Source organism: Theobroma cacao, chromosome 4, assembly GCF_053813885.1.
Source record: "Theobroma cacao isolate CCN51 chromosome 4, ASM5381388v1, whole genome shotgun sequence".
Classification (NCBI taxonomy): Eukaryota; Viridiplantae; Streptophyta; class Magnoliopsida; order Malvales; family Malvaceae; genus Theobroma; species Theobroma cacao.
The window spans coordinates 25959172-26031260 of record NC_142642.1 but is presented as its reverse complement, the minus strand read 5'-3'; the positions used below and the strand labels follow the sequence as shown (position 1 = coordinate 26031260).

The 72089-nt window shown below is 36.1% G+C and overlaps 1 pseudogene; it reads right to left on the bottom strand.

The window, feature by feature from the left end:
* Positions 1-34199: 34199 nt before the first annotated feature.
* LOC108661587 (receptor-like protein kinase FERONIA) lies at positions 34200-45073 on the bottom strand (annotated as a pseudogene).
* Between the last annotated feature and the right edge of the window lie 27016 nt (positions 45074-72089).

Here is a 72089-nt window from a genome sequence, read left to right as displayed (position 1 = left end):
TTTTAAGTATGAATTATGTGTTTTGTACTAGCATACTATATTTTTAGCGAATTTTGAAATTTTTGGAAAAAATGACCAAAATACCCCTATGAGACGAAAATTATTATTTTATTTATTTTTAGTTGAAAATAACTTAAAATCGTTTAGAATATGATATTTAGCAACGGTTACTCACAGGGGGAATGAGAAACTGATATTAAAGCCTTGCGAGGCTCCAGTTGACATTTCGGGTGATGAGTGTCTATCGGGACACCGCGACAGTTGTCACAAGCTCGAGGGGAGTACCAGGTCGTGACAGAAGTGGAAGTCCATTAATCAAAACCAAAACATATAAATTATAAATTATAATTATAAAAATATATATAATATTATATGTATTGTCATTTCTTTTTAACTGTGTTGTTGAGGCATTGAGTGTGATCATGAGTAAAACAATGCAACTTGGGATTTGCAAAGAGACTACAATAAGTCAAAAGGGACTTATGATGTCTCATCTCTAGTATGTTAATGACATGGCAATCGTGTGTAAGCTAGAACGAGAGTCACTTCAGAATGTTAAGAGAATTCTTAGATGTTTCCAACTCATTTTAGGGCTCCAAATCAATTTTAAGAAGAGTAGTCTTTTGGAGTGGGAATTGACAATATGGTGTTAGTTGAGTGGGCTAGGAAGTTTAAGTGCAGAAAGGAAGAGTTTTCATCTAGTTACTTAGGGCTTCCCCTAAGAGCACAAAATAATAATTAGGAAATGTGGAGACCAGTAATTGAAAAGTTTGAAAATCGACTTACGGGATGGAAAGGGAAAATGCTTTTAATGGGTGGTAGAGTAACCTTAATGAAATCAATTTTAGCTAGTTTCCCGATTCTTTTTATGTCCTTCTTTTGTATGCTGGTGGGGGTGAAGGAAGAACTTGACAAAATCCAAAAAAAATTCCTTTTGAGGTGTTCTGCTCAGGAAAGAAGGGTGCACTTTATTGATTGAGGATCATAATGTGTACTTAAGGAGTACGTTAAGTTAAGGCTGGTGGATTTGTAAATTAAAAATGAGACGTTCTTGAACAAGTGGATATAGAGGTATGAAAATGAGAAAAATAACTTATGAAGGAGAGTGTTGATGGAGAAAAAAAGAGGTGGGCAAAAAGGGTTTATCCTTAAACCAGGAAATAGTAATAGATAGTCTCTTGTTTGGAGAAACATAGTGACACCTTTAAATTCAAGGGCTAGAGGCCATGATTTGATCAATAATGGGATTGGTATAGCTTGGGGAATGGGAAAACATCTCCTTTTAGAATGAGGAGTGGATTAAACAGATGATTTTGAAGAGAGTTCCCCAAGATCTATGCACTAGCAAGAAATAAAGGTGTAGTTAGGGAATTTAGGGAATGGAGAATAGAGCTTAGAAGGAATATCCTAGGATGGGAGAAAGAACAATGGGACGCATTCCTTGAAGCCTTTAGAGAAAACCCAGTGGTTGAGGGCTTTCAAGATAAGGTTATTTAGAAGTGGACACCAAAAGGAAACTACTCGATTAGATCATATTGTCAAGTAGCAGTAAGTGATGAAAGTAGGGCGAAATAGCACTAAAGGAAGGTTTAAGGCAAGGTGGCCTCTTCAAAGGTGTAGGTTTTTTGCTAGAGGGTCTTGAAAGGTAGGATTGCAATAAAAGAAGAATTGGCAAAAATGGGAGTATTGAAGGGGAATTTGGATGTGTGCTTACTATGTAAGGAAAAGAGAGAGTGTGTCGACCATTTATTTTTTGAATGTATAGAGAGTTGGAATATTTGGAATGAGTGGAGTGAACAATGGGGAATTTTTTGGGTTGTTAAGATGATGGTAATACAATTCTTTTTATCTTGGAATGCTGGTTCAAGTAGAGGAAAAGAAAATTAAGAGATTAGTTTTCTTTGAGATTATTTGGTTGATTGGCTCATGAGGAATGAAGTTGTATTCCAAGAAAAAGGTTAGGATGGGAAACAATGTAACGATGTGGCTAGATTAAGGGTCGCATGGTGGGAAAAAGCAAAGTGGCTAGAAAAAAGCGATTCAATAGAAGGAATAGCTAGAAACCCCAATTTATTTGTGACTAGGCCGAAAAGAGGATCGTCAAAGAAAAAGGTGCTTGGGAGCCACCAAGTAAAGGAGAGATGAAGTTTACTATCAATACCTTTATATAAAAAGCACTCCACTAAGAGATTCTTTTTCTAACACGTTCCCATCTATTTATTAAATATGTAGTAATTTTATTTATTTATTTTTATTTATAATAATATTAACAACAACAAAAACCTACTATTGAAGAATCCTCTTAAAAGAGCTATTTATTAATCATTTAGAAGTTCTATGTATTTATTATAATAACAAAAACTACTACTTACTATAAAGAATCCCTTCAGAGGATTTCATTTCTAGCACTTAACTTGGACTTTTCTTGGATACATGACGTGTTCTTTTAACGTCATGTATTACTATTGTGACAGAAGAAAGGGGAAAAATAGAAATAGAGAATAATTAGAAAAAATAAAAAAAAATCAAGAATGGACAAAAACAAGAGTGAGAAACGATGAGAGATATTCTAGTACGTAGATAAAAGTAAGGTCCTTAAGGCACCTTAATTAACTAGTAAAGGGGTCTAATAGGCTAAACTTTGTCAACCAATTAAGACCCCTTAGTGAGAAAGCAAGGTAAGCAAACCCACTGTACACCCGCCACCAGCAATTAGCACTGTTAGGAAAGTCTTGAATTATGATTTAATTAGGATTGTTTAATTCTAATTAAACTTGTATACTTTATTAAAATAGTCTTTAAATCTAGTTAGACTAGAATAATATATCATAATTGTATTATGATAAGATTATTGTATTTGGCACTATAAAAAAACCCTATTGGGCTAAAGAATAATTATCACCTAGATTTAGAGAAAGTGATTTGGGTGTACGTGGGATAAGGGCTGTGAGTTTGAGATTGTTGTTGTAATCTTCTAATTTTTCTCTTAGTAAATTTTTCTCTGTTGTTGTGCTTGTGGACGTAGGTCATCAAAAGATTGAACCACGTAAATTCTTGTGTTCTTGTGGGTGTGCTTGATTTCATTTTTTTTCTTTATTTTATTAATTGGGTAAGATCTTGGGCAATACTTTAGGAACAACTTCATAATTTTCACAACAAACTAGTATCAGAGCTTCGAGGTCTTGAGTCAATCTAAATCTCATTATGGCAACTTCTACCAAGTATGAGATTGAAAAGTTTAATGGAATAAATGATTTTAGCTTGTGGTGTGTTAAGATGCGTGCATTGCTAGTACAACAAGGACTGTTAAAGGCATTGAAGGGAAAAGAGCATCTTTTCGCAGATTTATCTGATGGTGAGAAAGATGACCTTATTGAAAAAACACATAGTGCTATTCTCCTAGTTTTGTCTGATGAGGTGCTAAGAGAAGTCACGGATGAAGAATTTAATGCTACAGTGCGACCTAAACTCGAAAATATTTATGTGACCAAATCCCTGACGAATCGACTTTATATGAAGCAATGATTGTATACTTTCAAGATGAGTGAAGGTACGTCCATTAATGCTCACATTGATGAATTTAATAGAGTTATTCTTGATTTAAAAAAAATAGATATTAAAATTGAGGATGAAGACCTAGCCCTAATTCTTCTATGTTCTTTGCCTCCATCGTATGAAAATTTCATAGATACTATGTTATATAGCCGAGACACTCTCACTTTCGAGGATGTAAGGGCATCTTTAAATTCCAAGGAATTGAAGAAGAGAGTTGGTAGTATCAAGAATGAAAATCAAGCAGAAGGTTTGGTTATGAATAGAGGAAAAGATAGAGAGAAGGATATTGACAAAAAAGGTAAATCTAGAGCAAAAAGAAAAACTTGCTGGAATTGTTGTTAGAAAAGGCACTTCCATCAAGACTGTGCCAAATTCAAGGATGATGAAAAGATCAATAAGTCTGAAAGTACTACAAACGTAGTTGTAGATGACTTTGATACTTTTAAGGAAACTGATAAAGTTCTTGCAATTATCAACGATAACCTAATGGATACATGGATCTTGGATTTAGCTTGCTACTTTCATATATGTCCTACGCATGATTGGTTTACTACTTATCAATCTGTTGATATGGGGACTATACAATTAGGAGATGATTTCTCTCTCTCAGTTGTTGGGATTGGCACAATTCGAATTAACATGTTTGATGGTATGGTAAGAACACTTGAGGTGAAACATGTCCTTGACGTGAAAAAGAATTTGAAATCCTTGAGTTTGTTTGATAAAAAAGGCTACGAATATAGGGGCCAAGATGGTGTCTTAAATGTATTTAAATGAGCTTTAATTATCATGAAGGGCAAGTTATCCAGTGACCTTTATTGTCTAGTGAGAAACACGATCATTGAAACTGTTTCTGTGGTCTCATCTAATGATCCTGAAGATGATGTAACAAGTTTATGGCATATGAGATTAGGCCACCTGAGCGAGAGGAGGATTAAAAAACTAAGTAAGCGTAGTTTACTGTGTAGTCAAAAGACTGAAAAACTAGATTTCTGTGAGCAACATATAGTGAAATTTAGCACTACAACTCATGGAACCAAAAGTACAGTAAACTACATCCATTCAGATTTGTGGGATCCTTATCTAGTGGCATTAAAAGGTGGATCATTATACATGTGGACCTTTATTGATGATTTTTCAAGAAATGTGTGGATGTATTTTCTGAAAGCTATGAGTGAAGTGTTAACCAATTTTTTGCATTGGAAAGCATTGATCAAGAAGCAGACTAAGAAAAAGATTGAAAGCTTTCGAACAAATAAAGGTTTGGAATTTTGAAAAAGTGAGTTTAGTCTATTCTACAAGAATTAGGAAATCGTTAAACATCGCACTGTCGTCAAAACACCACATCAAAACAGTATTGTAGAATGGATGAAGAAAACACTTTTGGAGAAAGCAAAGTACGTGCTCTCTAATGTTGACCTAACTAAAGTATTCTGGATAAAAGCTATCAACATGGCTTGCTACTTGGTAAATCGATCTCCATCAACTGCAATTGAATTTAAGACTCCCGAGGAAGTTTGGTTTGGTAAACCCGCTGATTACTCTATATTAAGAGTATTTGGTTATCCTATTCATGCTCATGTGAGTGATGGTAAACTTAAGTTGAGGCCAATGGAGTGCATATTCCTAAGATATGTATTTGGGGTGAAGGGTTATCAATTGTGGTGTATTGATTGTAAGTTCCCCAAGTTTGTGGTGAGTCAGAATGTTATCTTTGACAAGTCAACATTACTTCGTGGGATAAAGTCTAGAATTACAATCACATCAAACCAGGAAGTTGGCATGCAGGTGGAGCTTGAAATCAATGCTCTTGTGACAGTGTGGGATGATAGTGAAATCCAAAATAAACTGCAAGAGGTACAAAAATTGGTATCTCAACAAAACATTACTTGTATTGGTGGTGATTTTGATTCTTATGTTTTATTTGTGGAAGTAGATATTGATGAGCCTTACTTTTATCATGAGGCAATTACGTATGCCAAGTCTCCTAAGAAGATTGAGTCTTTACATTGGGATCAAACATGGGTGCTTATGAAAACACCTAAAGGTATTATTGATGTTGGCTTAGTGTGTGAAGGAGGTGCAAATAATAGTTGTAATGTGGTTAACCTTTCCAAATCAGATTTTGCTGGTAATCTAGATAGTAGAAGATCTCGAATGGGGTATGTGTTCACTCTCTCAAGGTTTGCAATCAGTTGGAAAGTAATAGTTGCTTTGTCTACAACTAAAGCTGAATATATGGCTGTGACCGAGACAAGACGCTTCATGGTTTCAAGGCTTGGCTAGTGATCATGGTTTTGGACAAGCATATATACTTGTGTTTTGTGATAGTCAAAGTGCCATAGACTTGACTAAAAATCAAATGTTTCATGAGAAAACCAAACATATCCAAGTCAAGTATAACTTCATCGAGAGATTGTTTCTAGAGCTAAGATTATAGTGAAGAAAATAACTATAGTTGAAAACCTAGCAAATATGGTGACTAAGTTAGTTTCTGGGATAAAGTTGAAGCATTGCTTGGACTTGATCAGTGTCCGTAGTGCTTGAGGCCCTTTGGGGCATTGGTGGTGTTGACAGAGATTGGTTCGTAAGGTAGAGCTTGGTGAATTCATGCCTAAGGTGGAGATTTGTTAGGATAGTCTTGAATTGTGATTTAATTAGAATTGTTTAATTCTATTTAAAATTGTATACCTTATTAAAATAGTCTTTAAATCTAGTTAGACTAGAATAACATATTCTAATTGTATTATGATAAGATTATTGAATTTGGCACTATAAAAGGACCCTATGAGGCTAAAGAATAATTATCACTTAGATTTAGAGATAGTGGTTTGGGTGTACGTGGGATAAGGGTTGTGAGTTTGAGATTGTTCTTGTAATCTCTTGATTTTTCTGAAAAAATAAATTTTTCTCTTAGTGAATCTTTCTCTGTTGCTTTGGCTGGGGACGTAAGTTATCAAATACTGAACCACGTATATTCTTGTATTCTTGTGGGTGTGTTTGATTTTTTTTTCTTTATTCTATAGATTGGGTAAGATCTAAGGTAAGTTTTTAGAGACAATTCTGTAATTTCCACAACAAGCACTCTTCGCTTCATCTTGGATTTTCCACTTGTAGGATTGAACGATTCAGGAGGTGGTGAAGCCAGCAATGGTTCAGGGTTGGGTCCGGCCAGATTGCCATCAGAACCGTTCACTTTGAACACTTAAATTCCATTTAAGATAACATTGTAATACTTAGGGTGCAGTGCTATAGTAATATCCTGCTTATTCTCCTCCTTTGACATCAACAGAACATAATCCTTATAACTTGGAACATTGCTTTGCTGAGTCCAAATAATTACGTCAAAAACTGCTTCAACCGTCTGATTGTTTATAAAGATCTGGAACTGTCTTATTCCCACTGAACTTATCACATCTTGAAATTTGCAAAAATGAAGCCTTACAATATACGTGAATCCTGAATCCACGGGCAATCCCCATGTTATGTTGTGTTTTTTTGTTGTAATCACCATCAGGACCCATCGTCCGAGCTGTCTGATAAACCTCCTCCAGTGCAGTGTATTTTGGAATCGTAGCGTAGTTGAGTGGTACTGTGGTGTTGACAGTGGAATAGCTCTCACTCAAAATATAATCAATCATCAGGCCATAGCCTGAACATGCCAATATCTTCCGTTTGTGAGATGGATTTGCCACCAACATTCAATCTATAAACCGTCTCAAGTGCAGTGTAATTATCAACATAAAACCCAATTTTTTGGCCAATAAAACGATCACCCTTTAACAAATCTGATGGTGTGTAGTAAAGGTTGGGAGGCATTGACACGATCTCGATTCCATTGATGAAAGCGTATGTGTCATTTGAAGAACTAGGAGTTGGACTGAAAATCAGTTGCAACCCTTGATTCTCTTCTACATTCAAGCAGAACTCTCTAAAAAATGATTTAACGTTTGATGATTCAGCAACAAGGAAAGCACTGAAATTTTTCAGTAAAGTGAAAGAACCTGCTTTGACAGAGAAAAAGGCCTTGGATAGGTTTAAGTTTTTTATATGAAGCCCGATAAAAGTGGCGCCCGACGAATTTCTGGCTCGGACTAACGGGGAAATTGTACTTGAATTCGGAACTAGAGACACGGGCGTTCATATAAGGGACTGTCTTTACAAAGCCACCTTGATTAGCAGCTTCATAGGGTGCTGACGGATTGTCACGGGATGATTCGAAAGGACCAAATTTTGAGCTCTTGTCTCCAGCCCAAAAGCGGCCATCCGAACCATGTGAATCGGAAAGAGCCTTACAATTCAGGGTTATATTATCTGTTGGGATATATGGGGGCTGCTCAGATGTAATAAAGAAAGCAAACTGAAAGAAAGGAACGAGAAAGGTTATGGGAATTATCATTGAGATATTCTCCATGGAAGGAAATGAGAACGAAGTTTAAAGACTTCTTTCTCTACTGAAATATAAGTTTATGGAATGGCTACATACTGTATCTATATATATGTTTGTATATGCATACAGCTTTCCCTAAAAAAAGTTTGAGCCTTTTTATATTGCCTCAATTGAGCACTCGATGCTTGGAAAGACACATTGCCATGGACCAAAAAAGTAGAGCGTCCAACAGTTTACACGTGTGAATTAAAGAAATGAGCTAAGCATAGGTAAAAAAATTGATCCAATGTGAACAAATTTTTTAGATTTGTTAGAAATGTTTTTTTCTCAATTAAAGCAAAGTTTTATTAATATAACAGCTTATACATCATTATATTAAGAAGATCAATCAAGAACATACGTACCAACACCAAAAAATGAACTAAAACGAAACCTAAAAAAACAAAAAAAGATCACTTAATTTCAACTCTTTCTTCTATTATTGTTTCTTCCAATCTCTTTCTTCTATTATCTTAGGCTTCTATTATTGTTTAACACCCAAAATATTCCAACACGACTAGTTAAACAAGCGTGCGTTTATGTTCAAAGTTAAACTCATTTAATAAACAAATTTCAACAGCTTGGTTGAGTTGAGTCATTTGTGGACCTAATCGGTCTCCACGTCTTTAGGTGGAATACATCTTTCTCACTTTTAGACTTAGACCTGCTGGCCTAATTGTTCTCATCAGGTCAGGAAACTCCCTCAAACATATATATTATCTTAAAAGCTACCTGCTCTTTCTGCTTTTACTTTACGAGTCTATTCACATAAAGCAAAGGATTTTAGTGGCTTCATAAAGGATCTCGAATCCTCAGTTTCCTGCTTTCTCATTATTGATTGCGATATTTTTAAGTTAAATATCAAAATTACATATCTATTTTTACTATCAATACCGTTATTTATGCCAAAAGCACTCCGTTAAGAGATTTATTTATATCTATATCATAAGTAAAAAGAATCCCCAAAGGGTTTTCAAATTTAGCCATGTCGTGGCTCTTTTTGGATGACATTTGTTCAAAATATATATAATATTATTTGATTTAATTTTTTTTAAATTAATGGATTTCATTCATCGAAAAATAGGGATAAGTTCCCGGATACAAAAACAAAGCAGATGATTTTAAGATGCTATGCCTTGATCATCATATCATCTCAAAATCATATTGACAAACTGCCTAGGAGAAGCCATCAAAAAATAGATCACCAAAAACAAACATCCCTATCAGCAATTTACAAACAGATGAAGATTCAAAACCAGCATGAAGCTATAAAGTCATACCAAAATCCCCCTGCTCAGTAACTCATTCCAGATCAATAAAAAACAGGTTGCAATCCAATCCAAAATTCTGAACTCCAGATAACACGTCTTTACAAGTAACCACAGCATCTCATTCAAAAGACTCCATATCATCTCATTATTATTTGATTTGTTGAGGATGCATGTGTGGTATTTTCTTTTTATGCTCACTAGAACCAACTCGCGCTCTGGCTTTGGTTCAATTGAGTTTTACTCCAAAAAACATCAATAGGCAAGGAAGCAAAGTAAAACCACTCCAAAAAAAAAAAAACAAAAACAACAGAGTGAAGGAAACTTGCACTTCGAGAGGAACGGTGGCTAGGTCATTTTAGAAAGAGAGGAAATTGGAAGCAGAAGGAAGGGGAAGAGAAGAAAAGAAGAAAAAAGGAAAGGGAAAGAAAGAGGGAGTCATTGCCGAAAATGCCCAGTCCGACAAAAGAGGTGACGTCTGGAACCGAGTCAGGGAGGGAGGGTTTAGAGAAACAGGTTGGTTGCTAGGGTCAGTGGGAGAAGAAGAAGAAGAAGAAGCGAGCAAAAATGAAGAAAAGGGAAAGGGGTTGCCAGCTAGGTTTAGGGAAAATCAAAACAACGTCGTTTTATGGATACAAAAAGAAGAAAAAGAAGAAGTGGGTTGGATTCACTGAAGCCCTAACCGATTCTATTTTAGATTTAGTCAATTTATTTTATTAATGTAATTATTTTTTATCTATAAATTAAATTTATCAAATTACTTTAAAAAAGATAAAAATAAAAAATTTAAACAATTATTTTGATAAGTAATAGAAAAAACAATTTATTGAATAAAGTTAATAATGACTTACTAAAATTATTAGAGATCCCAAAATTATTTTCACAAGGTGGATTAATTCTAAATAATTATAAAAATATAGAATAAAAGAATAATAATTAAAATGGAAGATAATTCATAAAATTTTATCATTAAAATTAAAAATTTTTTAATATGGATTATTAATATTCATTTTATTTTGACTTTCAAAACAAATATTCATTTTATTTTAATAATTTTATTATATAAATTATGTAACTTTTTTTATTTTGCTACCCATATAAATTATGTAGCTTATGAATAATAACTTTCAATATATTAAATTTTTTCAATTTTAATTTTATTTTACTACTGGAATCATCATAATTAACAAAATATGATTATATTAATATTAACATATATTAAGATATAAAAAATTAAATTTTAAAAAAAATTATTTAAAAAAAAAATTTTACTTAGTAAGACATAAGAAAATCTTTTTAAAATATCTATTTTTTAAAATAATAAGCTTTCATTTATTATCATTACTATTATTTATAATTTTTTCAAATTTAAAATTACTTTTTAATTATTATTATTATTTTATTTATAATTGTATGTAATTTATAATTATTCTTTATTAAAAAATTAACCCCATGCAAAGCGGGGCACCACTCTAGTTAATAATAACAACAACCACCGCCTACGACTGAAGATCTCCTAAGAATCCTCCCAAAGGATTTAATTTCTAGCACTTGACTTAGACTATTCTTGGATACTTAACGTGTTCTTTTAACAAAAATAAAAGAAAAGAAAAAGAACGGAATTGTGACAAAAGAGAGGGGAAATTGGGAAGAGAGAAAGATTAGGGAAAATAGAAGAAATAGGACAAAAAAAAGAGAGTGAGAAACGATGAGAGAGGGAGGAGGAAGATGATAAAATTGACTACTTTAACCCATTAAAAGAAAGAGGAAAAAAAAAAGAAAATGAAGAAGAAAAAAGTGGGAAAACGAAATAATAAAATGACATAATAACATTCTTATTAAATAAAAGTAAATTAAAAGAGTGGCATACACACTTATTTAAATAAAATAAATATATGATTAAATAATATAATTAAAATTATTTACTTATTATATAATTGTCAAAGTCATTTATGAAATTTTACATAAAAAGCGTATCAATTAACTATCAATCATGATATAAAAAATAATATAATAATTAATGCTAATTAATTATAATGAAAATATTAAAAGTAAATTTAATTTTTTTCTTCTAGTGGAAAGTAATTATTTAATTTTAATATTGTAATGTAATATGCTTATATGTTTATTTATATGATAAATATAATATGTTTATATGTTTATTTTTTTTGTTTTTGAAAGGCAAAGAATCTAACTTACATGTTTATTTAAATAGATTAAAAATAAATTTACTTCATACTATCAATTTTATAATATCAATAAAAGAAAGAAATGAAAGCGAAAAATGCGTAGCATAAAAGTAATATATTTTATTAAATATAATAATGAATATTATTGGCCAACTTGAATGGAACATATACTTTGCGGTCATAAAAATAATAATAAAGAGAAAAGAGCTAATGCTTATTAGTAAAACACCAAATGCGAATTAATTAAATTCATTAACTATAATATATTATATGCTAAATTTATAATCTAGGCATCCAAGAAGTGATCAGATCATGATATGATAGAAATGATATAAAAATCAAAACATAATTCATACGATTTATAGTAATATGCAAACTATATAACACCAATTTTTTAATCTGATCACATACTTCCTTTTTATCCTGTCCACAAAATTGATTACTTCCATAACGCAAAAATAAAGAAGGGAATAAACTTTTAGCTTTAAACTTTCATGTTTCGCCTCCTCACACCATTACCAGAAGTTAAAGCAAATCAATAATCAAACATACTGCCAGGTTTCTAGAGCGGAGTTTTTGGCAAAGTCTGCTGTTTGTAGAGCTGACATGTTCATGGCATGGTGGTGAATTGTGGTTCTTATCTCGATTCCTGTAAATGCTGCTAGGCTCTCTTACTAGGTGGTCTGTTCTTTTGTGAATGCATCTAGTTTTACTGTTTTACATAGCTGCTTTGGGGTTATGGTCTATATGTTCGTTATGTTTTGGAAGGTTTTTTGTTCTAGAATCCTCTATTTGCTTTATCTTTAGGGTCTTTGAGACATTTTTTTTTCCTTTGCCTCTCCTTGTGTATTTTTTTTCTCAATTTAAAAAATTCTTTGGCCTAACATAATAAATAAATAAAGCAATCAAACATAAAATTGAAATATTTGGTTTTCCGCAGGTTAATTTTAGTTAACACTGTCCATAAAAGAATACCCAACCAATAATTAAAATTTAAGAAGATTTTGGATTCCAATCTTGAAATAGATAAAATAAGATTTATGAGATATAATAAAAGAATATTATCTCTCTTTTGTATAGTCTAAAATTATGTAATAAAAAATTATGATTTGATCTTTCATAATTAACAGGTATCCCTTTCTATTTGCTTCTTGAATAAAGAATTCAATTATTGGGGGGAGGACCATTTTAATCAAATAAAAGCTGGAAAGCACAAAGGAAAGCAAGGTGTGAAGCATATGATACATAATAAATCAAAGTGAAAAGCAAAAGTGCTAAAGTACAAGGACATATTATAGAGGAAGATGGTAATGTCTTCCCTTAGTCTTAGTCTTGGTCTTCGTCTTCTTGGCCCATCCGTTAAGATCAGATAAATAATTAATTAAGAAAATTATGTCATATGTTTGGAAAGTGGTGGTTGATGAAGCGGTAGGAAGTCTGGGGCCAATAGGTATAGAAGGCTGCAGAGAGATGCTCCATTTTGGAGAGTTGAGTGGCGGAATTCTTGGTGTATAATATGTTTAATGGCACTGGGCTGTGGGAATTAAGGAGAACTGTCGTTACCTGTGTTTCTGGGAACTGCGTGTAATTAAATGTACTGGAACACAGGGATGGTTGAGACCAGTCCGGTGGCTTCTGCTACTAGCCACAGGATGGCTGTTGGCTGTGTAAAGCGTTTTTGTGTTTTTTGGACAAGGAAGGGTATTCAGGACTCAGTCTTGTGCCTGTTCCCTTAGGCTAAAGACTTGATCAGGCATCTGGTATCCTTGTTTTACATCAATGAAATATTCTACCTTCCAAGTAAAAATAAAAATGGCTCGTAGCTATACATATACATATATATAGCTCAATAATCTTAATACCTCTTTTATAAAGAAAAACATTCCAAACTTTAGTTCAGGTTTAGGAATCTGAATTTCGGGATCAGATAAAGTAAAAGACAGAAATTAATTGCTAAGAGAAACTAATGAAATCATTAGTACGAGAACACAAGAAGAAGAAAAGAACAATGAAAAACAAAACCTACTAACAAGGATAGATACGAAGGTGGAAAGTAGGTCCAAACTCCAAGTTGCATAGCGATTTTAGTCCAACCATCAACAATAACTGAATTTAAGATAAAGACCCTAATTTACGGATTAACAACGACAGTGGCGGAGTCAACAAGAATTAAGCCGAGTGCTGAAATAACAATAATATAAAACGCGAATTTTTAATATAAGATTAACAATTTCTTTATTGCAATTTTGAATTTTTTTTCTTATTATACTCCTCTTTAAATTCTTCCCACTTGTTGAAGAAAGAAAAAAGAAATTATTGAAAATATCTGGAGTGGCTTAAATTTATAGTAATGACGTTTAGATGCAGTGAATTTGGAAGTCGGAAAATGGTTGATCGAACCAAAATCTGGAGACGGAAAATCATTACCAGACGATAGCATTATTAGTAAACTGATACAACTGTAGGGGCAATTTAATTTCTTTCCATTCATACTCGCTCGGCCCAATTACCAACACACTTCTAATAACGACAGGAATCATGCTGCAGGAAAAGTAAAATAGCATACAAGCACAAAAAGATGAAAGGGACATAACGCACAGAAGGAGCTTCCAAAAGCAGGCAGGACATAGAGTTGATATTTGACGGTTCCCCGCTACCGTAGGGACTTAACCTTGTTGCTGTCGGCCGCAAGAGTATAGGTTCCTACAGTCAGCGTTACCTCCGTTGGCAATACAATTTCCGTATGCAGTTGGGCAATTATTTTGAGCTGGTCTATTACGATTGGTCGTGCCACCAGTTACTGTGCCGCTACCACCCTGGAGGATTCTGATAACGTTTGAACTGGTCGGCAAGTCCAACTCCAGCTCCAAATCTTGTGCAATTCGGCATGCGTCAAGGCGGCCATTGCGCTGATAAGTGGTGTTACTCTTCACTAGAAGCGCAGCTCTACAACTATTTGTGTTCAGGAGTATTATCATCAACACAAACGCCAGATAAATTTCTCCTTTTTCTTCTGATCAAACCCCATCTTTTCTTTCTTTCTTTCTTTCTTTTTCCCTACCTCTCTCACATGGCAAAGTCACGTAATTTTGTTGATAAATGGTGATTTTCTGGAAAAAAATATGAACAAGAACAAGAAAGAAGAAATCGAGAAGAGGAGGGACAAAACAATCTTTGATTCAAAAAGACATAAGGCTCCCCGTTTTGATTAAACAACACAGCAACACATATATATAGTCGGTTGAGGGAGGTGAGAGAAAGATCAAACATCAAATGGTAAAAGGCCACCTGGCCATTACAAACAACGGAGGGAATATTGAGCGTTCGGGAGAGCAAAATATTCCTCTGACAGCTAATAAACCAGCATCCCTTAACTAACAAAAACGACATAGTTTTACCATACTATGAGCAAAGAAATAGAAATAATAAAAGGGAAATATTTTTTTTAACCTTTAAAAATAACGTATTTTTGTAAATAAGTCTCCAGGTAATTTTAACTATTTTTAGTCAAAATAATAGATTTTGGGACAAAAATACCCTTAATGAGCCATCTTCTTTGAGCCATCTTTTAAATTATCATCCAACTGCAAACACAGATAATTATTTTTCTTAAAAAATCCTTTTTTTTTTTGCGAAGCTCTTGCAAAACAAAATAATGTCGTATGAGATGGTTTTTCAGAGATTTTGGACATTGCATTCAGATAATAGGAGAAGAGTGATATTAAACTGAACGAAGAACCGGTCGTGATGAATCGAAAGCTCGGAGAATGATGGGAAACAAGAAATCCTCGATACAGTGGTGAATCGAAAGGAGAAAGATGTGAATCTAAAGCACAAAATGGTCATGCTACAACAAGCCATATGTGAGACGATTATGGCAGGGCAGGGTTTAGATTTTGTTAAATGGCATGTTGAGAATGAGTGACATGACATGATGGGAATGTGCGGCAGGGCTGTGACACGGCAAGGTTTAGAGTTTGTGACACGACATGGTTGGAGTGTGTGACACGACTGTGACACAACAGGGTTTAGGTTTTGTGACACGCCGTGGTGGAAATGTGTGACATGGCTGTGACATGTCAACGTTCAAAGTTGGTGACACGCTAGAGTTCAAAGTTGGTGACACGCCATTGAGGGAATCTGTGACACACCAGCGTTCAGAGTTGGTGACACGCCGTGGAGGGAATCTGTGACACGTCAACGTTCAGAGTTGCTGATACGTCGTGAAGGGAATCTATGACACGTCAGTGTTCAGAGTTGGTGACACACCAACGTTCAGAGTTGGTGACATGCCATGGAGGGAATTTGTGAGACGTTAGTGTTTAGAGTCTTGACATGCCATGGAGGGAATTTGTGACACGTCAGCATTCAGAGTTTGTCAGACTCCATGGAAATCCATGATACGGTAGGATTTAGAGTGTGTGACACGGCATGGCAATTAACGGGTGACACGACATGGTTTGAAAAAGGAAAAAAAAAGTAGGCAAATAACGAGGAAACCGATTGGACTTCAACTGAATGAATTTAATTCAATAAATGAATAAATAATAGAGGAAATTGTGAGGCCATTTCATTTTAATTAAATATTTTTCAGAAATCGCAAACGTCTATGTTCTTCCTCATTCCCAATATAGCAAAGTGCTCGACTTTCTTATTTGCAAGCTTGACGACACCACAGCAACAATGTCAGTTATCAGTGAAGAGGTGAGTCAGTCAGTTATCAGTGAAGAGGTCAGTCAATCTGAAAATAAAACACCTTTTAAAACTTTCTTCTGTTCATTGATTTTTTGTTGAGTTTGTGTGATATATTCGTGTTTTTTTTCAATCTTTTTCAATTGTTATGTTTAAACTATTTTCTTCCCGGTTTTATGGTCGTACCAAATTTTTGAACTACAACAGATATGGCGCATAATGGGTAAACTGCTTTTTAGGTTTTTAGCGTGTCACGATATTGGTTATTTTAGAGCAGTTCGTGTAACGAGTCAGTAATTACATTAATTGGCATGTCACACGCCACGGGTATTTTAGGCCAGTTTGTGTAAGAACATAGTAATTATAATGATTAGCATGTCAGCGTTGGCGTGTTACTACATTTTACGTTATATGCATGGCATGTTACCACATTTTACGTTATATGCATGGCGTGTTACCACAATTTACGTTATATGCATAGCGTGTTAGCACAAGTTACGTTATATGCATGGCGTGTTACCACATTCTACGTTATATGCATGGTGTGTTACCACATTCTACGTTATATGCATGGTGTGTTACCACATTATGAGTTAACTCACTCGTGCATGTATGCCATGTTTTGTAGATGCAGTCCAAACAGTATGAGGATCTTCACAGTTTGCATATTTTACCGAGGGAGAAGTGAGCGTTCAATGTCGCTATTAACACCCACTGTAAGTGGTCCCAACTTCATTACGTAAACAAGACCCTCCAAGAGAAAAAGAAGTATGATGTAGTGAAGCGTACGTGCTTTAGGTTGCTGCTGGACGTATATCCGCAAGGCTACTTCTCCACTAGTCTCCTGCATAACATCATGATCCATCGAATCACTATGATAGATTCAATGGAGCATGAGCTATAGTTTGCGATTGGGAAAAGCAAGGCACATATATCAAAGCAAGAGTCTGCCTTATCACTAGACTGAAGTTTGGTCGAATGCCGAATGTGTTCACACAACCATACAAGGTTGTTGCAGACGAAATTCATGCACAATACTGGAACGGGCAGCAGAGCGTTAAGCTGCAGGCCTTGCTTGATACGTTACGTGGAGGCAACTTTTAGCGATCGGGAGACGCGACCAAGATGGCACTCATATTGATCGCGAATAACAGTTTGTTTAGTCAAGACTACCGTAGACAAGTGACACCTTGGCTCTTCTTATTGGTGAAGGACATCGATACTTGGAATGTCTTCACATGGGGTCACTACGTTTTGAGGCTGACCTTGGACTACCTTTTAAAGGGGTTTGAAGTGTTTTCCTCGAATGTGCAGAAGGCTCGTTTATGGTACAACATTTATGAATTCTCGTGGGTGATACAGGTACTGTCACGTAACATTTTTCATTTTCCTTTTAACATAATAATTTATGGTTGTAATCTTTTATCATTTACGGTTTGATAATGGTTACATTTGACTTGTAGTTCTGGAAAATGGAGGCAATTTCGGCCTTACGAAAGATAGTTGCCCCCTCTACTCCGAAGGATGTCTACCCACGCATGTGCAGGTGGCAATGCAACTAGAAGCCTAAAAACTTCTATAAGGCAGTTGAGATGTTGGAGTCATCTCAGCAGGTGAGTGAACAGCTACTAATTTTTGCTGTGAATTTGTATAATAATTTTCTCTAAAATTTAATCACAATCCCTATTTTGCAGTTGTGGGTAATGGAGACCTTGGAGCCCACCTCGGATAAGGCCAGTAGGGATTATTTTGTGGAAATTGATGTCTCGTTATCTAAGGGCCACCAATACGTGCCAATAAGGCACATGGAGGATCGAGCAGATTGGGACTTAGGTGCGAGGGAAAAGAGGAGAAACTTGAAGCAAAAAAAGCCATCGGTTCCATGAAGCAGAAGCGCACCTCCTCTGCTATCATCGATGAGCTTTCGGTCCCCGAGTTGATAGGGGAAGGTGACGACCATGGCAATGGCAGTGAAGAGCCGGTAAGGACGGTTCTAAAGGTTTGTGTTCAATAATTTCATATGTGATTATCGAACAACATATCTGTGTTTACAGTTGGACCATGCAATGACAGCTCCATAACCACTGATAGATCCTCCACAAACTCACAATGCTAACGAGGAGTCGATAAGGACGGTTGTTGGCTCCATTAGTTTTTGATGATAATAAAACATTCTCATTCATTTGTGTCTAACATCCATATTTGAGTGTGCAGGAAATTAATATGAGAAATTAATCTAAAGAAAGTTTTTGAAAGAAAAAGAGGGATAAAATTATTAGAGTGTAACTGAACAACAAGGAGGAAGCTTATTAGTGAAACAAGGAAGAACATTGGATGACCAAATTTCAAATTAGAGAAATGGCGGGCTGAAGAGTTTGAGAAACAGAACCAACTTAGTTGACGAAGACAGTCGACTAAGTGCTTTATGTCAGAATCTACAAATCAGAAACAGAACCAACTTAGTCAACCAAGGTAGTCGACTAAGAGCTCTCTGTTTGCAATTTGAACCAGAGCACTACAAGACAGATTAACGGCTAGAACTCATCCTCAATTGTTTTCAACGGATATAAACTGCCAAACTGCCATCAGAGTTGTATCTTCAAGTATAAAAGGGTCTTCCAACAATTAGAAACTAGTTTTTTGAGACGTTTTTTGAAGCTTTGAATGAGATTTGAGCTATAGAAAGTTGAAAAACCATAAAAGCTTCACTGTAATTGTTTGCACCTCAACGCCTACTCTTTGCATTTATGATTAACTCTCAATCCTGTACCAATCAGATCATCCAGTTATCATAAGTACTTTCTTTTATCATTTCTTCTTGTATACTTAGAGTGAATGAGTCACTATAAGAAGTTGTTCAAGCTTGAGAAAGCTTTAATGTTATAGGTTGTGGTTGAACCTTGGAAAACCACATTGGGTTTTAGTTTAGCTCGGGCAAAACTAGTGTAAAGGTTATGGCTGAGCCTACGAAAAGCCATTGTAAAAACTTGGTAGAAGCTTGTGAATTTCATCGGATTCTTAGTGAATTGTTGGAAAAATCATTTGTTGGATAATCAAGGTAGTGGATGTAGGTCTTGGATCGAACCACTATAAATTGTTGTCCATTGTCTACTCTATTTTTACTTTCTTTGTTTTAGAAATTAGTTCCTCATCCAATCAAGAGCCAAATTGTGCTATTCATCCCCCCTCTAACACATATTAATGGGACCAACAATTGGTATCAGAGCAAGTTCCCTGTTTTTAAGGCTTAACATCATTTGGGAGGATCCAAATGGCTCAACAAAAAACCATAGTTGCTGAGGGACAATCAACAAACAGACCACCTCTGTTTGATGGCTCTAATTATCCCTATTGGAGCACTAGAATGTCAATCTATATTAGGGCTATAGATTATGAAATGTGAGACGTCATAACTGATGGACTCTTTATGTCCTCAACCACAAATGTAGTTACAAATGAGTTTATGCCTACGCCAAGGTCAGAATGGACTTAGGCTAAAACTAAGAAGGTTCAAGTAAACTTTAAGGCCATCAACACATTACATTGTGCCTTGACCCCTACTAAATTTAACAAAGTCTCAAGCTGTACAACAGCTAAATAAGTGTGGGAAAAACTTAGAATAATCCATGAAGGGACTTCTCAAGTAAAGAAGTCCAAAATTGCTCTCTTAACACATAGCTATGAAATATTCAAAATAGAGCCTGGTGAAGACATCACCAGTATGTTTGATAGGTTTACAAATATTACAAATAAGTTAAGTCAGCTAGGCAAGCCTATCCTTGAACATGAATTAGTTAAGAGACTACTTAGATGCTTGTCAAAATCTTGGAAACCAAAAGTCACTACCATTAGAAAAGCTAAAGACCTGAACATCATCACTCTCGATGAGATATGTGGTTCTTTTCTCACTCATGAGCCGAAGCTCAAGGAATAAGAAGAAAAAGATCGAAGGGAAGCAAAGGAAAAGAAAAAGAAAAAGAGCAAGAGCATTGCACTTAAAGCCAGCATTCTTGAAAAAGAGCTGGAAGAGCTTTCTTGTGATGATAATGAAGATTTAGCTTTAGTTGCAAGAAAATTCAGAAAACTAATGAGCAGAAGAAATCGAAAGCTAACTAGAAGAGGTTTCAAGAAAGACCAGGGTGCTTCATGGAAAATTAGGAACAAAAATGACTCCAACAAAAAGAAAGAGATGATTTGTTATGAATGCAAGAAACCTAGTCACTTCAAGTCCGAGTGTCCATTGCTGAAAGATGAAACCCCCAAGAAAAATAAAAGATCCAAGAAAGCAATGGTGGTTACTGCATGGTCAAACAATGACACATCAAGCTTTGAAACTAATGATGAAAAATTTGAGGAAAGAGCAAACATCTGTTTAATGGCACAAGAGGATGAAACAGAGGTACTCTCATCCCCCTGCATTAATTCTTATGATGATTTACAGGATGAATATGAATGCCTTTATGATGAATTTGAAAAACTTTTTTGAAAATACAAATCATTGAAGAAAAAAGCTACATTACTTGAAAATGATTTGGAACAAATCAAACAAGAAGTCACCTCTGTTTTTGAGCAAAAAAATATTTTGCAAGCTGAGTTAAAACACTCAAAAACAAACTTTGAGTCTTTAAAACAAGAGTTGAAAAATACGTCTGAAACCTGGCAAATAACTCTTGATGAAAACACAACTCTTAAATGTTTAAAAAATGAATCTTCAAAAAGAGATGCATACCACAATAAATATTCAACTAAAGCATTATCTACATGTTATAATTGTGGTAAACATGGTCATTTGTCATATGACTGTTTTAAGAAAAGGAAAGTGCATAAAGTTAAGAAAATTTGGATTCCTAAGGGATCCTTTGCAGCAACTAACACTCAAGAACTCATCAAAGTATGGGTACCTATAAAGAAAAACTGAAATTCTGCTTTGTAGGTTGAGCTGAACTTAAAAGAGACATGTTCAAGAGCTCAACTTGGGAAGAAACAACCTTGGTACTTGGATAGTGGCTGTTCACGGCACATGATAGGAAATGAAGAGTTGTTTGCTCAATTGAAAAATAGAAAGGGAGGAACCGTATCCTTTGGAAATGATTCAAAAAGCAAAATCTATGGTATAGGTACGATTGGTAAGTGTCCTCAAACTCAAATTAGTCATGTGTTGCTAGTTAAAGGTTTAAAGCATAATCTTCTAAGTATTAGTCAATTATGTGATAAAGGATTTAAAGTATGCTTTGATTCAACTAAATGTGAAGTGATTGATATGAGTACAAATAAAATCTCATTTGTAGGAAAAATGTTGAAGAATATGTATGTAATTTTTCTTGAAGACCTTGATGTGAATAGTAAAGTTTGTTTTGTTGTAAATGCTGAAAATGATAGCTGGTTATGGCATAGGAGATTAGGACATGTGAGCATGCATACAATGTCTAAATTAATAAAGAAAAATCTTGTTGTTGGACTGTCGACATTGAAATTTGAAAAAGATAGGATATGTGATGCTTGCCAACTAGGAAAACAAGTTAGAACATCCTTTAAAACTAAGAAAATAGTGTCAACATCAAGACCTCTTGAATTGTTACACATTGATCTATTTGGTCCAATAAGCACAACTAACTTAGGAGGTAAATCTTATGGCTTTGTAATAGTTGATGACTATTCCAGATATACTTGGGTATACTTTCTTGCTCATAAGAATGATGCTCTACAAGCATTCTTAAGTTATTGTAAGAAAGTAGAAAATGAAAAAGGACTAGCAATAGTCAGCATAAGGAGTGACCATGGAGGAGAATTTGAGAATAATGAGTTTGAAAAACTTTGCAATGAAAAGGGGTTGGATCACAATTTTTCTACACCTAGAACACCGTACCAAAATGGAGTTGTAGAGAGGGAAAACAGAACATTAAAAGAAATGGCTAGGACCATGTTATGTGAGAACAACTTACCTAAATATCTTTGGGCTGAGGTAGTAAATACAACAGCCTATATTCTTAATAGAGTCTCAATAAGACCCTTGATTTCAAAGACTCCATATGAACTTTACAAAGGTAGGAAACCAAATATTTCTCACCTTAGGAGTTTTGGCTATAAATGCTTTGTATTGAACAATGGAAAACAACCCCTGGGGAAGTTTGATGCAAAGAGTGATGAAGCAATATTTTTAGGATATACATTAAACTCAAAGGCCTATAGAGTTTTTAACAAAAGGACTTTAACCGTTTAAGAGTCAGTCCATGTAGTTTTTGGTGAGTCAAACACTTTACAAAAAGAAGTTCATGATGATGATGATGACATAGAAATTCTAGAAAAACAAATGGAGGAAATGAGCTTAGAGAACAATAAAAATAATGAGGAAAGCTCATCTAGAAGAGAAAATGAAACTCCAATTCTAGAAAATCTGCAAAGAGTAGAAAATCAACATGATGATCTACTAAGGAGTTGGAGATTTGTAAGAGATCACCCACAAGACCAAATAATAGGTGACATTTCACAAAGAGTTAGAACTAAGAAAGTAACTAGAGAAACTTGTAAGTTTTCAGCCTTTATATCTCAAATTGAACCTAAAAACTTTGAAAAAGCTGAAAAAGAGGAAAGTTGGTCAATGGCCATGTAAGAAGAACTTGATTAATTCACTAGGAATCAAGTATGGTCATTGGTGCCTAAACCTTCAAATCATCCTATTGTTGGTACTAAATGGGTATTTAGAAATAAAGTAGATGAGCAAGAAAATGTAGTTAGGAACAAAGCTAGGCTGGTAGCAAAGGATACAACCAAGAAGAAAGAATAGATTATGATGAAACATTTACTCTCGTAGTTAGGATTGAAGCCATAAGGTTGCTGCTAGCTTTTGCATGCTTCATGAATTTTAAGTTGTACCAAATGGATGTAAAAAGTGCATTCTTAAATGGACTAATTCAAGAAGAAGTTTGTGTAGAACAACCACCTAGTTTTGAAGATTTTGAAAAGTCTAATCATGTTTTTAAGCTTCACAAAGCATTGTATGGATTGAAACAAGTTCCTAGAGCTTGGTATGAGAGGCTTTCAAAATTTTTAGTTGAAAATGGATATGATAGAGGCAGCATTGATACTACATTGTTCATTAAGAGATATCTAAATGATTTAATTGTTGTACAAATATATGTTGATGATATTATATTCGGTGCAACTAATGAAGCTTTATGCAAGAATTTTGCAAACGAAATGCAGGGTGAATTTGAGATGAGCATGATGGGAGATTTGAAGTACTTCCTTGGTCTTCAAATTAAGCAAAGTGAGGAAGGAATCTTCATCAATCAAGAAAGATATACTCATGATATGCTCAAGAAATTTGAAGTGCTGAAACTGAAATCAATTTTCATACTAATAAGTCCATCCACCAAACTCGATTTAGATGAACAAGGTAAATATGTAGATCAAAAGCTCTATAGAGGTATGATCGGCTCTTTTCTTTAAGTAACAGTAAGTAAACGAGATATTAAATTTTGTGTGTGCTTATGTGCTAGATTTCAGTCACAGCCTAAGGAATCACACTTAACTGCTGTTAAGAGAATTTTTAGATACCTCATAGACACTCAAGAACTAGGAATATGGTACTCTAGAAACTCAACTTTTAACTTAGTTGGATATTCAGATGCTGACTTTGCTGGCAGTAGAAATGATAGGAAAAACACTAGTGGAACATGCCAATTTTTAAAAAGGATGCTTGTGTCTTAGTCCAGCAAGAAGCAAAACTTAGTAGCACTATCAACAGCAGAGGCTAAATATGTTTCATTAGGTAGTTGTTGTGCACAAATCCTTTAGATCAAGTAACAATTAAAAGACTATGGAATAATTATGCAAAGTGTACCAATATACTGTGATAACATAAGTGTAATAAATATATAAAAAAATCCTGTGCTGCATTTTAGGACAAAGCATATTGAAGTTAGACACCATTTTATTAGAGACCGTGTAGTGAAAAATGATATTAAAATAGATTTTGTGAATACTCTACATCAATTAACAGACATTTTTACCAAACCATTGAGTAAAGATAGATTTTATGAGATTAAAAGAAATTTGGGGTTGGTTAATGTGAAGGAATTATAAGAAAATCTTTGGCTCTCACAGTGAAAACAGAATGCATTCAGTCGACTAAGGAATTTTTAGTCAACTGAGAGTGGTATGATATTCTTAAATAATGAAACTCAGTGAGTTTAAATAAATAGGAGTAAAATGTGGTAAAAATTTAATTTACCGAGTGTAAAGAAAAATAGAGCAGAGCTACCAAAGGTAAATAATCAAAATTTTAAAGGGAGATTTGAAAGTATGAAGAAATAAAAGTAGGGCAGTTTTTTTTTAAAAGATGAGAAATTTTCTGAGTAATAACTGCTGCCAACCTCTTTTTCCCTCTCCTCTTCAACCCGTTGCTCTAAAAACAAAAACCTAAAACTTCTCAATTGCCTCTAAAATCGACTCAAACCTTCATAAATTTCCAAAACTAAAATGGCCAGAACTTCTCAAAGTAAATAAGTATCAAAGAAGAAGAAAGGAAAAAGGCCAATGAAAGAAAAAACTAGAACAGAAAGTCAAAAGAAGAAACAGAAAATTGTACCTACCTTAGTGAAGGAAATAGCCAAGAAGCTGAGGGAAAACAAGCAATAAATGCACAAGAAGAAAGATACAGAACCCTCACTCCAAAAAGGTATCGGTTCCTCTTCTTCTTCAAAATTTAGAAATAAGCTGCATGAGTATCGATTCAAGAATATAGAAAATGCACCAATCTCTTGAGAAAAGTTCATTGACTGGAAGAGTTTTAAGGAAAATGTAGAAATCTAGACCAATCTATCTGAGTACTTTGATGAACTTAAACTTAAAGGTTACAGCACCTTTAAGAATAGGTCATACAGTCCAAGTCTGGTTAAGAAATTTTACTCTGGCATTGCTATGAAAGAAAAGGAACTAGCAGAATCTGATGACTATGTAGAAGATGGGCTGAATGTCTATTTGAATGGATAAGAGTTTATTATAACTGCTGAAGACTTAGGGAATCTGCTGAAAATAAAGGGTGAAATAGGTGAATTTGAACTTCCAGAAAAATATGATCCATCCTCACTGTGGGAAATCATCATTGGAAGAAAAGAAAAATACTCCTTTAAAAGTAATTCAGGCATGATAATCAATCCACAAATTAGGATACTGTATTATTTTATTGCTGCAAATATTCAAGGGAGGAGTGGAAGTTTTAGCTACATTAGCCTACAGGATCTTTGGCTGATGGAGCATGCTTTTAATGGAGTGTCTTTAAATATGGGGAGATTCATGATTGAGAAAATGGGAAGTGCCTGCAGACTTGATAAGGTCAATCTGCCATATGGGAATGTGATTACATCCCTAGTGCAGAAGAAAGGAATATGGGCTAAAAGGTATGATATGGACTTGGTGAAAATAAGAGACCAAGCCATTTATTATGGCAGCTTAATTAAGATGAGGTATGTGCTTGATCGAGAAAAGTTTATCAAAACCTCCAAAACTGGCCCAAGAAAAAATCATAGTTTACCTGCTCAGCCTAAAGAAGCTTCTTTTAGATTTTCGAATGAGATGATTTTTAATTTGCTTATGAGGATCGATGGTAAGCTGACTGACCAAGGAGTGAAGCTATAGAAAATGGAAGATAAAATCACTGAGTTGGAAAACAAGTTGAAGGAGAAGGAAAAAATGGCATTTGAACCTGTGGCTACAGACAGTTTAGCTACATCCAGCACTGCACCTGCACAGTAAGGTGCTAAAGGTTTAGCAGAACCAGCAGAAAAGTCTACAAGTTCTGGTACTCAAGTTGAAGGCTCTACCTGCAAGTCTACCAATCCTGTTCTGCAAATTGAGGACTCCCCACAAGGAGTTGATCAACCAGCTAAATCCCACTCCCTTGAAACTCAAAGCAAAAATGACTCAAAACAAGAGACTAAGGTAGTTTGTGCAAAAAATGAGGAACAACAAGCATCTTCTCCAAATTCAAAGAAAGTTTCAATTATGGACCTTTTTTGCCAGATTGTTAGAGAGGAACAAGCTGAAAAAGACACTGTCAAGACAACAACTTAGAAGGATGGTGCAAATGTAAGAAAAAGAAAGAAATCTGCTTCAACTCCCGAACCAAAGACCAAAACAGGGAAAACAGAAGCCACCACAACACCACTAGCTGAGGCAAAACAACCAACCAAAGGAAGGAAGACTATCGCAACCAAGACAACTTTTCTCAAAAGAAGAAAGTCTTCTAGATTGGTAGAAAAGTCCAAACCAGCGTCAACCTCTTTTCCTCACAATCCAGTTCACATTTCAGACAAGTCCACTCTAGAACCCTCTTTTAGAAAGTCATCTCCTCTCCGAGAACCCTCTCCACTCCCTTTTAATCCCTTCCATGGGACTGAATCCTCACCCTTTGCCTCATCCGATGAGTAGAATTCCCCTCTTTTGATGCTGACAAAAAAGGGGAGAAGTATGGTGCCAGGAACTATGGAATGAATAAATAAATAAAAATGTGTTAGGGTAGAGGAACCAAGAAGGAACTTAAGTAAGGAAAGAGAAAGAAAACAGAATCAGGAGTGCATGAACTAAGAAAAATAGGAAATAGGAAGCAAAACTAGCTCAGGGGTAGTTTCGAAATACTTTTTTTATTAACTGTTATTTGTGCTTTAATGGCACTTAAACACTCAGTTTTAATCTTGTTATTTATGTGGATGTATGTGAAACATGAATGCTGACATGTTTATGTTGCTTAACTACTAAAAATTGAAATCTGCTGATATCTTGCTATTTGAGCATTTTAACTACCATGAACAAAATTTACTGCTACTATGCTGATATGGATTCACATGCTGATAGATGATTTTTGTAATACAATTGTGGATAATTTATGGTTGTAAATAGATGTAGATGGTGTGTATTGTATACAAGTTGAAACATAAATAATGTGGACAAAATCTGAAAACAACAAACTGTTAACAGCTGCTGGAATATTAATGAAAATCTGTCAAAACTTACAGCTAAAAATTTCTTATTGCAAATCACTCTACATTGATGAACATGTATATACACATATATAGAATCTAAATGCATATTGTCATTCCCTCCACGTAACATGAACAAAACTTGCTGGAATAAAGTAAGCAAAATATGCACACACTAAGGGGGAACTTATACTTAGGGGGAGCAATCCCCATTTTCAGCAAAAATTAAAATGAGCTAAAAAGACACCATGTATTTAATCAAGGGATGTTTTGTCATCATCAAAAAGGGGGAGATTGTTGGCTCCATTAGTTTTTGATAATAATAAAATATTCCCATTCATTTGTGTCTAACATTTATATTTGAGTGTGCAATAAATTAATATGAGAAATTAATCTAAAGAATGTTTTTGAAAGAAAAAAAGGGATAAAATTATTAAAATGAAACTGAACAACAAGGAGGAAGCTTATTAGTGAAACAATAAAGAACATTGGATGACAAATTTCAAATTGGAGAAATGGCGGGCTGAAGAGTTTGAGAAACAGAACCAACTTAGTTGACCAAGACAGTCGACTAAGTGCTCTCTGCCAGAATCTGCAAACTAGAAACAAAACCAACTTAGTCAACCAGGGTAGTTGACTAAGAGCTCTCTGTCTGCAATTTGAACCAGAGCACTACAAGACAAATTAATGGTTAGAACTCATCCTCAACTATTTCCAACAGATATAAACTGCTAAACTACCATCAAAGTTGTATCTCCAAGTATAAAAAGGTTTTCTAACAATTAGAAACTAGTTTTTTGAGAAGTTTTTTGAAGCTTTGAATGAGATTTGAGCTATAGAAAGTTGAAAAACCAGAAAAGCTTCACTGCAATTGTCTACACCTCAACGCCTACTCTTTGCATTTGTGATTGGCTCTCAATCCTATACCAATCAAATCATCCAGTGATCATAGGTACTTTCTTTTACCATTTCTTCTTGTATACTTAGAGTGAGAGAGTAACTCTAAGGGGTTATTCAAGCTTGGGAAAGCTTGAATGTTATAGGTTGTGGTTGAGCCTTGGAAAACCACTTTGGGTTTTAGTTTAACTCAAGAAAAACTAGTGTAAAGGTTGTGGCTGAGCCTGCGAAAAGCCATTGTAAAAGCTTGGTAGAAGCTTGTGAATTTCACCAGATTCTTAGTGAATTGCTGGAAAAATCCTTGGTTAGATAATCAAGGTAGTGGATGTAGGTCTTGGACCGAACCACTATAAATTGCTTTCCATTGTCTACTATGTTTTTACTTTCTTTATTTTGAAAATTAGTTCCTCATCCAATCAAGAGCCAAATTGTGCTATTCACCCCCCCTCTAACACATATTAACGGGACCAACAACAGTTATAGCGGTTTGTGTTCAATAATTTCATATGTGATTATCAAATAACATATCTGTGTTTACAGTTGGACGATGCGGCGATAGCTCATCAACCACCAATCAGTCCTGCTCAATCGCAAAGTGGTAATGAGTCGCCGATAAGGATATTAAAGTTTTAACAGGTAATGTTTAACAATTCCATATATGATTATTGAATAACACAATAATATATGTTATTACAGTTGACCCAGTTGACAAGAGTCAATGATGGAGTAGTCACAAGCGTTAGTTGTGACGGATCATGCACCGATATGAAAAAAACATGTCAGAGTTGAAGGCTTCAATTCAGTTGTTGACTCTGGCGATGCAAACATTTGAGGATCATGTTGTTGCTCGGATTCTAGACGACCTGAAATCACATGTACGTTATTCTATCTTCGCTTATATATTGGTTGTTTACGTTTAGTAGGTGTAATTTTATTTTTTGTTCTCGATTTATGATTTGTGGTATTATATGAGCTAACGGATTTTCCCATTTGTCTCATTATGTAGGGCGATCCTTCATCTAATGGTGCTGGTGAGGACCACGATGATGCTAATTATGGGCATGATGACGAACCCGGTGTGCACATTCACGATGACGTTGCTGATGTTGAGGGAAACCTTGTTCTTGAGGCCGATCCGGTTATCTATGCATCTGCGGGAGGGGAGGGGGACCTTTATTCAATCGCGGTGAAAGGAGAGGATCTTCCTCAGGTCGATGCATTAGTGGAGCCAGCAGTAGGAGGAGACCATCTTCCTCAGAGCAGTCCTAAAGCTAGTGGCTTATGGTTGTCATCACTAGAGTCATCTGATGTCCATCATCGTGCAGCAAAAATTTCAAACCCAACTGAGCGGGCCCTAGTGAAAATGGAAAGCAAATACAAGGCATGCCCATACGTCGACCCCTTAGTGAGCTGTCGAGATGTAAAGAGCACAACAGTTGAAGCGAACGAAGCTTTCAAGAAAGACGAGTGCGCAAGGTAAGCTCATAAATGGCATTGCAAATATTGTTTTTTAATGAAACATTAATCCACCAAGGCTTTTCAAACTCATTCTGTTACGTATGTAGGCGTAACGTTGGGATCTTAAGGGATTAAGGAGCTGACTGTTTCATAACATTAGAGGATCCCGAAGAAGAAATGACTAGTGAACATATAGACGCATGCCTCAACGTACTTTGTAAGCTGATGACAGGGCCGAAGTCGAAGCTGTACACTACCCATGCATTTGTGGTTAACATGATATTCTTCGTAAGTTTATTTGAAAATTTCTCAATTCTGAAAATACTAAGTTTTTGATTGCATTAAGTGTAAGCAAATATATACATGCTTCTCAAGACACCATCCATATGCTACATACCTCATTTCCAACTGAAGATGCCAGGTCAACTATGGTAATTCTCGATGAGTTGAAGGCGTATGTGGAGGGTGAGAAGCCGACAACGGGAAAAAATGGAAAGATGTTGATTTCATTGTCGCACCTTGTAATGATGGTGGGCACTGGGTGGTAGTGAAGATCAACTTGGTGAGGTGAACGATCAAGGTAGTGGACTCCGCAAGAACTTCGGATGCTAAGGATAATGAAATGCGAGCGGCTCAAATGACACCCCCTATGACATTTATGCCAATCATCTGCCACCAAGCCAGTTATTTCAACAAAACACGCTGAAAGACACGAGATTTGACGCCGATGCCATTGGACATTCATTTGCCAAAAGCTAAAGTGCATTAGCAGGATGATAATGTCAGCTACGGTATGTTCATGATAGGGTACATTGATGATATCTTGCAATCAGAATCGATCAGAGTTAAGCAGAATATGATTGCAAATATGCTTCACCAATATGCTCAAGAAAGTTTTTCCAACAGTTGTGAGAGCGAACCCTGAACATATTGGCCCATGTCTGTACATTTTTTATATATACAATTAATTTTATTAATTTTAATATTTGTTCATTTTATACATTACTTTTTCTGTCTCAATTCAAACACAGTGCCTTTAAATTTTAATACTGCAACCACGTGGCATGTCACACAATTCGGGCATGGCGTGTGACCCCTGAAAACTGGAACAAGTCAGCGTGTCACTCCAAGTATCCAGTTCCATTTAGCGTGTCACTACAATTAGGGCATGCCGAGTCACCCCACAATACAGCAAGAAGTCAGAGGGTCATCATAGAAATCTACATGCACTCAACATGTCATGCCAAGTATCTGGTTCCACTCAGCGTGTCACCACAAGATGGGGCGTGCCGTGTCACCCCAGAATACAGCAAGAAGTCAGTGTGTCATCATAGAAATGTGCATGCACTCAGCATGTCACACCAAATATCTAGTTCCAGTCAGCGTGTCACCACAAGATGGGGCGTGCCGTGTCACCCCACAATACTGCAAGAAGTCGACGTGTCACCACAGAAATCTGCATGCCTTCAACATGTCACACCAACAATCTAGTTCCACTCAGCGTGTTACCACAAGATGGGGCGTGCCATGTCACCCAACAATACTGCAAGAAGTCAGTGTGTCACCATAAAAATCTGCATGCACTCAGCGTGTCAGCTTAGTATAATATATTTTTCAAAAATTTTCTTCCTTATATTTCAATTTTATTATTAAAATGTTTTAATTTAATAAAAATTAATTATTATGATTCATAAATCAAATTTGATTGGATGATTCATAAATTTTTTAAATTTGTTTGGTCATGTCATGTGTTTTAATCTTAAATTTCATATCATATGTTTTTAATTAATCCGAAAGTTTCTCTTTCTAGACTTGCATCCTTTGAAGTAAACTCCTTGGTATAATATTATTATTATTATTTTGTTAATTGATTGGCTTAAAGTTTTATATGGAGGTAACAGTATAGGGACTTTGCAAGTTTATTAAGTGTTCAAACTATGGACAAAATAAAATGAATAATCAAATAATATATCTACAAAATTAATAAAAAAAAATAAAGACTCATCTACAATAGGAAACTAACAAACACAAAATCCAAATTTGAATGAATGTAAGATATTGCAAGAGCAAATTGTGACAAAAGTATTGCACATGGGTTACACATTTAGTTAGGCCAACAAGTTGTTTTCGTCCACAAGACATCCTACGTTTTCAGACATTGTCCTTTGTATTGGACAATTGTTGCGTGTATGATCGGTTTGTCTGCAACTTGAACATGCTTTCGATCGGCGCACTCGTGGAGGCGCCAATTGACTTAAAGATGGTGCCAAATTTGTGGATGGCATTACAAATGGTGATGGGTAATTTTGTCTGTTATGGCCGTACCTCTTGCATTGCGAACATCTCCGTGCTCGACTACCTTCACCAACAGATGAAATCCTTCTTCTCCTAGGTCTTCCCGCTTAGCTTCGCCAAGGTGGTGGCAAGACAATAATTTGTTTCACATGAGGGGGAATGTCCCACTCACTAGGATGGCCCACCGGGCGAATGGACCCTGCATAACCCTCCACCGAAAACGGTTGTTTATAGTAATCAGTGCAAAATTCAATGACTTCATGTTTGCATTTACTGAAAATTACAATGAACTCAATCTTCAAGCACAATGTAAATACTATGTCAATTAGGGTTCAAATAAGAAATAAAGATATTTTGACCTTATTGTTGCAATGGCATGGCTACATAGCAGTAAATCTGTTTGGAACTCACAACATGAACACGTCTTCGTGGACAGGTTTACAAGTCTGTTCATCTTATCGTTTTTAACTTCGAACTCCACTCTATTGATAGGTTTAACAACAAAGCGATGTGCATCATTGAACCGTTTGCTCAACTGCCTGGCAACTCAAGGGTTGAGGGGCGTGGTCACCTTGATGGCCTCTTCGTACTGGTCATGGAACCAACGCTGGAACATGTCTCTGATGACTTGATCAAAACAGTGATTGGCATTTGTCTTGCATGCTTCAAGCATGAGTTAACACATTCCGCAATGTTGGATGTCATCATTTGGTATCTACTTGCCGGTGAACAGACACATGCTTATCTCTCAGGGCCTATTCTCATAAGGTTAGCGTGGCCTCCCACGTGAATCTGCTTGAGCTGGTTCATATGTCTGTTGAAATCGGAAACCTTATAGCAATCTTGAACAAGGGTGAAAATCATAGAAACATCGTCACTCCTGAACTTGTTTTTAAAGTTTTTCTTCAAGTGGTACCCGCATAAACCGTGGTGTGCTTCTGGGTATGCATTTTGGATTGTTTTCTTAATGCCAAGATGTTGATAAAAAATGAACATAGTGTTTTCAGGATAACCAACAACATCACGCAGCTTGCTAAGAAACAACGTCCACGAGTTTTCGTCCTCAACATGGCCATTGAAAAACACAACTAGATATACGCACTCATTCGCATCTTTGCATACAGCGACAAACAGAACACCCTTAAACTTGCCTTTCAGATGTGTCGCATCAATTGCAACCGTAAGACGCATTACATCCCTAAACCCTAAAATAGAAGCCTCGTATGCCCAAAAACAATATTTGAATCTTTCTACCTCATCAGTAGCCACTGCAGTGATTGTGCCGAGAACAAGCTTTTTCGCATACTCCTTCGCTTGCCAAGCCTTACCATACAAGCATTCCAATCCCCACTGAACCCTCATCTCACCAATTATGTCCTTAGGTCTCAATGCTACTCCATTAGCCTAAAGCTTGTGTGACATAAGTTCACCAATTATCTTCACACTCACGATTACAAATCGCCCTTACAAACCATCGACAGTACACGTGTGTACTTTGTGGAACGTCCGAACTTGCCAATATTCTCCTTCTTCAGGTAACTTCGTTGCACGCACACTAAACTTGCATGCCTTGTCCTTGCAACCAACCTCATAACGAGCTTTACATGACCTTTTTACTCTTAGCCCAAACTGCACTTTTAAAGCCAACATGTTCAAAGCTCGTTTCAACTTGGCCTTCGAGGAAAATATTCTTCCTTTATATAAGCGATCATCGGCACATGTCGACTCCTCAGTTTTAATTGTTTAAAAGGAGAACCTTTTTGCACTTGGAATTACCCAAGTACGAGATATCACTGCATTTTCCCTTTCCTAATAACTGTCATGGAGCAATGTACTAGGGGAATGAATCTCGTTCTCATCAACGATGGGGTTATTGTATATGGGGTCATCACACTGAACATTTCCTACATCAACACCTCCAACAGGTTCTGTTTCACATTCAACATTATTGCAAATTGGAATATCACTGTCATAAAGCCAGTCCTCATATGAACTCTCATCATGCCATTCATCAGGCCCATCATCCGAATTGTCATTAAATCTATCTTCACCGGTAAGGAACAAATTCTCATTTCCCTCATCACATGCAGTATTATCCTCGAGCGTCGCAGTGTCACCTTCCAACGTCACAATGTTGTACTCAAGTGTCACATTCTCATTTGAATGCCATTACATCCTGTACAATTTCACCCGATCGTCGCATTTGTTGGACATAAGTAATTAATTGGTTCAATGCACATCTTGATAGGAATTGTGCAGCCAATTGTTCTATGAATGTCGTGTGTCTACCGGGCTACACAAACTCTTGTGCATACGTTAATTGCCATTGTTGTGGGTTACGGACCGAACGTTGTGGTATATGTGAAGCATTTTATATCTGATTTTGATAGAGCTGATTACCATGTTGTTCAGCTTCTTCATGTGATATAACATTTGTTTAGCGTCCTTTAATGCTAACATACACAGCTGAAACATTTCTCTGTTCTAGCAGAATTAATGCAACATCCTCATCGTCCTTGATAATTGGCCCTGATAGCTCTCCAGGTGTACTGATCAATGCATGTAACTCAATCTTGTCAATTTCTGAATTTACCCCAACAACATCTTCAACCAGCTTCATCAATCCCACAAACGACAAATCACTCATAACCCCCCGCATTCGTGACTCACCACCCTTGTAAATGCCATCCACCACTGACCACCATGTTTGATCACAAGTCGAACAATTGGAACCCCACTGAAATTTTGAAAACAACAATAATTTGTCAATCATTTAACACATTACATGACATGCCGTGTTCTAGAATTTGTCAGTCATGTTGTAACACGCCATGCATATAACGTAGAATGTGGTAACACGCCATGCATATAGCGTAGAATGTGGTAACACGCCATGCATATAACGTAAAATGTGGTAACACACCATGCATATAACGTAAAATGTTGTAACATGCCAACGCTGACACGTCAATGACTATAATTACTATGTCCTTACACGAACTAGCTTAAAATACCCATGGCGTGTGACACGTCAATCAGTGTAATCATTGACTCCTTACATGAACTGCCCTAAAATAACCAATGTCGTGACATGCTAAAATAACGCTAGCACTTGTTGTAGATGCATGGTGTGTAACAACTCTGGGCAATGTTTCTAATCCATATTCTAATTTACACCAAATGTTTCAGAAATTTAAGTGTTGCAGCAATAAACCCAAACCCAATAACATACCTTGATGTCATCTCTGCTATAGAGTCTATTAATCTACGAGAATATGGCCAAATGCCGAGAGATAGACCACAGCCCGATGACGATGGTGCTCAACAGAGAGTTGATGGAGCTCATACAGTTCAGAAAGCTAAGAGAGCTTATGACAATGGTGCTCAATAGAGAGTTGGCAGAGTTGAGACAGTTCAGAGAGTTGAGATAGAAATATGACCGAGCTCAAATAGTTGAGCATTTATTTTTTTCTATTTTCTCTCTGACGGGAAGGAGATATCGAGACCTTATTTTGAAACGATGTTTTTAAGGGCATTTTGGTCTACTCATACTTCTTTTTGGCTAGAAACAAATAACTTTATATGGGTGGTTATTTTTGAAATCACCTTATCACGAGGTCCATTTTTCACAATTTTCTCAATAATAAAACGGCGTAGACAGCAAGCTAAACGACATAAATTTTAAAAGAACATGAGAAAGTCACGGAGCTCTTCTTCTTCTTCACTGTTTTGAATTTTACCGTGAACCTCCATTGTTTAATCAGTGCTATTTCTCACCAGGAACAAAACCCAACACTTCAACACACCCCTTGGGTTTTGTTTTGCAAACTCCTAATTCTTCTCTCATCCACAGGAGCTTATCTTTGCTCAGATTCCTAGTGAATATGTCAGCAAGTTGAATGTCTGTTCCACAATGCTTGACCTCAATTTCTTCATTCTTCACAACTTATCTGATTGAATGTTTCACTTTAATATGCTTAGTTCTTCCATGATTGACTGGATTTTTGGCAATTGATATTACAGACTGATTATCAATGAACAATGTTATCCCTTTTTCCTGCTTAAATCCCAAATCAAAGAATTTTTCTAAGCCAAATAGCTTGATTTGCTGCTGCTGCTGCAGATATATATTTAGCCTCTGCAGAGGATTGAGCAACTGCCTCCTGCTTCTTGGAGATCCATGAAAAACCCCACTTCTAAACAAAAAATAGTAGCCTTCAGTACTCTTTGAGTCATCAATGCTCCCTGCCCAATCACTATCACAATAACCAACAAGTTCATTACTATTTGCCTTGTCAAACTTCAATCCATGATTCACTGTACCCCTGGCATATCTGAGTACTCATTTGGCTGCTATATGGAGAATCTGAGATGGCTTCTGCATAAAGCGTGACAACAAGCTTACTGAAAACATGTTATCAAATCTTGAGGCTGTTTTTAGAAAGTAAACATTTTATTTAAAATAGGAGTAAACTCTAATTAAGATTACAATTCAATAAAATTTTGGTTGGTATTCTGCAGTTTTGCATAAAAAGTCTATCAACTTTAACTTTATTCCATCTCTCTTTTCTAATCCGATCTCTTTCCAAAAATAATAATAAGAGTAGTAAATATAGTGCCATCTTTTCTAAGATAAAGCTGGAAAGCAAAAAGGAAAGGCAAGACGTGAAACATATGATACAAAGAATTAATCAAAGTGGAGAACAGAGAAATGACTTCCTCAGTCTTCGGTTTCTCAATTTTTTTTTTCCAATCAAAGTCAATACATTACGTATCAAAAATGCTGATTCATAAGCAGTCACTAGCAAAAAGCCAAACCATTAAAAAAGGAAAGGAAAAAAGACAGTCCACACGTCGTGAACTGCTCATACCTAAAACAATTTGACCACCCTACAGTAAGATACTTCATGCATACATTATCAAAACAAAAACATTTAACATCCTCTCCTAGGAATGTAAATATCATACCCTAATACTATCACACCCCACATTAAACAAAATGAGGGTTGTTTTCTTTCACCAGAAATTCAACCCAATAACAGACTCAACATAGTGCTGTCATCCTGTATGCATCCATGAAAATATAACCTGCCCCTTGTATTTCCTTTCTTATGTCAACCTTAAAATGCTAAAGATCATAACATAAAGCTCAACAAACTGATATGAAACAAAGATGTAAAAAGAAACACCAACAGCTCCAGATATCACCAACCAGTCATCACAATTCTTTTAGGCAAATGGTCCTTGAGAATATGTCGTAAGACAAAGAACTGCCCGAATCATGAACAGGATTAGGAACTGCAACAACATTAGAACCTAAAGTATCAACATCGATGTCACGAGCAAGGGGGAACAATATATCCTGGTAGCTATGTTCACCAGCAGGATTGATCTTCTCTTTTCCAGCATCAGCAGTCTCTTGTAACTCCAACGCATATCCTAGCTTTTCCATTACATCATTCATCAGTGGCCTATTGACTCCCGCTTCTTGTATGCAACTTTCTGCAATTTCTACGACACCTTAAAACACTCTGGAGATATCTTTCCCCTTAGTCGTGGATCAATGATTTGATAAAGAGTTCCATCAGCAATGCATTTTTTAACCCAATGAGCTAGATTCACTTGATCAACTGCCAATTTTTTATCCAGAGCCTTTCTTGCGCATAATACTTCAAATAGTACTACACCAAATGAATAAACATCTGATTTTTCAGTTAATGAATGCCCTCGAGCGTACTCTGGATCTAAGTATCCCCATGTGCCCTTTACTCCAGTATTGACCACGTCAATTTTGGACAGCCCAAAATCGAAAACTTTAGCAGTAAATTTTTCATCTAGAAGAATGTTGCTTGTCTTCACGTCACGATGAATTATAGTATATTTCACTTCTGTATGAAGGTAGTCCAATCCAATAGCTGCTCCATGGCATATCTTGAGTCTTTGCTTCCATGTTAGAGGATCATTTTTGGTGTCATATAGGTGATCACGTAGAGTACCATTGATCATGTAATCGTACACCAGGATCATCTCAGAGTTGTCATTGTAGTATCCAATCAATAAGAGACCAAATGGATGTGCCGAAGCTGGGAGAGCATCTCAGTCTCAGTCTTGAACTCCCTTGCACCTTGTCTAGACTCAGGATTCAAGCGCTTGATGGCAACTATTGTTTCACCATTATCCAAGAAACCTTTGTATACATTGCCAAAACCAGCTACCCCAATAATCAAAGCTTCATGGAAGTCACTAGTTGCAGCTTTGATCTCATATAGCGTAAGTGACGGTACAATTCATCAGGCAATGATGAGGATTTTGCCCAAAATGATTTCCTTTTGTAAGGATCCAGCCAGCAGCAAAGCCTTGATCCTTTACAGTAGGCACCATGCCAGTGCATCTTTATGTGTAGCCAAACAATGATACAACATAATAAAACTAGTATAATTAACAAGCCTATCCCACATCCACCAATGGAAAAGAGCAATTTCCTCTTTGTGTTGGACTTTTCTGCTTTCGGACTTGATTCCTCATCGCCAGCGGGTAGGGCCTGTGGCACAGGATTCGGTCCAGCAAGATTGCCACCAGAGTTGTTCAATTTGAAGACTTCAAGTCCATTCAGGATACCATCTGCATAAGCACTAAATAAATTTTTAGGATGTAAAGCTATGAAGAGGGTAACTCACTTTTATCTCCAGTGTTCCCAATCATCACCACATAGTCTTTAAACATTGGTATCCCTTTACCACCGGCAGCTTCTATCACATCAAATGCTGCCTCTGCGGTCTTATTATCTATGTAGATACTAAATCGCCTATCACTCACAGTTTCTACATATGGATCAAATTCACAGAAGTGGAGTCTAACAAGATACCTGAATCCAAAATCAACTGGTAACCTCCATGTTAAATTGTACAACAAGTTCTCTGTTCTGTTGCTTCCCATTGATCCAGCTGTTCTATATACATCAGTTAGTGCAGTGTATTCTGTTATGATAGAATAACCAAGTTTAATACTCGTGTTACTAGCTACAACGCCAGCTGGCACCAGATAAAAGTAGTGATCATACCAGTTTCTGTACATGCCAGTATCGTCCACGGCAGGGATTGATTTGCCCCCAATGTTCAATCGATGAACATTCTCAAGTGCTGTGTAGTTATCAATCTGGAACTGTGCTTCTTGACCTATGAAAGGAAGGCCTTGATCATCTAAACGCGAGTAGTAGAGGTTGGTTGGCATTGAAACAATCTCCATTCCATTGATAAAAGCATAAGACATGCTGATGTCGGGGCGTTGTAAAAATACTTGGGCGTTATGAAAGACACCAATCGTAGTGAGGTTGAAAACCCCACTAAGATGAATCACCAATCTTGGTAAGGTTAAAAACCCTACTAAGGTGAAAAATAGCCAAAATCCCACTTTGGTTAGCTGGGCCAAAGATACTAAAACCTCTTACTTTTTAAAAAGAGTATAAAGAAATAAACACTCTCACTTAAGAAAATATTATTTATTAACTCTCAACTCTGAATGTCTTACAACTAAGCTCAAGGATCCTATTTATAGTATTATAAGCCTAAATCCTAATAAGACTCTACTTCATGTTGTCTAATACAATTAGAATAATTAATAAGAGATTTAAATAAAATAGGTGTTTTATTCCTAAATAAAACATGACTAGCTTAAAGTCCTAATACAAGTAAAAGAAGAATTTTATTATACCTATAATTCCTAAATAATAATAATATAATATTATACTCCTATATCATTCTCTCTAAGTTGGAGAAAAATCGTCTTCAAGATCCATATCTTCATCATGTTCTCCATAGTAAGGTGAGAGATCAACTACATTGAAAGTTGCAAAAACTTCATAATCTCCAAGAAGTTCAATCTTGTAAGCATTCTCATTAATACGTTCTAAGACTCGGAATGGTCCATCAGCTCGAGGAGATAGTTTTGCACAAGACTTAGGAAAACGTTCTTTCCTTAAATGAATCCACACTAAATCTCCCTTTTTAAAACTAACTGGCTTTTTGTGCTTGTTGGCTTGCTTTTGGTATCTGTCAGTCTGACGATTAGTCTTCTCTCGTACTTCTTCATGAAGCTTCTTGATTTACTTAACACGTTCTTCAGCATCAGCACTAAATTCACGAATAGTTGGTAATGTAGGAAGGTTCAAAGGACTAAGAAGGCGTTTTCCATACATTACTTCAAATGAACATCTTCCAGTGGTTTGGCTCACAAAATTATTATAAGAAAATTTGGCTTGTGCTAATACAAGATCCCATTGGCGAATGTGTTTACCTACAAAGCTTCGTAATAAGTTTCCCAAACTTTTGTTGACCACTTCTGTTTGACCATCTGTTTGAGGGTGACTTGCTGAACTAATTGTAAGTGAGTTCCTATTTTCCTCCAGAGAGTTCGCTAGAAATGACTCATGAACTTCATATCTCAATCTGAAGTGATAGTTTTTGGAATTCCATGAAGACGCACAATTTCTTTAGTACAAATTAGCTATGTGAGAAGCATCATCAGTTTTATGGCATGGCACAAAATGAGCCATTTTGGAAAATCTATCGACGACCACCATCACAGAGTCCTTTCGCCTTTGAGTTCTTGGTAAACCCAAAACAAAATCTATACTCACATCTACCCAAGGAGCTTCAGGAATGGGTAATGGTTTATACATACTAGTGTTTTGATTTCCAAGTTTGGCAATATGACAAATACGACACCTTTGAATATGTCAGATGATATCTCGTTCCAACTTGGGCCGATAAAACTTTTTTTTCACAATAGCCAATGTTTTGTCTTTCCCAAAATGTCCAGCTAATCCTCCATTATAAGTTTCCCAAATAATAGATTGGCGTAAAGAACATCGAGGAATGCATAATTGATTACCTTTGAAAAGATACCTTTCTTGTTGATGAAATTATCGATAAGGATATTGGAAACTGGATTTCCATATCTCACCAAATTCAGGATCTTTCTCATACAATTCTTTCACAACTTCAAAGCCAACAACCTTCAATTGTAAGGTAGAGAGGAGAGTAAGGCGACGACTTAAGGCATCAGCTACTTTGTTTTGTGCACTTGACTTGTGCTTGAGGAGAATTGGAAAGGCTTGAAAAAACTCACTCCAAGCTGCATGTTGCCAATTAAGCTTGTGTTGGGAGTTAAGGTGTTTGAGGGCTTCATGGTCAGAATACAAGATAAATTCTTTTGGCAATAAATAATGGCTCCAATGATCAAGGGCTCGAATAATAGCATAAAAATCCTTATCATATGTTGAGTACTTTAATCTTGTATCATTGAGTTTCTCACTAAAAAAGGCAATTGGTCTTCCTTCTTGAGAAAGAACAACACCAATACCAACATTAGAGGCATCACAATCAACTTCAAACACTAAATCAAAGTTCAAAAGTGCAAGCACGGGAGCTTTAGTAATCCTTTCTTTCAATTCCTCGAAGCCATGTTGTGCCCTAGTATTCCATATAAAACTATCTTGTTTGAGGCATTCAGTAAGCGGAGTAGTAATAGAACTGAAGTTTTTAATGAAACGTTGATAAAAAGAGGTCAATCCATGAAAGCTTCAAATATCATGAAGTGACCTCGAAATTGGCCAATTGACAATAGCATCAACTTTGCTTTAGTCCACTTCAATCCTTTGGTTTAAAACAACATATCCCAAGAAGATAACTTTGTTTGTCATAAATTCACACTTCTTTAAGTTAGCAAAAAGCTTTTTCTGTCGAAGTACTTCAAATATTTACCGTAAATGTTCTAGATGCTCTTTTCTGACTTTTACTATACACCAAAACATCATTAAAATAAACCACAACAAACTTTCCAATAAAATGGCAGAATACCTAGTTCATTAGGCGCATAAAGGTGCTAGGTGCATTAAAGAGGCCAAATGGCATAATTGTCCATTCATATTGCCCATCACGAGTTTTAAATGCAGTTTTCCATTCATCTCCAGGTCACATTTGAATTTGGTGATAACCATTACGCAGATCGATCTTGGAAAAGATAATAGCACCATGCAATTGATCCAACAAATCATCAAGTCTAGGAATGGGAAAACAATACTTGATGGTGATTTGTTCATGGCACGACTATCAATGCATAGACCCCATGTTCCATCTTTTTTTGGAACTAATAGAGTAGGAACAGCACAGGGGCTAACGCTTTTTCTTACCAGGCCTTTCTCTAAAAGTTGTTTGACTTGATGTTGTAACTCCTTATGCTCTTGCGAACTCATGGGATAAGTAGGCTTGTTTGGAATTACAGATCCAGGGATAAAATCAATGGCATGCTGAATATCTTGCATTGGTGGCAGTCCATTGGGGTATCTCATTAGGTATAACATCACAAAACTCTTCAATTATGAGTTTGACATCTTTGGATAAAGGTGAAGATACTTCATTCTCCTTATAAACTAATAAGAGGTATAAAAGGCTTGACTCACTATAAGCTTTGTTTAAACTAGACATAGTGATTAGTGTTTTATCTTCTTCTTATTTCTTTGGGTAGTCTTTTGGCTTCAATAGAGTTAACATAATTTTTACTCCGTCCTTAATGAAGGAATAAGTATTCTTGTATCCATCATGGTGAGCTCGACGATCATATTTCCATGGGCGTCCTAACAACAAGTGGCATGCGTCCATGGAATAACATCACACCAGACTTCATCTTCATACTTATTTTCAATTGAGAATTGAACACAACAGTGCTTTGTTACCTTAACTTCGTTTCCTTTTCTCAACCATTGTAACTTGTAAGGATGAAGATGTACTTTAGTTGAAAGTTTCAACTTTTTCACCATATAGTTGGCAACAACATTCTCACAACTTCCACTATCAATAATGACATTACAAACCTTCCCTTGGGATGTGCACCTTGTATGGAATATGTTATGACGAAGGCAAATTTCATCTTCTATCATCATAGTAGTGTTAAGGTTACAACGAACAACAAGAGCTTCTCCATGGTCAATAGAAACTTCTTCTATCTCTTCGTTGTTAAATATTTCTAACTCATCATCTACTTCTTCTAGGCTAGGTTCTTCCATGACTTCTTTTTCAACTAAAGAGATAATTCTTCGATTTGGACAATTAGAAGCAATATGCCCAAATCCTTCGCATTCGAAGCACTTTTTGTTGACATTAAAAGCACATGTAGAAGTAGTCCCTTTACTGTTTAAAGTTTTTGAAGAGTTTACCCTTGGAGGTGGAATGGTTGTTGAACTCTGTCTTCCACGGTTTGAGGTGGAATCTTTCTGTCTAGATGAACTCACTGAGCTTTTTAGTAATTATTGTTTCTCAACCTCGAATGCTAATCTGATGACATCATTTAGGTACCAATATGGTTGTAGTTGAACAATATCTACAATTTCAATATTGAGACCCCCAAGATAACGAGCTACAGTTTGTTCTTCAAGTTCATAGACATTGCACTTCATGTGAAGTTGTTTGAACTCCATTGTATATTCTTCTACCGACATTGTTTTTTGCCTCAAGTTATGAAATTTGATAAAAACTTCTTGTCGATAATGCTCAGAAAGAAACTTACGCTTGAGTTCTCGACGCATCTTATCCCATGTTCTGATCTTGTTGCAGCGTTCTCTTTCTTGTTGCCTTTTGAGATTTTCCCACCAAATAGAAGCGTGCTTCTTCAATTTAATTGCCACAAGTTTCACATGTTTTTCATCGGGAATATCTTTGAGCTCGAAAACTCTTTCTACTATGTAGAGCCAGTCAAGGAAGTCATCAGGATGAAATCTTTCTTCAAACTCAAGAATGTCAACTTTGATTTCCAAATCTTTGGCAGCAGCAGTTCTCAAGCGATGAATAGGTACTTCTTCATCAGATGACGAATTTTGATGAAACGGGTTGGTGTCATTCTCTTCATCACTAGAGCTGCTATTATTGATTTCAGCATCACGTCTTGCGAATTGCTCTTGTAATTCTTGAATTTGATGATGTAGTTCTACAATCTCAATCTCATGATCATCTTTTTAACGATTTTGACATCGTGGCGGCATTTTATTGTATGGTGATGACAATGTGGTGATGTAGAAAAAAAAAAGATGATGATAGAACTATAAAGTAATAAATAAAATTACCCGAACAAGGAGTATCGAAACTTGACAACGAACCTGAACTTATGCAGTGAACAATGATCCTCCCGCTCTGATACCAAACTGACGTCGGGGCATTGTAAAGACACCTGGACATTATGAAAGACACCAATCGTGATGAGGTTGAAAACCCCACTAAGGTGAGAATAGCCAAAATTCCACTTTGGTTGGCTGGGCCAAAGATACTAAAACCTCTTACTCTTTAAAAAAAGCCTAGAGAAATAAGCACTCTTACTTAAGAAAATATTATTTATTAACTCTCAACTTTGAATGTCTTACAACTAAGCTCAAGGGTCCTATTTATAGTATTATAAACCCAAATCCTAATAAAACTCTACTTCATGTTGTCTAATACAATTAGAATAATTAATAAGAGATTTAAATAAAATAGGTGTTTTATTCTTAAATAGAACATGACTAGCTTAAAGTCTTAATACAAGTAAAAGAAGAATTTTATTATACCTATAATTCCTAAATAATAATAATCTAATATTATACTCTTGTATCATATGCTCATAGAGAGAATAAAAGTTACAGTGAGACTTTGATTCTACTACAAATTTACACAGAACTCTTTCAAAAATGATACTTCCCCAAAATAATCAACAATAAGAGAAGCATTGAAGTTATTAAGTAGTGAATAAAACCCTACCTTGACAGAGAAAAAGCTTTTAGACTTGTCAAAGCCTTGGTACTGAGCAGGATAGAAATGAGGTCTAATAAATTTTTGTCCAACAGTAACTGGAAACACGTAAGTGAATTGGGATTTAGATATTCTTGTAGTCAAGTAAGGGACTCTAAGGATGGAGTTGCTTTGGGAAAGGGTAGTGGCAGATACTGATTTGCTAGAAGATTTTTCAATGAGAGCAAACTTTGAGTCCTTGTCCCTTGTCCATTTACGACTACCTGGCACTACTGAATTGCCTGAAGTTGAGGAGCCACAGTTTAGAGCAATATTATCAGGTGAGGTGTAAATTTGTGCACAAATGGCAACATGCTGAAGCAAAAAGAAGAGGGAGAAGGTAGCGATAAGAATTGAAAGGTTTCTCATGGAAGATAAGACGGATTAACAGTACTATTAAGCTAATTTTTCCTCGAAATATTGAAGTAAGGGGACATAAGTCTTAAATTTTAGAGTAAGTGCCTACTTTTGGAAATAAAGCCTAGGATTATGATTCTGTTCGCATAAATCTACATTCTCTAGAACATATGGTAAGGCCTAGACGAGGTTCACCACTCAACCTATCGTGTGGAAAAAGAATATTGATACTTAACGTAAATGAAGTAGTGTGAATCTGCAAAAGATGTTCTATTGATCAATTAACATGATGATAGGGCCGAGCAGCCCTACCCCACCTCTTTTTCTAGAGATTTCACCCCTATTTTCTGACTACAACATTTTTGACCTTTGGCTACAAAAACAATTACAGTCATATGTGAAAAATATACAGCCTTAGGTTAAGGCTGCACTTAGAAAAAGTGTAGTCTTAGCCAATGTATGGAAAAGTATGGCTGCACTTGTTTATGAGATTCAACAGCAAAATTAAAGTGCAACTGTATGCTATATGACTGCAATCTTAAATCATATGGTAGCATATAAAATGTGCAGCTAAAAAGTATAAAATAGAGACACATATAACCTTTTAATATGTGATAGAAAGACATGCTCACAAATCATAAAATCAAATTGTAGAACTAATGCCTTAAAAATCAAATGCTTTAAAAATCATTTTCAAAGGTCTTTACAATGTTTACAATATAGGGTTTCCTCAACTAATTTTAGTCATCTCTCTCTTTCTCTCTTTTTCTCTCTAATTCCTCTCTATATATATTTGTTTGTCCATTCTCCAACCTAACAAAACCAGCTGACATTGCAGTTTACAACCTTCCTTACCTATAAAGATTAAGTTGAAATATAAAATTCATTTGCAAGTAGTTCATATAATAGGTAATATTTTTTCTAAAAATCATAATTATATTAATCCATCACCAATGGATGCCATGGCAAGTCTTTTGTCTTATTAGCCTAAGACTTTAATGGCATAAAAATTGGTGTGGTAACAGAGCTGTACAATTACAATAAAATCTTTATGAAGTGGCTAAGTTCAGTAAAGACAAGATGAAAAGGAAGACTGAAAACAGCAAGAGCCAAAAGCAAGGTAATAAAGAAATGCTCCTATCACAAAAGTAAAATCAGAGCCAAACTAACATACCTTAGGACCTTGATGCATTTCACTAATAGAAACTGCCACCAGAAGATTAAAAAAGAGACCCCCAGGATTTAACAAAAAAAGAAGCTCCCAGCAGAGAACAATACATCAGAAAACCATGATAGGGATCCAGCAAAGAACAATACATCATAAAAACATGATAGGGATCCAACAGAGAACAATACATCAAAAAACCATGATAAGGATCCAGCAAAGAACAATATATCAGAAAACCATGATGGGGATCCAATAGAGTACAATACATTAGAATACCATGATAGGGATCCAGCAGAGAACAATACATCATAAAACCATGATAAGGACCCAGTAGAGAACAACACATCAGAGAAACATGATAGGGATCTAGCAGAGAACAACACATCAAAAAACCATGATAGGGATCCAGCAGAGAACAATTCCAATGATAATGCTAGAACAAAATTATCTTCAAAGTAATTACATAAATTAACATTAAATGACTTATAGGATTCATCAATAGCAGCATTTGGAATTAATTCTTCCAAGTATCTTGTTAGGCTCATTTGTTCGAAGTTGTGCCTTTATTCTTCAAAGAGAAATTGAGGAACATTAACTTCCACCATCTAAGAAAAGTAAAAATGACATCACAAATCATAAATTTTAAATTATATTACAAATTATAACCTCAAAATTGTAAAAACTCTTAAAGTGATTGCAACTTACTAACCTTACAAATCTGATTTAAAGTTATATTATCAAATATTTGGTGTTTGATTATTTGTTCCATTTCTTGACAATCGATCAACGATGATTCATTAAGCTGCAAATTATTATAAGTAAAGAAACTTGGGAATCGAAAGAAAATAAAAAATAGTTGCAATATATGATACCATTTGTGAAGAAGTTGATGGCCGGTCATTTATGGTTGAAGTTGTTGGCCTAGGAAACCTCATTTGTAATTATGAGATCAAGAAGTTAATTTGTTGCAAAATTTCTGATTTGATCGCTAGAACTTGATCTGTCATCTCAATTTTGATAGATTGTACTTGCTGCTCCTACTTTTTTTGCATCTCCTTTTCTAATTTATCTTTCACTTCTTTCATCTCATCCATAGCAACTCTTCTAGCATTTTCAACCATTCTTTAGGCATCCATGGAATCAAATGAAGGTGGTTTTTTCTTTAGATCTAAAGCAATTGCACCTTTTCCGTAAAGAAACACATGGCCAGCTTTGTTGTGCCCCATTACATCAGCAAAGATTTCATTTTGAGCTTCAAGATCCTCAAGATTCTCCAAATTTTGAGATATTTGTTGCTTATATTCAAACTGAAATTAAACATAAATAATTATAATTAAATTATTCATGTTTATATGATCTTTCTACATCATATCAATATAAAGTTTGTAGGCATACCAAAATTCTCATGCTTTCCTCATCCAATTCTCTATTCTTGTGTTTATGTGTCAAAAGAAACATATCAGCTTGGGATATTTCCTCTACGTTTCCCCTATTAACTTTTTGTATTAATAAAAAATAAAATAAATTACTAACAAAATAACTTACAAGTTAACAACATCATAAATAAAAAATACTTGGTATAATGGAAGAGAAGGGGAAAGATGTAAGGGGAAATAAAATAAAATAAAATACTTGATAACTGACAACAGTGAAGGTAGGATGTTGTTTACTTGGAATAATACACCCATATTTTATATATAATGTTTGGATCAGATCTGAGGAAAAAAATGAGTAATAAACATTACACTAGCTATGATTTAGACTTGTTTCATGTGAACATCAATGTTTTTCCCACCACCATTCTCAACTATACTACAAATGTTTCCATTGTACCAAGGATCAATGCATACAATGTTTCCATTACACATTTGACTTGGTGAAGACAAGCAAATTCAAATTCTATCAAATTTTTATTTAAAAATTGGTCTGATTTAAATATTCAAATTCTGTCTTGGTGTTGTGCTACTAAGATTGAACATTAGACTGACCAAACCCCAAGATCATAATGACCACAATAAACACATGTCAGGTGATGACAAGCAAAGGGCTATCTTTCAGTTTGGCCAATTCTTCATGAATCAAATAAATTTAACCTAAAGGATGGGTCAATTAATACCAAACCATAAAAGTTCATAAAAGTTCACATTGCAATAGGAATTAATCAATAGCGTTCCACACACATAACTTTATACAATTGCACATTTTTACCTCTTTCTCACGAACTCGAGCAAAACTCATAGATCCAGTAATGTGTATGCATTGCTGCTTTTTACGAGATATCATACCTCTAATGCTTCGTATCTACAACTCATATAATATAATTATCACTAAATACTTGTTCGTAATAATTGTAACAATTATTTCTACTAATACTTGAAGTCAAGATCATACCTTTCCTTCCTTAGAACTGCAAAATGCAACCAACACTTTCCAATGTTCAAAAGGGACTCCTTCAGGATAATTTTTAAGCCGAACATCATCTGTTTTATATATAGAATAAAAACTCCTCTTCAATCGACATTTGTAATTCCTCCAATCAGTTGTTACTGTGCTTAGGACCCATTTTTTGGCATGTGCCTCAATGTCAAACTTTGCCTACAAAATTGAATTGCAACTATTATAAGTATAATGATTGAGAAATAATCGTATATAAAAATTCAAAGGTTCTTTGGCAAGAAGGGTTTGTAATACCTTCACTAGATCCCATTGTGAAGAACAAGACAGAATATTCAGATAATCATTGACTTATTCCATCTTAATAATTTCAAAAACTTCCTTGATGTGTTTAAAATACATACCTAGACAACTTGCTGGAACTGAAATATCGGTGGATGATTCTGTGGACTTGAAGATGAACTAGCCTTGACCTTTTCAAACTTGGTATCAAGCAACTTCTTAAAATCAGTTAACTATAGTTAAAACATGGAAGCAACATATGACATTAATTCAATAAGTGTCAGTATACAAAATGATATTACTAAACCAAAATATATAAATATTTTTCATAAAAGAAATAAACTCAATTGAAATTTAGCTCCAAAAGAATCTTTTAAATTAAAATTATCAAGTTTAGTTACAATTAGAAGTTTATTTATCTAGCTTAACGAATAAGCTTGTGCAATTAACATATGAAATTTCTTAAAAATCAAACTAACGTGGATTAACAGTAAAAAGCATGGAGGTCAACACAGATGCTTACTTGCACAACTTTCATAGCACTCATGGAGGTCATTTTCCTAACAGAAAAGACTGAGACATCCACAGAACGACTTGTTGATGATTGCCCTTTAATTATCCAATGAATAATAATGCTACAAGTATAATATTTGTAAAAAAACTTGAATAATAATACTTGAACATTATGTAATTAAATTAAACAGCACCCATGCATTTCAAACAGTTCCATTCCAAATCCCCATTCTTCATTTCAGAAAAAAAAAACGTAATATTAGTTTTCTTTTTCATTGGACAAACAATTAATATTTAGTTGTAATAATAAGATGAAAATTATGTTAGCTTTTCATTTCTAAAATTCTTTTCTTTTTGTTTGTTTCAGTTTCATTATTTTGCTAACCCCCTCATACGGTTATCCCAAATTTATTACAATAATGGTAACTTCTTAATTAGTTTTTACAGTTTCTTTTGTTTTTTCATTTTATTTTCTTGGTAGGGAGAAATTTAAATGGTTCTAAACAATATTTGGTTTAATATGGTAAGTTGATTAGTCAAATGACAGTCAAAAAAGATAGTAAAAAATGGACCAAATCAAAGCTCAGATCTTAAGGCAACTTTAGTGAATATTGATTTCCTTTTAGGTATTGATATGATGAGGATTCACTTGCTTTGAATAATTTACCTTTCCATGTCACAAAATTCCTTTCCATATAATGACCTTTCTCGAGATTTTACTTCCTCCCAAGCACCATTGCTTTATGTAAAAAATAGATAGACTGTTCACTCTAGAGATCTTTATTTATTTAAATTCTCATTTCTTCAATTTTCCAACTATAAAAATATTTATATTTATAATAATTATTATTTAACAGCAATATTATTGTCAATACTGTTTAAAGCATTAACGTCCAATGATGTTGAGTTTTAGTAAACTATTTTATCCTTGTTCTGTTACTCATATGCTTAGATGTCAAAAAGCACTCTACCAAAATTAATGGTTAATAAAATAATGCAACTTGTCAATACCATTCTAAAGTTTTCATTATTAAAATACTATGCCAAACAAATATAAATTAAGAAATAGATTAATAAAAGAAAGAAAAAAAGAAATGAAGAAAAGACAGAGATATTTGAATAGCAGCCAATGCTATTAAGAGCTTGTACTCGTAGATACATTCAATTGATGGCAAAGAAATTGGAATTTGCTTTAAATTGATTAAAGTTGCTTTATTGGAAATTCAAAGTTAGGCCATTCAATGCATTTTTGGTGCTTTGGATCGATATAAAGTTAATGAACACCATCTTTGCCTTGAAAGCCAAATCTAAGAACTTGAAAATTTAACTAGAACTTAAACATTTAGATCTTGAGGAGCTATCATCTACAAACTACATAAAAGGTCTTTCTACCATAAACTAAGGTATTCTCTTCAGGGAATATCATCTACAGGGTATTCTCTACATGATATAAACTTAATGTTGGACTTGTCAAAGGTCTTTTTATTTTCTCTTCTTGCAGGAGAAGTTGCTCACATTGGTGCAGGGTATTCTTTATACTTTCAACTTTTAATTTAACAGCTCTTCATTTTATGAAATCATGCTTAACTATAATCTTATTGACATCATGGCACAAAAACCTAACTAGATTTTCACAATTGATCCTTAAATCAATAAATCATGCTCAAAGCCCCTAATTAGTATTACAACAAACCTTAATCTAAACTTGAACTACATAAATCATGATCAATTTTTTTTAAAAAAAAAAAGGAAAGCAAAAAAAGAGTACCTGAATCAAGGATTACACGAACATGTAACTATGAGCTGAAACACAATAAAAGCTCTATTCAACATATATATTTGGTGAAGAAATAATGAAGAAAATTGACATAAATTTGAAAAAATAAGAAAAAATTAACATAAAATCAAAAGACATGAGAAAATCATCTTAATAACTAACCGAGAATCTTTAGATCCATGCCAACCAAGAATCTATTTAGTAACCAAACGGGGAAAATGAACAAATCATTAGCTGAATGAAGAATCGAAGAATGTTTAGTGAAATTATCTAATGAGATTCGATTGAAGAGAAAGAAAAAAGAAGGATTTGGCGAAATGAAGTAAGACTTGAACAGTGGGAGAGAAATGGGGAGTGAAACAATCTGAAAAAAGTTTGGTGAGAAATGAAGTGAGAGGAAGCGTTGACTAGTGGGAAAAAAAATTGTTAATACTCACCAAAGGCAGATTGTTTACTTGGGCTATCTTGGTAAAATAATTGTGTGGACCATAGTTGTTTTTATTTTGTGGGTTTCTCTTTCTCGTATCAAAGTCTATTTTTAATTTGTTTTAAGATAAATCTATTTTAATTTACTTTAAGTGATTACACTTTAAATAGTGCAGCCAAATAAAAATGCATTAAATGTTATAGGAAGAATTTAGTTAGACTAAAATAATTGTAACTAAAATTGTGCATTAAAAAGTAAAAAATGTTGTAGTGTCTCTATTTCTTATGAACCCTCAAGCCTTGTTGCTTTATGCTTTTATCATTCCAATAATTCAGTTCATTTTACGTAAGAGCAGCACGATGCAATCCAACCACTCTGAAAAGCTGTGCTTTCCCTTATAAGAGAAAGTAGAGTTAACCAAAGAAGAAAACTGTGTGATAGGGTTCTTTATCTCTTATTAGAATAAGCATATTTGCTACTATTTTAAGCAAATAATCACCAAGCTGATTTATTTTCCAGCCTAGCTATTTCTATAGAAGTTCAGATAAATTTGTGCATTAGAGGAACATAGTTGAGCCGCCTGCTGCATGTGTATAAGCAATAGGAATATTTTTTTTCTTCATTGGTTCTCGTCGAAGGTCATATTGGTTCCAGATTTAAGTCAATATTGGCCTTGACATACAATGAGAAAGCACAAAAGTTTGGACACTGGAGTTGTCCAGAATCTTCTTATCAGTTAATTAATGTATAGTACTTTAAACATCAAATTCATGAGATCAATTTTTAAATATATATGGCCAGCCTTTCGTTTGTATATCTTTTTCAAACAATTACAGTGTAGTGTGTAGAAATTGTCGTAACGTGCGGGTCCAAGAACCCGACCGCCAGACGTGGATGAGAAAACTCACCAAAAAATTTAACTAGGAGTCGCCACCAATCTTTTTTACTAGGTGCGATTGGCCACCCATTGACTCGATTCTAATTGATGAAAACTTAAACTAATTTTTAGCCCACCGAAAAGAACCTTAAACTGGTCTACGATTTTCTAGATCTAGACTCGGGAGTACGGTTACGTCCGGGGAAGGATTAGCACCCCCGAAACGCCCGTTCCATGAATGGTACCATTCTTAGATTATCCTATTAGGCTTTAATTTTTAAATTAGCTATATTTTCTTAGTTATTATTCACTTATTTTTATCTCCTATTCAACCTAAAATGGAATGCAAATGAGAGGCAAGATGCATGGCGTAAAAAAATACCGGACAAATAACTTTTTATAGAGGATATTTTCCCGAATCTGCCCATCATACTGGTGAGACTCGGGGTATTCTCTCACCTAGGGAATTATTCGAGAAATTCACCTTTGCAAATTCGACAAATAATTTTCATCATCGGGGTCATCGTACGTTTTCTTTTAAAATAATATTTTCGTGCATAATTAACCTAATTCGGGTGAAAACCTTTTATTAAAGATGTCTCTCGAGCCCTCCCATCATACTGGTGGGACCCGAGGATACCTTTCCACCTAAGGAACTTTTCGAGGAATACCCGCCTTCGCAAGATCCTCGAAAGATCCCATCATTAGGGCTTAAACTCGAAAATAGAAATATTTATATGCAATGATATGTATGATGCAATATATATATGCTATGCTAATGCAATTATCTATATTTTTTAGTTATTATTAATTAATTATTATTTTTATTTTATTATATTTTTTATTATTTTCTATTTCATTTCTAATTACTATTTTTTTACACCTTACATTTTTTATTCTAAGTTACCATTATATTTTCCTTTTATAATGAGATAAATTGTTATGATTCCATTTAATGCTTAATTTTAAATTAGTTGTTATCTTAGATTTTTTATTATTATTTATTTTTTGTTATTTATTTTTTATTTTTTGTCGTGTGTATTGCAATTTTACAAATTTATTATTTAACATATATTTTTGAATTATTTTTTTTATTTTCTTCCTTTTTTATCTATTATTTACCTATTTATTATTATATATATTTTTGAATGATTTTTGTGTTGTTAAATTTTATTTATAAAAATTTCGGGATCTTGAAATCGAGACCCTCCCATCGTTTTGGTGGCGTCCGAATTCGGATTCCGAACCTAGGAAAAATCTATCCGAGATTGCGACTTCTCACGTCTCGACTGATCGTCCCATCATCGGTATATTATTTATTATTCCTATGATTAATATTATGGTGCCTTGACATTCAATCTATATATTATCATAACTATTAATATGGACCCAAAAACAAAGATTTTATTTTTTGCAATTAATGTTTCCTTCATCACACTATTTTAACTTTTGCTAACAAATATTATCTATTTATCTATTCCTCTTATACTTTGTTGTATCATTTTTTATTTTACTTGTTCTCTTACTTAATTTCTATTGATTGCTTATTTATTCCTATGTCTTTTCTTTCTTTCTTTTTTTTATTTTCATCTTGTTTTTCTCATTTCTTTTGTATCTAAGCCAAATTAAAGCTATCACTATATTATAATTTATTATTTATTTATTTACTTTATATATATTTGCAAACATGTACATCCTTCTAGATCTTAATTCTCTTTTTTATTTTATTTTATTATTATTATTATTATTATTTTAAATACTATGCCTAAACCATTTAAGTTCACTTTATACAACCAGATGATAAAGTTTAATCAAAGAAAACGGGCTAATCCCCAAAACAAACAATCCATTACAAACCCAAAAAAGAGAATAAGGCTTTTTACCTGATCGGGCTTGATTAACCCAGACTACTGTCGGACCTGGCCCGCCTTGGAGTGAGACTGTCTAAAGTTTGGTGGGACAGCTCCTAAACAATGAAGACGGCGTCATTTGGCGATGGAAGGGAAACCTTGGCAAAACGATGTCATTTTACCAGCATTTAAACACAGTTAAGCTTTCCTTTTTCTTTCTTTTCTCCATTTTTCCCCTCATATTTCTCTCTCTACCGGTCGGACTCTTTCATTTCTCTCTAACCCCCCCCCCCCAACTTCTCTTCTCACCTTTCTCTCTCACCCATACACCGACGACTCCTTTCGCTCTCTCTCACCATCGTTCCTTTTTCCTTTCTAGCCTTCCAATCGCCGGCCACCCAAAATGGGACCTTTCTTTTCTCTCCCTTAGGCGTCGAACCTCTCTCTCTCTCTAGCTTACCTCCTAACCAACGGTAAACTCCAAGCCCTTTTTTCTCCTAGCCGGCAACGAACCCTCAGCCCGATCAGTCCTCTCTCTGGCCGGACTCTCTCACTTCTCTCTAACCCCCCCAACTTCTTTTCTCACCTTTCTTTCTCACCCATACACCGACGACTCCTTTCGCTCTCTCTCACCACCGTTCCTTCTTCCTCTCTAGCCTTCTAGTCGCCGACCACCCAAAATGAGACCTTTCTTTTCTCTCTCTTAGGCGCCGAACCTCTCTCTCTCTAGCTTACCTCCCAACTAGCGGTAAACTCCAAGCCCCTTTTCCTCCTAGCCGGCAACGAACCCTCAGCCCAATCAGGTGCTTCCGTTCTCTTCCCTGCATTGGGTCTAGTGGCGCAACGGTCGAGCTTCCTCTCTCTCACTCTTCTCCTGTCATCGATTTTTCTCTCTCCTACCGTCGATCGTCTTTTGTCGATCTCTCAACTACAGCCGGTCGACTTCTCCCCATTGCATATTTTTCATATTTTTCTTTGATTTTTCTATATTTTATCTATTGAGAAATTTTTTTGGGTTGTTGTGGCTGCTAAACTAGGATTTTTTTTCTTTTGCAAGTTGTTGGTTTTTCGTTTGATCCTCGGTTGCTTTCCCCGAATGCTACAGTGCCCCCTCCCCTTTATACCCGGTTCTTGGGCTCTTTAGGGGGCACGCTCCACTACCTTATTTCTGAGCACTGGGGGGCACATTCCACTACCCTGCCAGACGCGAAAAATTCACGTCTGGCAGGGTAAGGGAGGTGCCTGGCAGGGTGCGTCCGCACCCTGCCAGTCGTACCTCTCTCCACCCTTTTTCATTCTTTCTTTATTTTTTAATTTTTATTATTTTTATTTTTCATTCATTTTTTGTTTATGATTTTTAGTGTCTACAGCTGCCCCTCTTTGAGCATTTCAAAAATTCGAAATAGTGCAAAGACGTATACACTGTATTTGACTAAATTCTTTAATTCTCTTACCAATTTTTTTTTTTAATGAAATCCTCAAAACTGAGACAATGCGACTTTTAAAAATGAACTCCTCAAAACTGAGGCCACGAGACTTTTAAAAATGAATTCCTCAAAACTGAGGCACCGAGACTTTAAAATGAACTCCTCAAAACTGAGGCAACGAGACTTTAAAAATGAACTCCTCAAAACTGAGGCAACGAGACTTTAAAAATGAACTCCTCAAAGCTGAGGCATCAAGACTTTAAAAGTAAACTCCTCAAAACTAAGACAACGAGAACTTTTAAAAATGAGCTCCTCAAAGTTGAGGCAACGTACCTTTAAAAATGAATTCCTCAAAATTGAGGCAACGAAACCTTTTTCCTTTTTTGAAATGGTGAAAAATAATCAATTCCTCATCTGAAATTTATATAATTTTAAAGATGAATTTCCCTCTTTTTCAATTGTTTTAAAATTTTGAACATGGCAATTCATCTTCGTCAGTTTTCTTTTTTTGGGTGTTTCAGAGCCTTCTCTTTGATCAATAGGGGATGAATCGATCACGCTTCCGATCTCTCGTCTTCCCCAATTCATTGCTCATAACTGTTTTCTTCCTCTATCATATGCATGGTCCAATCATTCTTCACATTTTTACTGTGCTCCATTCTATTGCTAATTCCATTTCTTTCTTTCTTTTCTTAGTCTTTTCTCTTTTCTTTTATTACATTACTAGACTCCATTTCATTTCCTATCAATTATGATCCTTTTTCTAAATATTGCAAACATTTCTTACTTTATCATGCTTTTTATTAAGTATCATTCCAATTTTATGACAAATGCAATGCAATGTACTCATATCTCCTTTCTTGGCAAAATGGAAATGATGGCATTGTTGGGAGCAGAAAGGCTACTTTTCATTAGAAAAAAAAGAAGTTTCTACAATCAAGCATAATGACAAGGAACAGGGGAAAATTGATTAATACAAAAGGGATACAGTTCTTTCTTAATGACTGTTTCGATAGATATTAACAGTAGTCTCGAAATTTTATCTTGAAACAGGCACATTTGTCAGCTCCCTTGTCTTTTGCATGAACATCTCGGATCATGATCTTCGCCCTTTCTATGTTAAGCTTTTGTAGTACTTGGACCTCCTTCGTGTCTAGACCGCCCTTTCGGGTTTTCGCCTTAAACACATCTCCTAGATTCAAGCCGCCTTTTCAAGTTTTCAACTTGAAAATTTTCTTTTTTTTCTTTTTTTTATGCAAAATATTTCTTAACTACATCGGCATTCACCGAGTTGGAAAACTCTCTTCCATCCTTCTCTGCCAAAATTAGTGCTCCTCCTGAAAAAGCTTTCTTCACCACAAATGGTCCTTCCTAATTCGGTGTCCATTTCCCGCAAGGATCATGCTGGTTCGGGAGAATTCTTTTCAATATTAATTCTCCTTCTCGGAACTGTCGAGGATGTGCCTTCTTGTCATATGCCCTCATCATTCTTTTTTGATATAACTGCCCATGGCAAAGTGCCGTCAAACTTTTTTCTTCTATGAAATTCAAATGCTCATAACGAGCATTAACCCATTTGGCTTCTTCCAATTGTACTTCTTTAAAGACCCAAAGGGAAGGGATTTCTACTTCAATTGGCAAAACTGCTTCCATCCCATACACCAAAGAGAACGGTGTAAGTTCGAACTGTTGTGCGATAAGCATGCAAAGCAAAGGGTAACTTCTCATGCCAATCCTTGTATACACCTGTCATCTTTTCAATTATCCTTTTGATGTTCTTATTGGCTGCTTCTACCGCTCCATTCATCTTTGGGCGTTAAGGCGTTGAATTGTGATACTTGATCTTGAACTTGGCACAAACCTCTTTCATCATCGAACCATTGAGGTTACTAGCGTTATCCGTGATGATCCTTTTCGGGAGACCATAGCGGCATATTATTTATTTTTGGATGAACTTACATACCACTTTCTGGGTCACATTGGCATAATATGTTGCTTCTACCCACTTAGTAAAGTAGTCAATTGCCACCAGAATAAACTGATGCCCATTTGATGCCTTCGGGGTTATCAACCCAATCACATTCATGCCCCACATTGAGAATGGCCATGGTGATGTCAATACATGCAATGAATTAGCAGGGGTGTGGATTCTGTCCGCATATATCTGACACTTGTGACACTTTCGAGTGAAATCTGTACAATCTGTTTCCAACGTGAGCCAGTAATACCCTGCTCTCATGACTTGTCTTGTCAACTTATGTCCACTTGCATGTGCTCCACAAATTCCTTCGTGAACTTCCTCAACTATTCTCTGAGCTTCGGCTGAATCTACGCATCTCAAAAGCATTTGATCCTTACTTCTCTTGTATAAGATGTTCCCATCCAAGAAGAAATTCATTGCCAACCTTCTAATGGTTTTCTTATCATTTTCTGAGCTTTGATCCGGGTACTGCTGAAACTTGAGATAATGCACAATATCATGGTACCACGATTTCCTGTCTATTTCTTCTTCTACACTGGAGCAGTGTGCGGGGCACTCTCGAAGATTAATCATGATGGGTTGAATCTTGACATTGGTACCAACTTTGAATATTGCCGCCAGCGTGGCTAATGCATCGGCCATTTGGTTCTCCTCTCGGGGCAAATGGGTGAAGCAAATCTTATCAAAATTTTCAATTAGCTTTCAAATATACTTGTGATATCGGACTAACTTCGAGTCACGTGTCTCCCATTCTCCTCGCAACTAATAAATAACCAAAGCAGAGTCCCCATACATTTCCAAAATGTGAATTTTCCTCTCGATTGCTGCCTGAAGACCCATGACACAAGCTTCATATTCAGCCACATTATTGGTGCAATAGAAGTTGAGTTTAGCTATGACGGGATAATGATCTCCTTCTGGTGACACTAACACGACCCCTATGCCATGCCCCAAGGCATTCGAAGCTCCATCGAAAAACATCTTCCAATTCTCTTTCTCCGATTTCTCCCCACTTGTTTGGCATATTGACATCAAGTCCTCATCCAGAAACTCAAACTCCATTGGTTCATAATTCTTTTCCACCCTTTCTGCAAGAAAATCTACGATTGCACTTCCTTTGAGAGCTTTTTGGGACATATACACAATATCATATTCAGACAATAACACTTGCCATCTTGCCACTCTACCTGATAAGGAGGGTTTCTCGAAGATGTATTTAATAGGATCCAACTTCGCAATGAGCCAAGTGGTATGATATAGCATGTACTGCTTGAGTCGATGCGCCGTCCATGCTAAAGCACAACACATCTTTTCCAACGAAGAATACTTGGACTCGTATTCAGTGAACTTTTTACTCAAGTAGTAAACTGCCCTTTCTTTCTTACCAGTTTCATCATGCTGTCCTCACACACATCCCATAGATCCTTCATTTACCGTCAGGTATAAGAGGAGGGGTCTATTAACCACAGGTGGTGCCAATACTGGCAAACTCAACAGATATTCTTTAACCTTGTCAAAAGCAACTTGGCACTCCTCATTCCATGCCCCAGGATTATGTTTGCGAAGGAGTTTGAAGATCAGGTCACATTTGAGTGTGAGCTATGATATGAATCGGGCGATATAATTTAATCTTCTCAAAAATCCTCTAACTTCTTTTTGCATTTTGGGAGAAGGCAAATTATGGATTACTTGAACCTTATCCGGGTCAACTTCTATTCCCCTTTCACTGACGATGAAACCCAGTAGCTTTCTTGAAGTGACTCTAAAAGTGCACTTTGTCGGATTTAATCTGAGCTGAAATTTTCGTAACCTCTTAAATAATCTTTCAAGATTGGTCGCATGGTCCTCTGTTTTGCGAGCTTTTACAATCATATCATCCACATACACCTTAACCTCTCTATGCATCATATCATGGAAGAGAGTCACCATAGCCCGCTGATAAGTTACCCCGGCATTTTTCAAATCGAATGGCATTACCTTATAACAAAAGGTCCCCCACATAGTTATGAAGGTAGTTTTCTCTCTATCTTCTGGTGCCATCTTAATTTGGTTATACCCTGAAAAGCCATCCATAAAGGAAAACACAGAATGACTGGCAGTATTGTCAACAAGGGTGTCAATGTGGGGAAGAGAAAAATTATCTTTTGGGCTAGCTCTATTCAAGTCTCGATAATCCACACACATTCTCACTTTCTCATCTTTCTTAGGTACTGGGATAATATTTGCAACCCATTCAAGGTACTTAGCTACTTCCAAGAATCCTGCATCGAACTACTTTTTCACTTTTTTTTAATTTTCAACAGCATTTCAGGTTTCATTCTTCTCAACTTTTGTTTAATCGGTTTGCATTCAGGTTTCAAAGGCAGTTTATGGGCTACAATGTCTGTATTGAGTCCTGGCATATCTTAATAGGACCATGCAAACACATTTACATATTCATGGAGTAGCTTTATTAGTTTTTCTTTTTCCATTGGCACCAACGTTATACTAATTTTAATTTCTTTCTTATTTTCTTCATTTTTCAAATTAATCGTTTCAAGTGTCTCTTGATGTTAGACAATTTGTCTCCCCTCCTGTTCTACTAGTCTTAACAAGTCCGGAGTTAAATCATAATCCTCCACGTTTTTTGTATCGTCAAGTTCACTAACACTTGTACCTTTTTCGAAATTAACTTCAAAACCACTGTCATTATCATCTTTGCATTCATTATTTGGAATCTTGGAAGGTAAAGGGGATTGAAATATGTAGAGCTATTGTATAGATAAACAGTTAAAATAAAGGGATGAAATGACACGAATGGAAATGGTTAATCATGAGAAGAAATATGAGAAATGCACTATGCATGTCAATTTATTAGAATGATAAATGATAAAAAGCCCGATACATAAAATTTCAATGCTTTTGGGCATAAGAACGGATGTTTAGTTTGCATTACTTTGAAATTGAATCACAAGTGGCTGGTAAACTCATGGTGGTCCAGCTGCTCAACTTTAGATTCGGTGGCCCGAGGTATGTAGTAGGAATCCCATCCACATTTCCTGACTGTTCTTCACCTTCCTCCATTGCACATATTGATAAATCAAAAAAGGTTTCCCCTAAAGCTAACACTAATTCTCAGCTCCCAACGGTGAGTGATTCAGGAAAGATGCAACCTTCAGATCAGAATGTCTCGTAGAGATGAAGATATGTCATTCCTTGGATTTCCAACTCATGCCCTTTAAAGCGAGCCAACCTTTCCTTTCTTCTTTCGACTATCATTTCTTCTCTTTCCTTCTTAGTTGGCTTATACCCCAAGCCAAACCTTTCTTCATTTTTGGTAGCACGTATGGGCCTTCTAATGCCTTGTAGTTCTCTTCTCAATCTTGCCCCAGCTCGGTATCCTTTCCTTACTATCTGACTGACAGCCATCTTGGTGGTTTTGGAAAGCCTCGGAATAGGCAACGTGGTTCTTTCTCCAACATATGTGGTGTTAACAAACTCGAAGGATCGGAAGGAACATTCAGGCACTTCTTCCGCCACTTCCACGTAAGGAGTATTTGCTGGCTTGCTTATGAGTAAGTCCTCTTCCCCGTTAACACAGACAATCTTCCCTTCCACGATGAACTTGACCTTCTGATGAAGAGATGAAGGTATGGCCCCAGCCATATGGATCCAAGGTCTTCCCAAAAAATAATTGTATGAATGAGCGATATCCATAACTTGGAATTCAATGGTAAAGGTACACGGGCCAATTTCTATCGGTATCTCAATGTCCCCTACTACTTCTCTCCTTGTTCCGTCGAAGGCTTTCACGATCATCTGACTCTTTCGCATGTAGGACATGTTGATGGGTAAACGAGGCAAGGTCTTCATGGGCATCACATTTAAGGACGATCCATTGTCAAACAGTACCTTTACGACGGTACAGCCTTTACACTTGGTAATGATATGCAAGGCTTTGTAATTTCCTCTACCTCTAGAAGGGATTTCTTCATCGCTAAAGGATATTGTGTTACCCACCAAAATGTTCCCAACGATGCAGTCTAAATTTTCAACTAAGATATCGTGATCCACATATGCTTGGTTCAGAATCCTCATCAAAGAGTTCCTATGTGGTTCCGAGCTGAGGAGCAAAGATAGTAGTGAAATACGAGCGGGGAACCTGTTCAATTGCTCGACCACATTGTACTCACTATGTTTGATGAACTTGAGGAACTCGGTAGCTTCTTTTTCCGTCACCGGTCCTTTTGAGTCATCTGTCGATTCCGGAGGTTGCACCTTTTCTTCTCTCGGACTTTGCTTTCTTTCCTTTCCCTTCTCATTCTTGAGATTCTCCAATGCTTCTTGTGAATAGCAACGTCCGCTGCTAGTAATCCCTCCAACACTAGTTATATTTGCAGCATCATCTTGAGATTCAGCTATCCATTTCTCTACTTTTGAAACTTGTACACTACAATTGTAGTTCCATGATACAGCTTTGTCGTCTTTGTAGGGGAAGGGTTTAGGGACTTCGATGATCATCTTGGCATGAGTTCTGTCCTCCACAAACTCTCCTCTTAGTTCATAGAAAATGGTTAAAGGTTTTATCTTCATTGGGTGAGTGGATTCCTTGGATATTATGTTTACTACTGACTATGAAGCTTCCATATAAAACTCGATCCTTGATTCGTCCATCATTCTTTGCACTTCCTTCAGGAAAGAACTACAATCCTGGATTAAATGCCCCACACATCCCTTGTGATACAATCAGCATAGTCTTTGGATATCTCCTGAGTCATTCACATTAGGACATTTCGGCCAATTCTCGAGCATATTGGCTTTTGCCAAGGCTTCAAATACTTTCTCCATGGGGGTTTTCACTTCCCGAATGTTCCTTTTAACATACACCTCCCTTTCTATTGCATTTACCCCTGCCCCAAGATGATTCGGTAGTGGGTTGTTATTAACATTCCGTTCTGACTTTTTTTCAAAGTTCAGGATTCCTGCCTTGATCAACCCTTACACCTTATGCTTGAATGCCGTGCAATTCTCGATCGAATGACCTTCGATTCCATAATGATAATCACAGTGGGCGGAAGTATCATACTATCTCGGGAATGGAGGTTTTAATGGCTCTATGTATAAAGGTGCCACCAGATGGTTTGCAACTAACTGAGTGAAGAGTTCAGCATATGTAATTGGGATTAGGTCAAACTGCATTTTTTCTTACTTGTTCCGCCATCATTTGATTCACCGGTAGTATGGTTGTTTGAAGGTGTTGTTTGTTGTGTGGTTGAAGCTGTAACAGGTGTGGAAGTAGGTGAGTGAATATTTGTGGGGTAAGGTGTCCGTTGGATGGGAGTATATGGGTACAGGTTAGGAAAGGCATTTGGCATGGTTGGGTATAGGTATGGGCTTTGTGAAGTGTTGTTCACAACTGGGTAATAGGGGTATGGTGGGTATGGCTGGTAAGGGTTGTATATTCCTCCTTGGTGTTGTCTTGAAGTGATGGCTTGGGCTTCTCCCTCTTTCCTCTTGAAAATTCCCCCTTTCCTCGTGTTTGTCGTATCACCTCCTTCTATCTTCCCTTGCTTAATGGCAGTTTCTGTCATTTCTCCTGAAATCACCATATCAGCAAAGTTCTTTATGGCACTACCAACCAATCGTTCATAGTAAGGGGCTCGCAAGGTGTTAACAAACATTACAGTGATCTCTTTCTCAATCAATGGTGGCTGAACTTGAGAGGCCACATTCCTCCATCTTTGAGCGTATTCTTTGAAGCTTTCAGTGGGTTTCTTCTCCATGTTTTGTAAAAAAAGGCAATCCGGAGCCATATCTGTAACATGCTTATACTGAGCTACAAACACCCGAGCAAGGTCTTTCCACATGTGAATTCGATTGCGATCCAGCAGGACATACCACTTTGCTGCAGCACCAGTAAGGCTATCTTGGAAGCAATGTATCAAGAGTTTGTCATCATGAGCATATGCGGCCATCCTTCTACAATACATGGTAATGTGTGTGACCGGGCACTTGGTTCCATCATACTTCTCAAAGTCTGGAACTTTGAATTTTTGGGGTATAACCACATCTGGAACAAGACAGAGCTCAATTGCATCCATAGAACAATACATTCACATTCCTTCTGTCATGCGCAGTCTTTCCTCAAAAAGGTCAAATTTTTGATGGGTATCGGGATTATCCTTCGATTCAACGGATCCACATTTGAGCTTCTCTTGTTCTTTTGGATCATCCAGATCAGGTACAGAGATGGGATCTAAAGGACTTGCCCCTCCAATTGGCCTTTGTTGAGCATAAGTCGGTGGTGGCCCTATCGACATCCCAAAAAATGGATATTGACCCATTGATGGCATGGGAATGGACGCATTCCTTGTAGGTGGTAGTGTAAATCTTGGTGGATACACAGGGTCTGTATTGGTTTCTGTCTGTTGAACGTCTTTTGGTGTACCAAAACTCCCTATCACTCTCTTTCTTTTATCTGTAGATATTAACTCTAAAATTTTTGATAACTAACCCATAATTTCTTCTTGCTTCTTCTCAATCTTATCCATCCTCTCTGAATGCTCATCCCCCATGATCTTAGAACGAGCTCTTGTATTGTATCTGTGGAGAATTTATTTTTCTGGAATTTTGTTCTATTAGTTCAAAGAATAAGTTAGAAATTTATGTGGAGTGCATTATTATTTATTACTTTTATTTAAATTATGCATTATGATGCAAATGAAATGTATTGAAAAGAAAAAAATAGGAAAAATATTAGCCATCCAACGTTTACCATAAGAAAATCCGCATCCATAAAACTTAAATATCCGATTACATCATTGTCTAAAACCATTACATAACTATCAAAAGGAAAAACACTTTGTCATATTGGTCCCTAACCATCCTGAGGTGATCGATCAACCGGTCACTCAATTCATCCTTGGGAAGAATCTCTCGCCTGAGTTCTTCGATCTTGTCTGCCATCACTCGAGCTCTAAATGCCACTTCTCTCATCTATCTCAGTATCCATCGCATCTCAGCTTCTTTCCTTTGAAGGCTTTGTGTGCATGAATCATTTCTTTCCCTTATTTGGAAATATTCTTGCCTTACTGCTTCGTACTGTGCCTTGTAGCCCTCCATGGCAATTTCCAACAAGTCGCAGTCATTTTTCAACTCTTGGATGGTTTGTTCTTGTCTTCGTACCTCGTGCTGCAAAGCATTGTTGGCACTTTGGAATTCTTGCATTCTGGCTATCAAAGAAGAATTTGTCACGCTCACTTTCTCAAACTTGCTTTGCCACTCATCCCGCTCTTTCAAAGTCATCCGTACCTTTCTTGCCGTCTCTTTCTTCACTTCTTCTAGCTCATCCTCATGTCTCTGCTTCATATTCATCATCTCCTTTTCAAGTCTCTTTCTTGTCAACTCACTCTCCAGCAGGACATCTTGAGGTTTTGGGTTTATGGGATGTTTTGATGGATTTTTCGGAGGGCATATGACATTTTTCACCCTTTGGTCGTGCCAAGTATGATATCCTATGGTGACTTCATCGGTAACCCTTCCCTGATCCACTCGGCAAGTTTTCTTCCAATCTTGTGCAATTTCCTCAATTCTCTTTAGCGTTTTCGGCTCTCCATATGTAAACTCTAACTGGTCGAGCTAGTGAGTCATGGGCACGAATTGTTCAGATCCGAACTGTCTCCGTACCATTATCGGGGCATAGCTGATGGCTCCCCATGGTCCCATCAGTGGTACCCACGGCTTGTCCCCACATTTATACATCACTTGCATTCGTGGCATCCATGGAGCTCTCCAAGTCACTTCAATGCTCATTAACCTCCGGAGCCTTGCAACCCATTCTTCTTTCCTCTTGCAGTCGGGCCATTCGCTTTCGCAGAACTCAAGGATAGGACAACTCGTAGACAGATAAAGCTTTCAAAATTTGCTCTTTTTGCATTCGAAGTGGCTTTTGATCCACATGGTTAGGAGTTGAGCACATCCGATGAATCGTCCCTCACCTTTGCGTCGACAGAAATTCAAGGATCTGAAGGTTTCAACTAAGATGGATGGGGTCGGGTTGATGCTCCTTGTCACCTAATCAAATAAGTCTATGACTGACACCTCCACATGACCTAGAACCTTCGGGAAGACCACTAAGCCATAGATCGCCATTGCGAAAGCTAGGAGACCTTATTTATCCTCCATGTGTTTTTTAATATATCCGTTCAAGAAACTCCACGGAAGGCATTCTATGTCTCATTTCTTCTTCAAATGCTGATCCACTTCTACCGTAGTCATTCCTAACAACTTGGCCAACTTCCGCCGATGTCCCGTCTTCTGGGCCTTCCAATAGATCTTATCAGGCTGCATGTGATCTATCCGAAGCAGAGAGGAGTACTCTTCTATGGTAGGGGTCATGTCCACCTTGTTAAAGACAAAGCAACAGTATGAGGGATCCCAAAACTGGACAATGGCTCGGAGCATCTGGTCATCAACAGGTACATATAGGAGCCATGCAATGTGTCCATACTTGTTTTGAAAATTGTCTCGGTGAGCACATCTCCACTGTTCCCAAATTCCTACCATCCCTGTGAAGTCATTCTGCTGAAGGTCCAAGTGAACTCTCTCGGGTAAAGTTGGGACATGTCCTTGGGTCAAACAGTCTCCTTTTTCTTGTTGGATCTGCCCCATCTGTAACTCTATCTCATAGTCATTTCTGTATATGTTGAGCGGACCTACCGATGACGATGCCATGGATATAACCGGGATCTCTTAGGTTGAATGTTGTGTAGCCAATATTTCTCCTATATGCAATTATGATGTATGCAAATGAACATGTAACATGCGCATGACAAGCAAAATAAACTTAAGTTAGTATGGTAAAAAGAAAGAATGGAATGTTTAAAAGAATAATAAGCAATATCATGGGTATTATTGTCTACTCCACGATACTTTATTATCTCGTGGCATAATTTAAAATAGAGCGAGTGGAAGAAATTCCTTCATGTGTACCTATTTATAGGGTATATTCTCACGGGTATGGCCCTACCTAGGATTAAGCTACTCTCAGTATTCTATATGCTGGGTTGGGATTGTAGACAAAGCTAAGGTTCCCAAATCGTTCCTCACTATCGTCCACACGGACTAGTAAGGCACCCTAGTCCTCACCCATTACAGGCTTCAAACGGACTAGGTTCGATTTGAGTGAGATTCTTCACTAGCCCGTGCAGAGGTTATCACCTCACGAAAGCATAGCTACTAAACTCCCTCCTAAAAAGGACATAACCCGGGTGGAGGGTTTATGCATGAATGCAAAATGTGTTGTGTGTGTGAAGGAAAACATCGAGTTTGGAGTAACAATCTCACATCCCTCTATCCTAAATCCCCACAATTATTAAAAGCAATAAAGTAATAAATGCGAAATAAACTAATGCACCAAACAAAATATGCAGAACAAATCATTAACACTAAGGAAATATTGAATTATTTAAAGCCTTGGATAACCTAGTATTATTTAATGGTTTGACTCTCAGCGTTCCCTAGTGGAGTCGCCAGCTGTCGTAACGTGCGGGTCTGGGAACCCGACCGCCAGACGCGGATGTGAAAACTCACTAAAAAATTTAACTAGGAGTCGCCACCAATCTTTTTTACTAGGTGCAATTGGCCACCCATTGACTCGATTCTAATCGATGAAAACTTAAATTAATTTTTAGCCCATCGAAAAGAACCTTAAACTGATCTACGATTTTCTACATCTAGGCTCGGAAGTACGGTTACGTCCGGGGAAAGATTAACACCCCCGGGACGCCCGTTCCATGAACGATACAATTCTTAGATTATCCTATTAGGCTTTAATTTTTAAATTAGCTATATTTCCTTAGTTATTATTCACTTATTTTTATCTCCTATTCAACCTAAAATTGAATGCAAATGAGAGGCAAGATGCATGGCGTAAAAAAATGCCGGACGAATAACTTTTTATCGAAGATATTTTCCCGAATCCGCCCATCATACTAGTGGGACTCGGAGTATTCTCTCACCTAGGAAATTATCCGAGAAATTCACCTTCGCAAATTCGACAAATAATTCCCATCATCGGGGTCATCGTACGTTTTCTTTTAAAATAATATTTTCGTGCATAATGAACCTAATTCGGGCGAAAGTCTTTTATTAAAGATGTCTCTCGAGCCCTCCCATCATACTGGTGGGACCCGGGGATACCTTTTCACCTAAGAAACTTTTCGAGGAATACCTGCCTTCGCAAGATCCTCGGAAGATCCCATCATCGGGGCTTAAACTCGAAAATAGAAATATTTATATGCAATGATATGTATGATGCAATATATATATGCTATGCTAATGCAATTATCTATATTTTTTAGTTATTATTAATTAATTCTTATTTTTATTTTATTATATTTTTTATTATTTTCTATTTCATTTCTAATTACTATTTTTTTACACCTTACATTTTTTATTCTAAGTTACCCTTATATTTTCCTTTTATAATGAGATAAATTGTTATGATTCCATTTAATGCTTAATTTTAAATTAGTTGTTATCTTAGATTTTTTATTATTATTTATTTTTTGTTTTTTATTTTTTATTTTTTGTCGTGTGTATTGCATTTTTACAAATTTATTATTTACCATATATATTTGAATTATTATTATTATTTTTTATTTTCTTCTTTTTTTAATCTATTATTTACCTATTTATTATTATATATATTTTTGAATGATTTTTGTGTTGTTAAATTTTATTTATAAAAATTTCGGGATCTTGAAATCAAGACCCTCCCATCGTTCTGGTGGGGTCTGAATTTGGATTCCAAACCTAGGAAAAATCGACCTGAGATTGCGACTTCTCGCGTCCCAACCGATCGTCCCATCATCGGTATATTATTTATTATTCCTATGATTAATATTATGGTGCCTTGACATTCAATCTATATATTATCATAACTATTAATATGGACCCAAAAACAAAGATTTTATTTTTGCAATTAATGTTTCCTTCATCACACTATTTTAACTTTTGCTAACAAATATTATCTATTTATCTATTCCTCTTATACTTTGTTGTATCATTTTTTATTTTACTTGTTCTCTTACTTAATTTCTATTGATTGCTTATTTATTCCTATGTCTTTTCTTTCTCCTTTTTTTTTATTTTCATCTTGTTTTTCTCATTTCTTTTGTGTCTAAGCCAAATTAAAGCTATCACTATATTATTATTTATTATTTATTTATTTACTTTATATAATTTGCAAACATGTACATCCTTCTAGATCCTAATTCTTTTTTTATTTTATTTTATTATTATTATTATTATTTTAAATACTATGCCAAAACCATTTAAGTTCACTTTATACAACCAAATGATAAAGTTTAATCAAAGAAAACGGGCTAATCCCCAAAACAAACAATCCATCACAAACCCAAAAAAAAGAATAAGGTTTTTTACCTGATCGAGCTTGATTAACCCAGACTACTGTCGGACTTGGCCCGCCTTGGAGTGGGATTGCCTGGAGTTTGGTGGGACAGCTCCTAAATAATGAAGACGGCATCGTTTCGCGATGGAAAGGAAACCTTGGCAAAACGGTGTCGTTTTACCAGCATTTAAACACATTTAAGCTTTCCTTTTTCTTTCCTTTCTCCATTTTTCCCCTCTTGTTTCTCTCTTTACCGGTCGGACTCTCTCACTTCTCTCTAACCCCCCCAACTTCTCTTCTCACCTTTCTCTCTCACCCATACACCGACGACTCCTTTCGCTCTCTCTCACCATCGTTCTTTCTTCCTTTCTAGCCTTTCAGTCGTCAGCCACCCAAAATGGGACCTTTCCTTTCTCTCCTTTAGGCACCGAACCTCTCTCTCTCTAGCTTACCTCCCAACCGGAGGTAAACTCCAAGCCCTTTTTTCTCCTAGCAGGCAACGAACCCTCAGCCCGATCAATCCTTTCTCTAGCCGGACTCTCTCACTTCTCTCTAACCCCCCCAACTTCTCTTCTCACCTTTCTCTCTCACCCATACACCGGCGACTCCTTTCTCTCTCTCTCACCACCGTTCCTTTTTCCTCTCTAGCCTTCCAATCGCCGGCCACCCAAAATGGGACCTTTCCTTTCTCTCCCTTAGGCGTCGAACCTCTCTCTCTCTAGCTTACCTCCCAACCGGTGGTAAACTCCAAGCCCTTTTTTCTCTTAGCCGGCAACGAACCCTCAGCTCGATCGGGTGTTTTCGCTCTTTTCCCTGTGCCGGGTCTAGTGGCGCGACGGTCGGGCTTCCTCTATCTCACTCTTCTCCTATCGTCGATTTTTCTCTCTCCTACCACCGGTCGGCTTTTGTCAATCTCTCAACTACCACCGGTCAGCTTCTCCCCATTGCATATTTTTCATATTTTTCTTTGATTTTTCTATATTTTTTCTATTGATAAATTTTTTTGGGTTGTTGTGGCTTCTAAACTAGGATTTTTTTTCTTTTGCAGGTTGTTGGTTTTTTCGTTTGCTCCTCGGTTGCTCTCCCTGAATGCTACAGTGCCCCCTCCCCTTTATACCCGATTCCTAGGCTCTAGAGGGGGCACGCTCCACTACCTTGTTCTTGGGCACTGGGGGGCACGTTCCACTACCCTGCCAGACGTAAATTTTTCTCGTCTGGCAGGGTAAGGGAGGTGCCTGGCAGGGTGCGTCCGCACCTTGCCAGTCGTACCTTTCTCCATCCTTTTTCATTCTTTCTTTATTTTTTAATTTTTATTATTTTTATTTTTAATTCATTTTTTGTTTATGATTTTTAGTGTCTACAGAAATTATGCTTCAAATAGAACTCATAATTTGTATTATTATTATTATTATGGGTTGGTGAGAATCTTTCCATCAGATCTCTTTAGTATCTACTATTAATTTTAAAAAGAAATCCTTAGGGTAGACCGACTTTACTAACATTTATTCTCCCTTTGTTTCAAATCACTTATTTGGCTATAAGCAAGTCTAAATTAACAATTTGGAGTTAGGTTTTTCATTTATGTTTGGGTAAGAATACCTTCACTTTTTTAACTTTTAATCATAATTCACACGGGTTCATTAATTTTAGAAATAGATAATACACCCTAAACATGTAAATAACGTTAACGAACAAGTGTGAAATGTTAAAATACCCTTATTCTTTCTATCTTCTTTTCACTATTTTCTTTTCTTTTTTAAGCCAGTCGGCCACCCCATGCTCCCCAAGGGAGCTGCACCCCCCCCTCACCCCTGCGCTCCCAAAGTAGCCATGCCTCCCACCCTCACGCTCCCTATGGGAGTCATGCCTCCCTGACTAGAGCCAAATCCGACACTCCGATTGCCGAAAGAGGTAGGGGAGAGATTTTTTTTTTTTACAAGAAAAAAATTAAAAATGAAAAATTATAATTTATACAATGTGGTAATTTTAGAAATTAATAAAAAGTAAAATTATCCTTTTAATATTACCATGTCATCAAATTAATGAAAACGTTAATAATTGACTAACGACTGGACTTATGTATCCAGCAAAATATATTCTTTTAAAATGGATTATCTATTTCGAAAATTAATAGACTCGCATAGAATTGTGATTAAAAATTAAAAAGTGAGGGTATTTTGTTCTTTATGTTTTGGCAAGAGGTTTGATGGATTTAGTTAGCTCTCTAATTAAGGTAAATATTCAAACACAAACCAGAATACATTATTTTATATATTTTTATATAAACTTCGAGCTGGAAAGCAAAGCATGAAATGTGAAACATGATGGTCTAAATCAAACTAAAAAAATATGGAAATGGGCATCCCTCAGAATTTCTCTTTAGCCTTCAACAATTGTTTTCTCCTGCTCGTGGTCCTTGCTTAAAGATAATAAAATCGAATTATTAGCACTTTCCACCCAAATGGGGTTCATTGCCCAAGAAGATAGGGGCAACAGTATATCTATGATTTGGAATGTCAATTAGACAATAATAAAGCATTACCTTTATTAAATAGTCGCATGAATGCTGAACAGGAATGAAATTTTGATTGTTTAGTGCAATGGGAAAAGTACGTCTTGAACCGACAATAACAGTAGTAAAGCACACAATAATCTCGTGAGAAGACTTGATTGATTACAAACAAGAAAACGAAGAAAGGGAGAAAACACTTGGAAACTGGCATTGCCAAGAAAATGGAAAAACTATATTACCACGGAGCTTTATCCTCTCAGTTAAGTATGGAATTTTGCTGGAACTTTATTATATAATAGGAGATATCCTGTTTCCAAGATATAAAATAGGAGACATTTCCTCTTTAAATTCTAATCTTTGGAATATCCTTTGACGATTACCCACTCTTTAATTAATTAGACGCCATACAATTGTCGACCTTTTGATTAGAATGAAGTTTAATAGTTGGCGAGCAGATGATATATTTACAGGGTTAAACCTCTCTCCTTCTTCTTAAGTTACAGGATAATATTCCAGTAGTTATCACTGTACTGCCTTTAGATATCCATTGCAGATAGA